Source organism: Nelumbo nucifera, chromosome 1 (genome assembly GCF_055504915.1).
Source record: "Nelumbo nucifera cultivar China Antique chromosome 1, China Antique-T2T, whole genome shotgun sequence".
In the NCBI taxonomy this organism is placed as follows: domain Eukaryota; kingdom Viridiplantae; phylum Streptophyta; class Magnoliopsida; order Proteales; family Nelumbonaceae; genus Nelumbo; species Nelumbo nucifera.
The window spans coordinates 125,313,855-125,385,943 of record NC_142649.1 but is presented as its reverse complement, the minus strand read 5'-3'; the positions used below and the strand labels follow the sequence as shown (position 1 = coordinate 125,385,943).

The window sequence follows — 72,089 nt, the reverse complement described above, 5'->3', positions numbered from 1 at the left end:
ATAGAAGGCTAGAATTATTTGTATCATTTTTACTCAAGAGTTGTCCAAACCTTTCCAATTATGTTCTCACAGTTGCTACTGCAATGAATTCCCAATCCGTTTGGGAAAGAGGGGTCGAAGAGTCTCCTGTAGTGGCCATATTCGCATTTCCCTTCTTGTTCTTGATTCGAGCATGCATAAGATGTGGATGGAGTTTCCAACAAGTATCTCTGGTACGCTTAAGCTTCTTACAGTAATCACACACCAAATCCTTCTTATCCTCCCTCTTAATCTCACTGCTCCCCTTGTCTCCATTCAGCTTAGGTTTGGATGTACCAACCATGGCCGACTCGTCAATCCCAAGTTGTCTCATCATGACATTCCTCCTGTTTGCCTCTCAAGAAACAAAGGCATAGGCTTGAGAGAGTGTCACACTCTCCCTAGAAAGGATTTGCGGCCTTGCAATGTCGAATTTAGGGTTCAGCCCTGTCAATAGGGGTGAGCAAAAAAAAAATCGAAAAAACTGAATCGAGCGAAACCGAACCAAAAAATCGGTTAACTGAACCGGTCGGTTTGGTTTCAGTTCGGTGTTTTCAAAAAACCGATAGTTTCGACTCGATTTCAGTTAACCATTTAAAAAAACAAACGACTAACTGAACCGACCGATATATGTATATATATTTAATTTCTTTTTGAAAATCGAACAAAAAAGTTCGGTTTTCAGCCTTTCTCTTCAAAAATCGAACCTATCACTACCAGTCTAGCAGTCTCTTAGTCTAACTCTGACAGTCTTCGAATGACGCACCTTTCCAGTTTCTAGTGTAAGAGAATACGAACAGACCAATGCTTTTCTCGGTGCCTTTCCAGTTTGGTGTTCAAGACTTACTTCAAATAGTGGATCGGAGATTCAGAATTTGGAGGGTCTAATTGGTTAGTGTAGAGAACATACCAATGCTTGCACGCATGTTGCATACAGAAATTTAACTTTTGCTAATTTGGGACAAGTAATTATAGGAAATTAAAATATTTTTTGTTTGGCTTTATTTTTTCTTCTTTTTCGCATCCATTTCTTAGATGGAGAACGAGAGAGAGAGAGAGAGAGAGCACAAAGAGTTTTCAATAGCTTCTCTCGACATCTTGAAACCCAGAAATGCTTTTCCACACCAAAAATGGTTTCCACCCTTCCCGGGCCTTTTCCCCTTTCTGGTTTTCTTCGAACATAGGAACACCTTCGGCTGCTTTGGGAATGCCTTCTCCGTCTGTTTCGCCATGATCGAGAGATTCTAAGAGAAGGTTAACTGAAAGGAGGAGAAACTAGGCACTCTGCAGTCGACTAGAGCTATTGTTCATCTTAACAACTGTCTCACTCTCTGTTCTCTCTCTCTCTCAAACTTTTCTTCTTCTTCTTCTTCCCCAACGAGCCAGACCTACTCTCTGTTCTCTCTCTCACTCGACACTCACTCAGACTCACTCAGTCTCTTCTCTCTTAGTCTCAGACTCAGCCACTCATCTCTCTCAATCTCTCACCTCTCTCAGTCTCTTCTACAAGAGGAAGGTTTTTTCCTTTTTCTTTTAAAAAAATTTCAGTGCATAAAAAAAACAAAAAATTGAACCACAGTTAATCGGTCCACCGGTTAACCAGTTGCATCAGTTTGGTTTCAGTTCGATTAAATTTAAAAACCAAACAGGTCAATTTGGTCTAGAAAACCAACCCATGGTTCAATTAACCAAACCATGAGCACCCCTACCTGCCAAGAACTCAAAAACCCTATTTTTCACTACTAATTTCTGATAGGTTGCTACATCATTGAGACTTTCCCACATCACAGTTTCTAAGTGGTCTATTTCCTGTCACAGGGTTTTTAGCATGGAGAAATACATAGCAAGAGGTTTATCTCCCTGTTTTATACTAATCACCTGATTTCTTAACTGATAAGTTCTGGCTACATTTTGTTTATGAGAATAAGTTTCGGTTACTCCATCCCAAATCTCCTTAGCAATATTAGCCCACAAAAAAAAAATTCCAATGTGTGGTATAGAATTACACAACCAGGACATCACCATGTAATTCTCTTGTACTCACCGAGAGAAATCTATATCTGGTTTCCTTTCCTCCCCAGTGATGTACCCTAACTTTCCGCGGGCACCAATGGCCATCTTGGAAGATTGTGCCCATTCTAAATAGTTTGTTCCATCCAATTTTATTGTAGTAATAATTCCAGACCCAAAAATATCATTACCACATCCAACACCCAGTCCCATGGTACTAGTGGATTTTAGCTCGGTATTCCAATTCTCTATCTTACTTCAAACAATTTAATAGACTGAAAGAAGAAAGTTGGGAGCTTCTAGGAACAATTTTAAGACACACGTACAAAAACAAAACCTTCCAGGAAAAGAAAAACCCTAACTAGAGAGAAATCTCTCTCCTCCCAGTGTCTCCCAACAGAGAGAAGACTGAAATGGCCACTCCAGAAGGCCTAAAAAGGTCCAAAAAGCTAACTGCCCTCTACAGAATAATAAAAGAAATCAAATGATACATGTGTGCCCAAGATCAGATCAAGAACAGAGAGTCCAACTTTTCTAGGACTCTTCCCCGTACTCCAGTTCCTCCTGATTTTGATGACAAGACGAAGATCACCTTCCTAATGACCCGATCTCACCAAAATATCCAAGAATTGGGCAATCAAAAGCAAATCGATTAGCCTCTTCTTACTTCATGCAATTGGTCGATTTATGGCTGCATGAGAATGCTTCAAGAACCCTAAACCTTGCTCTAATACCAAGTAGAAATCTGCTAAATTAAAAAAATATAAGAGAAAAGAATGTTTTCTTGAAGAGAGAAGGAAGAGAAGAAGAGAAGAAAAGATTTTGAGAAGTAGGAGAGCTATATTCTGGCCGCCCCCTTCACTTGTTATTTATAATAAAAAATATAACAGTATAAATAGGACTCAAAAACATAATAAGATTTGGACTATTGTGGTCCCCACTACCTATCTAAATCCTAACATAACACAACTATCTTAAAATAATCACAAAAATCATCCAATCTTCAATAGATATATTTAAACAATGTGCAATAAATTAAACATTTAGATATTTAAAAAAAGTTTTGGTAAAATTCCATATGTAAGTTCTACATAGGGATACTCTTAAGTCAAGTTTTTATAGACCATTAATAGCTTTTAATGTTGTAGAAGCTTGATTAGTCCGTACATTATGCTTGATAATATGTCTAGGGCTTCGCATTCGAGCTTGCTAGCAAATGAATTAATAATTATATGAAAAAGAAATATAAAATGTTACTTTATTTTTATAATCAAAATTATAAAAAAATATGCAATTTTTTTTCTAAATTCATAAGCAAAGTATACCATCTCTCTCTCTCTCTCTCATATATATATATATATATATATGCATGTGTGTGTGTATGTGTCTATGTGTAAAAATACATATTTTATCAATAAATAGTGTATAATTATGTTTTACATATAATATATGTATTATGTTACATTTATTTATATTTTTAATTCAATTTTAAACTTTTTATTTATAAAAAATATTAAAAATTGCAATTTAGGGCCAAAAAGGAATCTTTTTGTGAAAATATCAAGTCAAGACACCTAAGGCCCTTGGGGCGTATAGATCTTGAAAAGTTACGTAAAATTAAAAAAAATCACCCCAATCGAACATTGGAGTGCAAAGTTATGGCCTCCAAAAGTTTGCACATACTAAGTGTGCAACGCGCAACCCGATGACTGGGTCGAAGGGGCTAATGGTTGAACTGTCTGGGTTAGACGGTTTTTGACCAAGTCAACGGTTTTTTACCGAAAGGGCGAGCATCAATAGAACTTCACCCGAAATCAATGCCAACTGATAGTTTGAACGATTCAATCACCCGAGTCAACGACGGGTTGAAAACACTGATGATAAATAACAAATACTTTTATTAATGATGGAATGGAATGTAAAATTTCAAACCAATTGGAAATAAAACTATTTTCCTTTTCTCTCTTATTAAATCTCATAACTAAGGTATATTCTCTTATTAAATCTTATATTTAAGATATATTTTTCTCATCATTAATTTCTACTAATTAAATCCATAATATTAATTTTAATTATATAAGAATAAATATTTTTAAAAATAATTTGAAAATGAAGCCATTTTCTTCCTTCCTAGTGGTGGGTAAGCAATTTAACCATTTAGGGTCAAATGGGTTAATAGATAATGCCATAATTAAATTATAAAAATTAAAATAAGTAAAATATATAATACAAAAAATAAAAAGAATTGGACACATTTCTAATATTATATATTCATTATACTGAACAAAAATAAGTATGAAATGCAAGAAGTATTTTTATTAATGATGAAAATGGAATGCCAAATTTAAAATCAACCTAGAAATGAACTGATGTCATAGTCAAATAATAAAATTTTTAAAAATAGAAAATACAAAGAATCACAAAAATTGAAAAAGTAGAGAAAATTTTGGGCACGTATCTAATGTTATATATTTATAAAAAATAAAATACCGGGTACTCCTATGTATTATACATTCATTATATTGACCAAAATAAATATTATACATAAGAAATAATTTTATCAATAATGGAAATGTAATACAAAATTTAATGTCAACCTAGAAATCATACTATTTTTCTTTTTGGGTAGTGAGATAGTGGTTTGTGTCAAATGGATTAATCGATAATATGATAGTTAAATAATAAATCTTTAAAAAGTAATAAAAAAAATACATGTGATCAAAAGAATATATAAAAATTGGGTTCGACTATGATATTGGAAAGATATGATATCTGAATATTTTACCAATCAACTAATATAAAAAACATGGTAGCAAATCTGATGTTATTTATCAAAATTCATGGGTGGGTTTTATTGATCAAAACTCTTCCGATACCATGTCTTTTCCGCATCATAGATTTTTATATATTAATTATGTCAAACAAAAATTAAGTCTAATAAGTAAAAATTATTTATATAGTGTAGATGGAGTATATAATTTAAAACTGATCCAAAAGCAAAGCTATTTTCTTATTTAAATGGTGGGTCAATGATCCAACTTTTTAAAGAAACTCATGATATCATAATTAAAAAATAAATATTTAAAAGAAGATAGAACACAAAAAAATAAAAAGTATAGAATTTTGTCAAAAACATTTAGGAAAATTTTTAATGTTATATATTCATCATATTAAATAAAAGTAATTGTTAAAATAAAATTATTTTTATTTATGATAGAAATGGAACACAAAATTTAATAATAATAATAATAATAATAATAATAATAATAATAATAATAATAATAATAATAATAATAATAATAATAATAATAATAATAATAATAATAATAATTGTAAATTAAAATTTCCACTACAATGCATGTGTACATTTACTACAAGTATTTAAGTTTATTTTTAATTATTTTATTACTTTTGTTAATTTTTAATTCCTATCTTAACTATGATATATCTAAAATTCAAGTAATCAATATGAAAAAAAAAAATCTTACATACAACACACATGTTTAACTACTAGTATAAGAAAGATGCATATAGTGGGCTGGTGGCTTCCTCCTTCGCTAACTATTTTCCTTCATTATTAATGGTAAAAGCAAGAGGCAAGTATTGTGATGAGAAAATGCTAAGCCAAAATTGCCAATCAAATGACAATAGGGCGGGCTAGGGTTGGGTTTCGCCGAATTCATCCCCAACCCTAAACTCAAATGCCCCACACCGAATCTCTGTGGGGCTAAAATTCCTAACCCCATTTCCGTCCTTGTGAGAAATGGAGATCCTTGAATTTGCCTTGCCCCACCCCAACCATTCATACTTGTATATTTATAAATTTATTTTTTATTTTTTTTAAACTTACCTAGAACTATTCCATATTATGTAGTATACTAGTATATAATATAATAAATAAATATCATAATATAATATAGCATATATTAACAATTTTATAGGTATTAATGTATTATGTTATATAATATAGTTGGGGGTCGGGCGGGGCGGGGCGGGGCGGGGCGGGGCGGGGTGGACAAATACCATCCCCAATCCCAGAATTTCGGGTTTCCCCGAATCCGCCCCAACCGGCGTAAGGCGGGATAAGACTGGCCGGGGATGGATCAAATTGCCATCACTACCAGTCAATCAAATGATCTGCACTTTGTCTAACCTCTGTCTAGCTACTCCCCCATGCCATGGAGACCACATGTCTACCAGGCTAAGAGCATTCAACCCTTGGGTGTCTACCAGCTGTCTTTATATTTATACGTGTACACATGATACTTGGATTGGTGATTGCATTGGTTGTTAAAGTCAGACCATAGTTTTCAAAACCAGACCGGACCGGATAGTTGGACCGGAAAACCGGGATTCGGTCAGGTAGTCAGTTCTGTTTTTTCAGAAAATTGAATTTTTCTAAAAAACTGTTGATTTTGGTCAATAAATCGCTGATCTGGGTGATTAACTGATTGAACCAATTGAACGATTTTAACTATTTTTTTTTTAAATTTTTTTATTCTTTGTTAGAACGGATCGACAGTTTGAACGATTAATCCGTTCGAACCAAGAGCCAAACCCCTAACCAATTTATTCTCCGGGTCGATTTTAAAAACCACGAACCAGGCATTCGGCATATCTTTGGATCAGTGTTGTAAGCCAGACAGGACCAGAGACTAGATGACCGAACTGGTTACCAGTGACCACCATGTGACCTTTTAGGGTACCGGTTAAATGACATTTCACATTTTGAACTCTGGCTAATCACCTAGTTAACTAGTTATCTATATATAGTAAAACCATGGCCCGGTTATATGATATTTCACATTCTGGTTTTATGCTGGTTACAACATTGCTTTGGATGCTCAGAGAACGTGCGTGTAAAGTGAAAATAACAGGCCCCCCATGTCTCGTACAATTTACCTTCATTATTTGTCATCTTTCTCCACTACTGATAAACCCAAGTGGAAGCATTGCTTTTGCCGGATCCAACGTACGTACGTAGATTCTCATTTGGTAGGGGTGCAAGTCAAACAGTATATTTAAAGAATTCACACTAGTATGGTATTCAAGCCCCAATAATTTAACAATGGATAAGGTGAAATGGAATTCATGTAGCCAATCGACCCCATACAGCTAGAATAAAGCTTGGATGATGATGACTGCATTGAGTACCTCAGGTTGAAGCACTTCAAATTTTAACAAATACTTAATTTGAACCTACCCAAGTTGCATTCCTAATTAATAGTATCAAGATTTTTGAGTTTTGTGACTTAGATGTATGGTGAACCTATATTTAGGCTGTCAATGGACCGGATATTGGTCCAACAAATCCAGTCCAGTATGAGTCTATTATAGATGGACCAGATCCAATCTAATCTGATGAATACTTTAGACCCTTCTGGACTGGTCCAGTTCGATGTCTGGACCGTCAAAATGGTTCATATTGGATTTAATTTAGATTGGGTCCATCCCAAATTTGGTCCATTGATACCCATTCTCTTATCTTATGTCAATGCACCAAATATTGGTTCAATCCAACCCAATCGAATATAAATCCATTACAAATAGACCAGGTCTCCAATCTAATAAATACTTTGGATCATTAAGTCCGGACTGGTCTAATTCAATGTCACATTGGTGTGTCCAATCTATTCAAATTGATTTTGATTGAGATCAGGTCCAACCCAATCCTGGTCCATTGACACTCCTACCTGCATTCAATGTATCTTTAAAATAAAGAGACACAGTTTAATCAGCATGCCATCTATGGGTAAGCCCTAAATAGAATTTAAACAAAAATATTATGAAATTCTTATATTTTGGAGCCAATGGGTGATAAACATATTACTCCTGTTGTATTTGGTACAATTGATATTTCTACCTTAAACGTTTTGGGTTGATCAATACCGATTGGTGAGAGATATACATCACATATGAGTCACTTCAATTAGAACGATCATTGTTTCTTTTACCTAAAATATCAATTTGATGTTTCTACAAGCAGCCTTCAGCATATGCATTTTTAGGGTATGCCTGTTCCAACCATAAAAATACTCAAACGACAATTGTATGAAACAGCAAAAAGTTTCAGTTAGAAACAGCAATTGTATCAAACACAACCTCAATGTGAGAGCCATCCTTAGAAAGCCACTATCAAGAGAATTTCTTTTTGCAATAACAATGTGAGTGTCATGGACTTCATTGCCACAAAGCCCATTTAAATCATAAATAAATAGGGTTTATAGAAATATCATATTTTGTCATTTTAGCTCAGTTTAGAAGGAATACAAATACAAATATATACAGTATAAATACATACAAAATAATATAAAATGTAGGGTTCGACTATGATATGGAAAAAATATGATATTGAAAAAACAACTGAACAATAAATTGGAATCATAAACATGGTCGCGAATTAAGTGTCATTTATCAAAATTCATGGGTCTAAAAAATACAAATTTTGTCCTTTCAGTGTTTCATCTATCATATAGATTCTCTTAAAATCTAATACTCTGTTATGTGCTTTCCACCAAGCTAAAAGATTAAATTTTTTAATTCTTTAAACATGAGAAAATTTGACCAAAATACCCTCTCAATCTAACTATATAAAGTTGTTTGAAAGGATATTTTAATCTTTTGGAGTTTTTATAAGAGTTTCTTTATCACTTGACCAAAGTGTCACCCAAAGTAGTTGTTTATAGTTATTAGGAGGGGGGCAATTAAAGTCATTTAAGGCCCCCCAAGGCTAACAGGCCGTGTTGACATGGGCCCTTATGGACCACAGGCTATGCCAACATGTGGGCCTTACCCCCAAGCGTAGCCCATGGATGGCTCCAAGAGGAGGGTGGGTTCCCATGAAAATTATCGGAAGGAATATGTTGAGCTTGAATTTTCATTAAAATGGTTTCAAGTTTCCATGTGGCAACCCCTTTGGCCACGTTATACCATGGGTGACACTATAGTTTCTGTACAATAGTGATTTGGCAATCATATGACCTAATTAATCTAGGTTATCACTGTGATCAAATCTAATTGTGGGTATGAAGAATTTCTTTCTTAGCTTAATTAGGATTGTGTTTGATGATTTCCAAGGTCAAGCTATTCTTAACCCCTCCTTCCAAATCTTAATAAAGGAAAAAAATGCAACCTAATTATTTAAAGAAACAGAAAATTTTACAAATAATACAAGACGACATATTATCTGTGAATAATTATGATTTTGAAAATTACCTGTCCAAAAATTCAGCCATTTTTAATTATAGATTTTTAAAATTTAAAAATCTATTTGGTTTATGAGATCGGGGAATCAATGAAAATCCCTAAAATATGAAGAGGAGGGTCATTTAAATTATGTAGTCCCCACTTTATATGAGAGAGAATATTGCTGGTATGATGAAGGTGGTGTAAATTCTGCACCAGATTTTTGGATATATATATATATATATATATATAATTTTCACCGATAGAGATTAAAAATGAAAAAGATAGAAATTTTGTATCAAATAAGAATGTAGATCATAGTTACAAATAAATAGATGCAAAACTGAATTAGGTACCAAACTACCAATCATGTATCTGGTTCAAATTTGTATCACAAACAAACATACCGTTGATATAAATGCAAATCTATGATCCATGAAATAATAAACTGCAACTTCTGAAACGTGAAATAATGAAATAAAATGACCATGTGGCAAGTGCCTTAAGGAAGGTTGGTTGGTTGGTTGAAAATTTTGATTTTACGCATAGCAGATATGGTACAGCACTTTAATATAAAACACATGAAAAAGAATCAATTGAACACGTGACAAGTGCTTTAAGGTTGAAGTTGCCTTTTGGCTTTAATTAAATTGCCAGGTGTAAATATTGGATGACCAATTTAAAAAAAAAAAAATTATTATATGTACGACTACACTTATCAAAGGATTGTCATTTAAACGTTGCACCTGGTCACTCAGAGAATAGACGGTTGAGATCAACTGTTGCCACAGAGTCACATAACAAATGCAGCATGTACTGGACCAGAAGAGTAAAAGATTTAGGTGGGCAGGTAATCATTTCATAAATACAAAATTCAGGCAAACAGAATAGAGGGCCCACTCACACTATTTACCACGTGTCCTTATATCAAATGATGGTTGAAATTGGCCATTATGGAATCTGCTCATGCAGATTAAAATGATTTTCCACTTCGAGAGAGAAGCCAAACAGTGCTTACCAGGGCCAGGCCCCAGTGACCGCGTCTCCTCTCCAGCTCAGATTCTTAGACACAGTCTCAAGCACACATTCACGCACGGACACTAGTAGTGTTGTTTTGTTTGGTGGTGTTGCAGGCTTTCTGGAGCATATCTGAACCTCGGGGATTGGATTCCTTTGTCTTTCCCTCCTTTTTATCATTACTGTATTACTGTATTAAAATCCTCCATCTGTCACTCTGTCTATTATGTCGAATCAAATCGAAAAGATTGCCGCTCTTCCTCTTGTTTTCCACTCAAGAAAAGGAAACTCAAGGGAGAAACTGGGCTTTCTTCGTCAAGACCCAAGAAGTTCGAAGTTCGAAGTACTTGGGAACGGCAACACCTTCTCCTTCTTCTGTAATTAGTTTTCTAGGGGGTGCGTGAGGTAGGGTTTTATTGGGTTGTTTCTTTGTCTGGTTCCTGGTGATGGAAGGAGATACCGAGGACAGGAGGAAAGAGGGCATTGCCCTTGTGGTTATCGTCGTCCTTGCTGCTTTGGCCGTGGTTTCGTTGTTCGTCGCCTTCAGCTACTACTGCTACATTCGAAATAAAGTCGCCAAACGCCTCAAGGAGCAGAGAAGTTCGAACCCTTTTCCATTTTTCATATTTTTTTATTTGTTTCAATTTCTTTTCTGTCTGCATTATTATAACTTGGAGCCCTCTTTTCGTTTTCTCTTTTAAGCTTAATTTTTTGGTTAATTTCTTCTGGTTGTAAGGGAGTGAGGAGTACGGAGAGAAGGGTGGTTATGCAACCGTGCAAGTTGCAACTGAGAAAGGACTTCAGCTCTTCACTTATAAGCAGTTACATTCTGCGACGAGTGGCTTTGGGAAGTCTAATGTCATTGGGCATGGCGGTTTTGGGTCGGTCTACAGGGGAGTGCTTTCGGATGGGAGGAAGATTGCTGTTAAATTGATGGATCGAGCAGGAAAACAAGGAGAAGAGGAGTTCAAAATGGAGGTTCAAGATTTTTCATACTTGTATTTTGTTTACATTTTTCGTATGGGTTCTTTTTTGCTTGCTCAACTGTTAGTTCTTCTAATTGATAGGTGGAGCTTCTGAGTCGTCTTCGTTATCCTTACTTGCTTGCTTTGCTTGGCTACTGTTCGGACAATGACCATAAATTGCTGGTTTATGAATTCATGGCGAATGGAGGACTGCAGGAACATCTTTATCCTGATAAAAATGGTAAATTTTTATTTTTTATTCTTCTTAGTGGTTAACTTCGCTTCTTTTTATCTGTTCTTTCACTGTTCAAATATGGAAGATGCGTTCTATGTAATGATGATGAAACGTTCGTCCTTCTGCTTGACCATTAATGTAAATATTCTACATATATGGAGTATGGGCATAGCGAATTTTGAATTGCATATCAAAGAAAGGAACATGATCAAATCAATGAAGCACCATTTAGTTAGCACTATCTCTTGGATACAGCTTGGAACTCATAACCTAATAATCTCTAGTGGAGCTCTTACGTTTCGTCTTAATTAAGTGTAAAGAGCAGAAGGCGTCTTATCTAAAGGGATTACTGAGTTGTGCTTGGAGATGGTGTTGAGGGCCCGAGAATAGGATCTCGTCACGGGTCGGTCCACGGGGAAAACCTCATGTTTTCCCTTGTTCCTTCCTTCTCTTGATGAACCTATCTTGGTGCCTTTGGTGATTTGTTCAAGAGATCACCAACTCTCCTAACTCACTTCTTTAACTGAATATTCGATATCTCATTCAATAATGGTGTCTCCTTAAATAGGAGATTACAAGAGTCCTAATCTTAGGGAGTCTCCTTGCTGAATAGGGAGACTTCCAGTTCTATCTTTGCTAAGGATAAGATAAGTTGATCCTAATCTGATAATCCACTAATAAGATAAGATAAGAGCAATAGAATAAGATAAGAACAATTAAGATAAGAACAAGCAAGATGATCTAATCTAATCTGCTGTTGCCGAACTGGGTAGGATGAGGATCATTGAATCACTGCTGCTGCTGGCGGTGGGTCAGGTTCCTGTTGCTGCCGGCGGCGATGATACTTTTTCCTGAGGAATGCGTCCATAACAGATGGCCTCGCAAGAAACTGTTCATTCCTGCAGTCTAGTCTCACCAGAACTCTTTGTGAATATTTATCAGGAATTCCACATTGCAGTTCCTACGATGCTGGAATGTAAAGAAGCCAAGTAAGAAAGCAAAATTGATAATGAAAGTTGATCTGGAGAAAATATCCCTTCTGTGATCATTTGGTCAATCTGGAGTGCAAGAAACAGGGTTGAATAAGAGGTCAAGTTAAAAGATCCCCTTATGGTCCCAAGATTGGGGTTTATTCTGCAGTTTTGGAGGTTTTCCATTGATTTGGTAGATGCAAGGTTCAAAGTATCCATACACCTGATATGCAATCAAAGGGGTGATACACTTGTAAAGTAGGTAGATTTTGAAAATTGAGCCAGGACATCTTTAGGAGGGGACGAGGGGTATTACCCTTCAAAGGTGGCCAGATGTCCTAACTCTCAAGATTTAGCATACCCTGAAATCCAATATGATACATACAAGATTTATCATATTGACACTTGGAACCATAGGTAAATGTGTGGCTGGACTAAGTATATGTTTGGTACTAGGAAACGTCACCACATAAGTGCCATGTAGACGTTTTGATTTTACTTAAAAACCAAAATCTTACTTGGTTGGGCTGATTCAAGTAGAATCAGTTATTACCTTCTTTCACCTTAGTTTATGTGGAAGTGGCCTTTGGTAGAAACAGTTTTTTGAGGTTTCTTGCTCCTAGGGGCATTTTCGCATCTGGTGTCCCAATGTCGTGTCTAATGGTGCCTAGGTGTATTAAACAACAATAAGCAAATGTGCATTGGGTTATGTGCAAAGCCTGAACACTTTCCCAACTTCCAAGGCAAGTACAAATGTTGCCACTTCTACTGACCACGGTATCAAATATCCCCTTGATTTATTGGCCATTGAGACTCTGCCTAAAATGAGGAGACTAAATGGCCTTCTTTACCTTTAACAGTTGCATACTAGTCCCTCCTTGTGCTCTGGCATTTCAAGTAGTGGAGGCAGCACCATTAGAGGAGTCTGATCACACCAGGGATCCATCCAGACTTACTTGTTTGGTGCCTTTAACGTTTTAAATGTAGGTAACTTTATCTATCCTTCCCACAATAAGCCACCATGTTTTGTCCTTATTTTGTCTCAGCCCAAATTCCTTGCTGCATATTTGGCACTATGGCCCTTCCTCAGGCTATCAGCTACTGTGTTAGACTTCCATAGCCATTTTCGCAACAAAGAACTAGTTTTTACATGTATTGATCCATAAAGACTCATATTCCGGCTTGATCATTCCCTGCATTTTTATTATTTAAGCATCATCCTGGAACTTCTATTTACATGTCTTTTAAGTTATCCAATGGATATCCAGGTGGTTTTTTACAAACCTTCTTTTTCCTCCTGTGCATAGGAAATAGAAGATTAAACTGTTAATGGGAAACAGAAAAAAAGCCATAGAAAAATCCCAAAACCTATCTAGTGACCACAACTCTACTAGCATCTCAAAATCATGTACAAGGAGACAACCCGAGGCTATTTGGAACAAAAAACTATTCCTCAAGAAATGTTTGTTACAGCTATATGCCTTTATTTACAAAACCTCAATTTGAAGTGCTATGTAACGGATTACATCAAATACATTCAACACAGGATCAGAAGTTAGGCTGTGTTTGAGTCCAGAAGTGGAAGTGGAAAAATGGGTACAAGTGAAAATTGGTGAGCATTTGGAATGACTGCCCCCCAATAAAGCGGGTTGAAGTATTGGAATCTAACACAGCTGTGAGATGTCAGACTCAGTAAGCCTGAAAAAAATAAGATTGAAGGACTTGTTCAACAATTTTGCCACGTCCAAATTTTATCATAAATGTTTCAGGTTGTATAGGCATGTTACTAGTATGACAAATCCAAGTGTCCCCTCAAGTCTTGCCTTGGTATTGATACATGTCTGACCAGGGTATGGCACCCATGTAACATAGGTGGAAACAAGGCAAAACACAGCTAAAACTTCACTTTGTCTGGAGAGTAGCAGATCTCTTTTTCCATTTCCATCCGTGGTTTACTTTTCCACCCCAAACCATACACAGCCTAAAGGAATCTTATCATTTCTATATGCCTATATCCTCGGGTCTGATGCAGCTTCCAATCACAAATTTATCTATGGACGTGTTCCAATTCAAGGATGTACATGGACATTATCCAAATGTTTTCTTTATTTGTTATATACTAGTCTTTTTTTGCAGGTAAATGTACATAATGCACATGGTTAATATTATCTGTTGATGAGAGAGTGTTGTTAACATCATCAAGTCTGTCTTTTGCTTTGTAGTTAAGTTTTACTTGTAGACAATTTATTTGTTCAATTAATAAAGGTGTTTTGGACTTGGATCCCATGAACTGTGCTTGTTGCCAAGTAATTTTAGTTAAAATATTATGGTCTAATTTAGCTTTACAGGTAATAGTGGTGGTGTTTCAAAGTTGGACTGGGAGACCCGCTTGAGAATAGCATTGGAAGCTGCTAAAGGCCTGGAATACCTCCATGAACATGTCAGTCCCCCTGTGATTCACCGAGATTTTAAGAGTAGCAACATCCTCCTGGACAAGTCATTTCATGCAAAAGTTTCTGATTTTGGATTGGCCAAGCTAGGATCTGACAAAGCTGGTGGGCATGTTTCCACCCGTGTGTTGGGTACCCAGGGATACGTCGCTCCCGAGTAAGGAAGACATTATGAAAAAACTTGTTAGCTCTGGGAATAATTAAAAACATCTCCTTTCATCATATGATTGACATTGTTTTCTCTTTACCTTTCTTCAACTTGAAAATTTGCATTGGGTGGGGTTTATTTATGAATAGCATGAGAAAAAGTTCTCCACATGTAACTATTTTATTCCCCCCTTTTGTTTAGTTTCTAAGTTTGTGAAGCTTAGAAATGCATGCACCTAAGATTAGTGTTAGTAATAGTATTAGTATTGCTTTTCTCTGTTAAATGATATTCTTAAAGAGAAGAGCTCCCTGTCATGTTAAGCTACCTAACTTTGAGATTGGATGTTTATTTCCTGCATAGGTATGCATTAACCGGGCACCTGACTACAAAATCAGACGTATACAGCTATGGAGTTGTGCTATTGGAGTTGCTCACAGGCAGAGTGCCAGTTGACATGAAAAGGCCTTCCGGAGAAGGAGTTCTGGTATCTTGGGTATGTTCTTGGCTGTTCGTATAACCTGCATTCATAGTCAGGTTCTCTGCTCAGTTTTCTTCCCTGTTTTCATCGTACTATTTTAAATTAAACCAGGAATCTAATTGCATACTCATTTGTTTTTATTGATCTTGCATGTGCAAAAAAAAGGCTTTGCCACGACTCACAGACAGAGAGAAGGTCGTACAGATTATGGATCCTGCCTTGGAAGGTCAATACTCAATGAAGGAAGTTGTTCAAGTGGCTGCCATCGCTGCTATGTGCGTGCAATCCGAGGCAGACTACAGGCCTCTGATGACAGATGTAGTGCAGTCATTAGTCCCTCTTGTGAAGCTTCACAGATCTACTTCAAAGGTTGGCAGCTGCTCTAGCTTCCATAACACCAAATCTCCGGCAAAATCTCCGACTCTGCATGAATTTGGTAAAGCCACTGTATGAAACTAATCAAGCTGACCATGGGGATCACTGCATGTTCTGAATTATTGTAGTCTTTTTGACCTTCGCTGACAGAAGAAGAAACTCTAATCCTCTTTGAGCTTTCTTTGTTTTGCTTTGAGTTCACAACATAGCTGGATATTATTACCCTTCCATCCATGTATAAGCCAAAGGAATCTTTCACCTGATAATTTAACATGCTTAATGCTTATAAAGCATTTTTCTTTTATGAATGGCGATGAAAGTTTGCATGACGTCCATGCGCAAGGTACTTGGGCGTGGATCCCAAGGACAGTTATTAAGCCAGCTTCAGCCCATAATGAACTGGAAAACAAAGGCCTATGCCTATCTCCCCGTTGATGAACTCATGAAAAACCATTTCTTGAGCAAATTATGCTTTAGCTTTCCATCGTTTGGAGTTCAATTTAGCTCAATAACCATGGCTCCATGTCCCTGGAATTGGACTTCAGAGAAGACCTTATCATCATAAGATCACAATACCCCCCCCCCCTCGGGTCCCCCTCCCAAAAAGATGGGTCATTCACTTCAAGGTTTTAAAAATCAGACCGGACATAGTCGTTTTAGGGACCGGTTCCTAGGTCAAATGGGTTGACCATCTGGTTTGAACGGATGGCTCATTCTGATTATAAAAAATAAAAAATAAAAAAAATTAATTAAAGTAAAAAAATGGCCAAAAGCCATTGTTCGGATTGATGGATTGATTGTTCGATTTCCTGAGTCAGTGGGATATTGACCAAATCAACTGTTTTTGGCCCAGGAGTGGTTTTAGGATTAAACAGAACTGGTGCAACCAGTTTCCAACCAGTTCCTGGGTCAGCTGGTCCAATTTTCAAAACTATGATTCAATTATTAATTTAAGTATATACTATCAAGTTTCAAAATATCAATACAACCGATACACTGGTAGGGGAGTATCAGGCTATATCAAAATTGATTTTTCTTTTTTTAGTTTTTTTAAACCTGATTCAGAGGGATCGATTTAAGACACCTGTCTACTCTCTGAATCGAGTTAAACCCTGAAATACCCCCTGTTGGGACATATCGGGAGTATCGGCCGATACGAAATTTTGAACCTTGCATACAACAGCATCAAATGCTTACAAAATGAGGAATACGACTGTTATTATCGGTAAAAAGTTGAATTGCAAAACAATCTGCCAATATTCTTTTTTTAACCAAGTACCTGCAATGCCAAAAATGGGAAGTTAGCCACTATCACTGGAAATACATATACAGACAGAATATATACTCTTCGCCTTCTTTGAAAAAGGTGTAGGGATAAGATCAAGTTGTTGACACCATCCATTCTAGGGTCCGTCTCAAATTCAAATTCAGGGTCAATATAGAAGACGACCTGCATATTGCGACAGAATTACATCATTACTCGCATAAATGATATTATTAACAGTATTATAAAGGGGGCAAGAGACCTACTGGCAAAGTTTAAAGTATCGATATGTATCAGCCCGATACATCTCTATAGTGGGTGTATTGGAGGTCTGATTGGTTCAGGGGGTAGAGAAGTCATAAATTGGTCCCCCTGAACCAATTGCGAAAAAATAAAAAATAAAAAAACAATAAGAATGAGTATCAATTTGCCCGATATGCCCCTACCGACATATCGGGTATATCGATATTTTGAACCTTACCTACTGGCATGTCAATCTGCTCTCGCCGCTTCTCCTCAAAGTTAATACTGTTGAAATATACTGTAGCCTGCAAAAAAACAAAAAAAAATTGGTCTCACTCTGATAATTCCACCTCCCAGATCAACCAGAGAACATATGTTTTCTAAATTCATAGCTTGTAGTTTATCAATGAAGATACAAAAGCAGTATGATTCACTAACAAGGATCATTGTGTAAAATTTAAGAAGTATCAGGAGTACCACTATGTTCGGCAGAATACATACACAAAATGTGATAAAGGCTTAGTTTAGAAGGAGACAAGGAGTACAAATACAAATATCTAGAGTGCAAAATCTTATATTTTGTACATATTTGTACTATATATATTTGTATTCGTACTCTTACCAAATTGAGTTTAAGGCTGCGTTTGGAAATAATGCAAATAAGTATGAATGTAAATATGTAAAGTGTAAAGCAGTTCATATAAAATGCAAAATTAGGTTAGTTTTGTACTGACAAATTTACCTTTTTACCAAACAGACTTTTAGTTGTAATGGATGCAAACATGAATTCCAATAAAGCATATACTTTTTTTTTTATCAAAAGCCCACTTGAATGCAAATTTACTTCTTCTTTATTGATGTACTTTTATATCTTATTATCAATGTAAATATGCATTGGTCTGTCATTTGTCAATGCATAAATATAATGCTGTCAAACACAAGCAAAAATGAACAAAAATGCAAATTTACCCTAAACCGAAATTTTCACTCTATTTGCATCGTTACCAAACGTAGCCTAAGTTCGTACGCATCAAAAGCAAAAGCATGGTATTATCATATTGGATGGGATACTCATATCATTGTCCTAGATTTGAGAAATGAATAGTCTCATTTCTCTTTTCTATTCCATTTGGTATACATAGCAATTTAGTAGCTGACAAATGAGCACTTGGGCAGTAATTTTTTTGACAAGTAACAATGAAGAGTTTCGTTTAATAAAAATGAACCAAATTTTAAAAATAGACAGCAAGGGCAATAGAAGAATAGCATTTAGCTGACCTACAAAAACATTATTTGTTTGGTGTACAGATTACAGTTAAGCTGACCCCAATCAAATGCTTGCCTTGTCACACCAGCTTTTTCTAAACCATTTCGGTCTAGGAATCCACCTGAACGATCAATTTAGATTTCTTCCCAAGTCTCTAGCTTCTCTCACTAAAAATAGAAGCTTCAAAGAAGGTTCTTCTTATCCAACCCACAAAATGGCCACTTAATACTTTGATAGTATCACCTTCTGTGATCATTTTTCTCCAGTTTTGGTGGTTAGATAGTGCCTGTCCTTGAATTGTGGCCATAACCCCATCCCTCAAAGAGTGTCCATGTCCAATGGGTCTCCAAAAATCAGCAGAAAATGGTTACTTGACAGTCACCTGTGGTCATATTTCTCCAGCATTACTTGTTAGATAATTTCATTACTTGAATTATGGCCATAACCTCAGGCCCTCAAGGAGTTTCCAAATCCCATAGATCCTGAAAAAATCAGAAGAATTCTTCCCTCTTCATCTTTAACCACACCACCAATACCTGAGTCTCCACTCCAGGATAACCAAGATAGTAGCCATCAAAGTTAGTTCTAAGTTACTTCCTGCCGGAGTTGGTCTCTGGCTGACAGGTCTTGGGTAATATACAAAAATATAATCCTTCTTGTGCATATGTCTATGATTTTCCTCATTAGTTTCATTTCTCTTTGAAATGTGCAATTTGCTGACCAAAAAAACGTGAAGAGAGAATATAAAAATTAGATTTAAAATACCATGATTGCTACAATAATTGAAACCGAAAATTTTGGTTTAGTTTTCAGTTATTTTGGTTAAAATCAGATTTCAATAATATACATAATATATTATATATTATAATAAATATATTACAAAACCAAATTTCATAACCCAAATTTTTCAAAGATTTAATTTGGTTAATTCAGTATTTTTTTTCTTCTTTTTGTTAACCAAAGATTTAATTTTGAAAACAGACACCAAAACCCAAATTTTTATTCGGTTTTGGTTTTTCAATTTTAAGCAAATAATGGTCACCCTTATTTGCAAAACAGACGGTATAATCATATAGCTCATGAAGTAGCTACTAAAGTATGTAAGAGGGGAGCAAATCTAATATTACCCCTCCCTGGATTTCATATGTCATCTTTTTAAGTCCTAGGCTCCATTTGGGAAGAGTGCAAATACAAATATATTTAATTTAAATACAAATATACAAGATTCATGAAAATGACAAGATCTATTTGCACTGAATATATTTGTATTTGTACTATTTTTTTTTCTTTTTGGCAAATAAAAAAAAAAAAAAAACCTGAGCCTTTGACCATTTGACTCTACTAAAAAGTGAAAACACAACATTCAAACCAACTTTATTGATTAATGCAAATATAAACTTTAAGTATATAAACATATGTTTAAATCAAATTAAATCAGATAATATTGGACTGATTCGACTGAATAGAGGTGGATTCGTATTCTATCCATTTATAAATAGATCAAATTTGAATCACTCTTAACTAGATCCAGTTTTTAACAGATCAAATGACTACAAATCAGGATATGGTCGTATAGCAAGGGTAAAGTGCTGGGATCCAAAGGTTTAGGGAATCCCATCAGATTCCATAAAATCCTAAGTCTAATAAAAATTATTTTATATAATTTATAATTGATAAATTTAATATATTATATTTATATACATTTATTATAAATTAAAAATAAATTTAAAACCGAATCTGATCCAAAATTTCGATATGATAATCGGACGTGGATCCGTTATAGTCTTAACCTTATTATCACTATCCCTCGATTACAGGGTGGCCGTCCGCAATTTACCCAAAACAACTCGTTACCAAAACCATGCAAATGAACTTTCTTGGAACCTGAGTGACACTACATCTTTTGTTTCTTTGTTATTGGACCAGGATACCACATGACTGTTTGTTTGAGCTCGGTTAATCGAACCATGAATATATTTTAGAAACCGAACTAATTTCGTCGGTTTTTTAAATTTTTTCAACTCAAACGGAATTATAGCTGAAATCTGAAATTTTGCAAAGAAAAATCAAAATCGAACCAAATGAGCACCGTAGCAGCTAGTAAGTATACCAAAAAATTATTGGATCATTGATTTATCGGTTTAACCGACGGTTTAATTGTTGGACCCGTGAACTCATCAAAAAATGACCCGGTTCAACCGTGCAACACGTTAGAGCGGAAACCAACTGGTGTGGGTTGCGTCGGTTACCCACAACACCCATCTCCACTCCACCCGTCCATTTTACACGAAGCAACTGATTTACCAGCCGCAGCGGCATAAAAATCAACTTCGCACGGCAACCGTGAACAAGAGGCGAGAGGCTATCAAAATTCAAAACCGACGTATCCATCACGCTCCGAGTCTCCGACCCTCTGCTCCGAGCGGCTCTTACGAAACCTACCTCTGCAAAATCGTTTAGATCGCTTCTTTCCCAGGACTCCCTTCTCGGTTCCTTCTCTATTGAGGATTAAGATGTACGGCTTCGAAGCTCTAACTTTCAATATCCATGGCGGATATCTCGAAGCGGTCGTCCGAGGCCACAGATCTAGCCTTCTCACGGCTTCTGACTACAACAATTTGTGCCAGTGCGAAACCCTCGACGACATCAAGATGCACCTCTCCGCCACTGAATACGGTCCCTATCTGCAGAACGGTAAATTGAGCTGGTCTCCATTTGAATTTCTGTCTATCTTAGCAATTTAAGGTGGAATTTATATCAAGAGAGATAGCTAGTATGAATTTTAATGCAATCACTCTGATCATCTGGTCTCTATGGATGTTTGATGTTCTTCACCTGAATTGTCGTGTTCAATTAGTTGATCTTCAAGTCTCTAGCTATTTTTGCTAGTGAGAAACATATTTGGTTTCCTTCCAGTGTTCTAAAAGGAGTGTGAACGTCGATCCGAAGATTAAGTAAAACGCCCTGAAGCTCAACCTTGAGGCTCATATATAAAAGTACAATACACAAGCCTTACATCAACAGCATGTATTCTATACATTAATTGAAGCAGGATTCTCATAACAACACTGATTTATAGAACAATTCCACATTTTCCTTGTGTATTTTTGTAATCTGTTATATCTGTAGATTGTCTAACACGTTTAAGGTTTACTTCAAATTTAAGAGCTTTCTAACAGCATTGAAGGATTTACAAGAATATAGCTTCTTTAAGCTTTTAGTATTCTGTGCTCCTTGTTTATATGAAGAACACAATCTTCTTGTATAAAACTATTCCTGTCTGTGACCAAGTATTCTTGAAAGAATGAGATCTCCTGAGGCTTAAACCTCTCCACATTGAGGCTTAAGTGTCAAACACAGAAAGATCTTAAAGCCTCGGCCCATGCCTCTACCTCTTAAAACATTATTAGTTGTAATTATAATCTGGCACATCCACATTATTTCAAATAATATGTGGTCACAATGTCTTAATGCTTTTATCATCATCATCCAAGCCTTATCCCAACTACATGGGGTAGGTTACACGACTTCTGTTTTCCCGGTCCTTTCTGTTTAATGCTATAAGCATTATTAAATTATTGGCACTCGAATAATTTCTTAATACTTCTACGCATGTGAAAGAATGGTAGGATCCATCTAATGGACGCCAAAAAGGTTGCGGAATGGGTGGGCGAATTTCAAAACATTTCTTACCTTCTTCCAACTGGGAATCGTATTCCCTAAATTTAGAATACCATATTCAAGGATCTTACTTGAACCATAATCGAACCAGATCTGAACCAAAAAGTAAAAGGGAGGAATATACCTGATCCGGAGAAGCAGTAACTCCCAAAGTTGGTGTTCACGCCCAAAGAATGCACCAAGATCCGTTCCTGCTGAAGATGACACAACTGTGGATGGAACAGAACCAACAGGGTGTGTCCTACATACTGGGTCCTTCGCAAAAACCCTCTGGAAATACTAAACACTGAGTCTTTTTAGTCTTTCTTGCAAGACTGATGTCAAGAACTGATTTCTTGACTTCCTTTTGCTGCAAAGATCGAATCTTGCAAGAGGGAATGGTGGCGGCTGGAGGAGAACTCCTGGGACGAAGATGGCTGAACTTGCTTCTCTTCTCTCTGAAGTACAATTGAGATCTAATCTCAATTCGTAGGAGGTATGCCTTGTGTACCAAAAGTGGTTCGAAATCTGATATGATTCCACACCCCTTGTTCCTCTTTTCTTCTTGATTAAGAAAACTCCTAATTAGGAGTTATCCCAATCCAAATCAGTATTTGGATAGGGGATAATCTTAACCCTATCTGCAGATTAAGTTAGCTTACTCCTGATCTTATTAGGAGGTTACCAGATTCAAATCTAATTTGAATTTGGTCTCCTAGAGTGGATAAGGTTAAAGGCCCTATCCTTTTGCTAACAATAATCTCAGATTCGCCCCATATGGGTGATCATATCAGCCCACCTGGAAATGGGCTTTTGGCCCATTAAGTGTTCAGTGTTTAATTACTTTCCAATCTGCTGCCCAGTTGGGCTTCTTTGTATGGCGTGGGACCCAAGCATTGATCTACACACCAGCCACATGGGTTCGGCCCAGCCGAATTCACTGAAAAACTCAGTAAACCCCTGAGCCCATCATATGGACCCTATGGGCCCAACACTTACATTAAGTGGTCCCTGCCTTATAAAAACCCAGGGACTGTGGGCAGGTGCAAGATTAGCCCATCAAGTACTATCCTAAATGGTCTTACACTTAACCTCTCAGCCCTTAATGATCAAGCACTGCCTGACAAGAGAGGACCTCTCCCTCGGCTGCAAGGAACAATGCCGCACTCTCCACTCACATGGATCCCGGGAATTAAAACCATTTGCAAACATTTTTGAAACCGTACATATATATACATAAATATATTAATTTTGCAAAACAAAATTCCAACGATTGAAATCAACTGCCGGCAGTTTGGTTTCCATCAGAGAGAGTGCCTTTCCCGATCATTACCATTTGTCCGACAAAGGGGCTGATCCCGTCACTATGATCACCCACTTAGATGAATTCTCAGATTGTCCCAACATACCCAGGTTTTGACCCCCATCTAAGGATCTCACTGATTGGCATATCAAAGACAGCCCGATCCGACATCTAGTGAAGTGTCATAATCGAGTCTAGGGGTCAGGTGTAACTTTCCAGTTTTGCCCATCTATCTCCAAGGTCCAGGGCAATACTGGAAATCTGGTCCGATTCAAGGATTCGAGTAATCCCATACTGCATGTGCCTTGGGTCTTACCCTAGTGGCCGAGACAGGCCATCTCAACACTTGGTGGCACACCAATATCAGCCTTGGCAGGATAAATCTCCCTAGACTTATCCAATGGCTGTGAACATTTAAAACTAATACGAGTCTCTATTAGTGTCCAGTTTTAGGATCTTACACAGAATTAAACCAAACAACATGAATCAAACATGCACTTTATTTATTTCCACTAAATAACAAAAGTACATCAAATCGGATTGAAGCTAAGGGCATACAAAACTGTCTAACAGCTCCCACTTGCACTTAGGTCCAATCTGGTACAAGCCGGAGTCCCATACTTTCCATGTGTTTCTCAAACACCTTCTGTGTCAGTGGCTTAGTCAATGGGTCTGCTACATTATCCGCTGATGCTACCTTCTGAATTAGGACGTCCCCTCTACCAACGATCTCCCACAATACATGGTACTTTCTCTCGATGTGCTTTGACTTCAAGTGAGCCCGAGGCTCTTTAGCCTGGGCGATCGCTCCATTGTTGTCGCACAACAAAGGGATGGGTGATGTGCTGGATGGAATCGTCCCCAATTCGTGTATGAATTTCTTCATCCACACGGCTTCCTTGGCAGCTTCACTTGCGGCAATGTACTCGGCCTCGGTTGTGGAGTCTGCAGTGGACCCCTGTTTGCTGCTTTTCCAGCAAACAGCACACGATCCTATCGTGAAAACATACCCAGATGTAGACTTTCTATCATCTGGATCCGACTGGAAATCGGCATCGGTATACCCTAGAACTTGCAGTGAACTACCGTCGAATACCAGACAAAACTCTTTTGTCCTTCGAAGGTATTTGAGTATGTTCTTCATAGCAGTCCGATGCTCCTGCCCTGGGTTTGCCTGGAATCTGCTTACCACACTCACCGCCTGAGCAATGTCCGGGCGAGTGCACAACATGGCATACATGATGCTCCCTACGGTTGAGGCATAGGGAACGCCTCTCATGCTCTCAATCTCCTTAGAAGTCTTGGGAGACATCTTCTTGAAGAGAGTGACTCCGTGCCTGAAAGGAATGTTTCCCTTCTTGGAGTTCTCCATGCTGTATCTTTTGACAATTTTGTCAATATAAGCAGCCTGGGATAATCCAATTATCCGCTTCGATCTATCTCTATAGAGTCGAAGACCCAGTATGTATGAAGCTTCTCCAAGATCTTTCATGGAGAACCGCTGTGATAGCCATACCTTGACCGAAGTCAACATTCCTACATCATTCCCAATGAGTAGGATATCGTCCACGTACAACACCAAAAAGGTGATCTTATCCCCACTGGATTTCCTGTAAACACAGGGCTCATCCAGATTTTGCTCAAAGTCAAACGTTTTGACTGCAGAATCAAAACGAATGTTCCAACTCCTAGAAGCTTGCTTTAGTCCATATATGGATCTATTGAGTTTACATACCATGTGTTCCTGACCAGCAGCAATGAAGCCTTGCGGTTGCTGCATGTAGATATCTTCACTAAGATCTCCATTCAGGAACGCGGTTTTGACATCCATTTGCCAAATCTCGTAGTCATGGTACGCTGCTACAGCTAGCAGGATCCTAATGGATTTAAGCATGGCCACGGGCGAAAAGGTTTCCTCATAATCGATGCCTTCTTTCTGAGTATACCCTTTCGCCACCAAACGAGCTTTGTAGGTCTCAATCCTGCCATCGGGGCCCTTCTTCCTCTTGTAGATCCATTTGCAACCAATTGCTTTTACCCCGGAGGGCGGGTCTACTAGAGTCCAGACTCCATTGGTCTCCATCGAGTCCATCTCAGCTCTCATGGCCTCCACCCACTTCTGGGAGTCTATGTCTAACATAGCTTCCACGTAAGTCACGGGATCCTCTTCACTAGTCAAGGCTTCCACCAGGTAACTATCCTGGTCATAACCATATCGGACTAGTGGTCTGGATACCCAGGTGGACCTTCTAGGTTGGTCATTACCTGGAACTTGTGGGATATCTCCCACTGCTCCTAAGCTCTCCTCATCAAGAACTATTTCCTGACGATAGGTGTCCAGGATGTATTCGGATTCTAAGAATTGGGCGTTTCGACTGCAGAACACTTTCTGCTCACTTGGGTCATAGAATAGATAACCCACCGAATCCTTTGGGTAGCCTATAAACAGGCAACGACTGGTTTTAGATTCCAACTTGTCCGCACTTGTTCTTTTAACGTGTGCAGGACAACCCCAAATCTTCAAGTGTCTTACACTTGGCTTCCTTCCGGTCCAAAGTTCATATGGAGTTTTCGTAACTGATTTGGTTGGAACCCGATTCAGCACGTGGATATCTGTCTCTAATGCGTACCCCCAAAAGGATGTGGGTAATTCTGAGCGTACGAGAAGTGACCGGACCATGTCCCACAAGGTCCTATTCCTCCTCTCTGAAACACCGTTGAGTTGAGGTGTAGCAGGAGGAGCTAATTGTGACACTATTCCATTGACCTTTAAGTAGTCCCTGAATTCGTCAGAGAGATACTCGCCACCTCGATTTAATCGAAGGGCCTTAATTTCTCTCCCTAACTGTTTCTCGACTTCTTGTCTGAACTCTTTGAACTTTTCAAAGGATTCAGACTTATGTCTCATTAGGTACACGTAACCATATCGTGAAAAATCATCTGTAAAAGTGATGAAGTACACGTGTTGATTCCGTGTCCTAACACTCAGGGGACCACATACATCAGTATGTATTAGGTCAAGTGTGCCTTCAGATCTTTCAGGCTTATCGTCAAATGGCCGCTTAGACATCTTACCTTGAAGGCAAGGTTCACAAGTGGGAAGATTTTCTACGGTTAGAAAATCCAAAGGACCATCCTTTACCAGCCTTGTGATACGGTCAACACCAATATGTCCAAGTCGGTAATGCCAGAGGCACATGGGATTTACTGTATCACGATTCCTTTTCATGGGATTTTCGACCGACGTAGTTTCGATTAAGTTAGTTTCCAGGGAAGGATGTAGAACATAGAGATCGTTCTCCAGTTCCCCGCATGCGATGAATTTGTTATTCCGTTTAACAGTAATCATATTACTAAAATAAACAGTATATCCATCGGCACACAGTTTAGAAATAGAAATTAAATTTCTTCTCAAGTTCTGTACATAAAGACAATCTTTAAGCACAAGTACTCCTTCTCTAAAAACTAATTCTACGGTTCCTATTGCCGCAGCTGCAACACTTGCAGTTGTTCCCAAAAATAGTGTCATTTCGCCTTCACTCAACCTTCTGCTAACTTTGAACCCCTGCAGTGAGTTACACGCATGAGTTGAAGCCCCGGAGTCAACACACCAGGACACAGAAGTAACTAACATATTAGTTGTATGACACAAGTTTCGATGTTACCTTTCTTAGATTCCAGGTAGGCAGGACAATTTCTCTTCCAGTGGCCGGTCTGCTTGCAGAAGTGACAGACATCAGATGCCTTGTTCTTCTTCTGCTTCTTAGGTTTGGTAGTTTTCTTCTGGGGCTTCTTTGCCTTTCTCTTTTTCTTGCCCGATTTGTTAGCTTCGGCAAGCATAACCACAGGCTCATCCTTCTTGAGTAGATCCTCAGCTCTCTGCAACATATTGCTGAGTTCCTGGACGCTGACATTCAGCTTATTCATATTGTAGTTCATTGTGAACGCATTGAAGGAAGAGGGCAAAGAATTTAGGATGGCATCCACTTGCGTGCCAAGATCTGGCCCGGATCCAAGAGCTTCTAGTTCGTTAATGTATCCCATCATCCGAAGACAATGGTCATGTACTTTCTGCCCTTTGGAGATCTGCGCGGTCATGAACAATTTCAAGACCTTCTGTCGAGTAGAACGGTTCTGCTCTTCATACATTGTTCTTAGACTGTCCAATATGTCATTGGCTAGTTCGATCTGATCGAACTGCCTCTGTATTGAGTTGTCTAATGAGGCAATGACAAAGCAGCGGGCTAGGGAGTTCTTATCCTCCCAATCTTGGTAGTCCCTCTTACGGGCCTCAGAAGCCCTATTACCCGGATGTTTCGGGGCAGGATTTTTCACCACTTTGTCTAACTTTTCGGAAGTTATGACCAGCATAAGATTTCTGTACCAGTCGGCATAGTTTGGGCCCTTAAGCTTGTTATCGTTTAGAAGCTTTGCAAATTGACCGTTTGCCATTTTCTGATAAAACAGCAAAGACGTTAGTCCACAACCTTAGTTTGATTCATGTTACTTACATAGATATGGTTTTTAATCTATGTTCCATTCCCATTTGTTCATCTCTGAGATTTCCCTCCTTTCTCAGTGACGGAGACGACGAAATGTCTCTGGAAATGTAGGAAATCACATGGGGTGCATGAAGCCAACTGTTTCAGCTGCATAACCCCACCACCTTTCTGTGATGGATCATATCCACTCATCAAATGAGTTTCCCTTTTGGCCTCTGTCAGACAAGGTTCAGAACCGTTTTCAGGTAAACCTTTCTGTCCAGTGAGTGCTTACCCATCATATTCAGGTTACGCCAAGGTACCGTGAGAGAGTTCCCATTTTCTGGTGAAGCCCCTCCCACATCGGTCTATGATGCCCCTATCATCTTATGAAACACTCTGACAGATCCAACAGCAAATGGATAGCCCAATTTTATGGTGCGTTTCCTCATTCTTGAAGGACCCATCATTGTGCTAATGACGGAAGGCCTTTAGAGAGTCCATCATATGGATCTCCCTATCGCATGCATTCATATTTGCCGGAGGGAACAAAATTACGCCCTAGTTCTAATTTAGGTCAAACCAGAGTGGCTCCTACTGACTTTCATTAAGTCAGATTTCTGGTGGGCCTTAATCGGCTAGGGGTTTCGTACGCATCCCTTTTCAGGGTTATGGGGCCCACCAAGCAAAGAGGGGTCATCCAATGACCTTGAGGGACACCATGGCAATGATGTGCATTCAGCCATGGTGTGCGCAAGAGCCACTAACGAGTCTTCATGGGCCAAGTGCTTATGGCCCATGGTCGCAGCACATCAATCATCCGAACATCATATGTAAAGGAGGAATTGATCCAATCAATTAACTGCTGTAAAGCCCATCAAATAGCCCATTAGAATCTAAATCATTAACAATTAATGTCTACTAGGTGTATGGGCTGAATCGCAGTTAGCAGTTCGGCCCATACAGCTTGTCTCACAATAATGGGCTTTTGCAGTTTTAACCCTTTAAAACTGGGCTTTACAGGTGGGTCGAATTAATCCCTGTAATTGAACATCAGATTTGGAACAGCAAGTGTGAGAAATACGGACTGAATAACAGTCCCTTTCGAACCCCAGATTCGGTCCAAACTGTTTTGGTCCAATCTAGTCCGAAATGGTCCAAAACTAATTTTCAATTCAAGAATTAATTCATGAAAGATCTGAAATTAACAAACTTGATTTTAAACAAACACAAATCAACTATGGACTGTTCGCACCACCTGCAAAACAGAGGTTAATCACTAATGTGAAACTGCAAATCGCAGGAAGCGATTTCTCCATCTGCAAATCTCCAGCACCGCCATCCTCTTCCTTCTTCTTTAATCAAGAAAAAATAAATAAATAAATAACAGAAATCCTATTTCTATTAATTAATTACATTCTTGATCAAATCCTATACATTCAGTCTATAAAAATAAAAAAAAATTATTTACAGACCGAATTGAATAAAATAAAAGAAAAAAAAGGTGCGTAGACCATCTGCGCCAAAACTGCACTGCGATCTCCAGGTTCGAACAGTCCATTAAATCAAAATAAATAAAGAACAATTCTAAATAAATTTTGGATTTAACAAAAATTAATTTCAGATCAATCGCCCTTAACAAGAAACCATTTCTTGAAAAAAAAAGAAAGCAATCGGCGCAAATCTTGGAAGAACAACTTCTATCCATCTGCGCAGGATCAGATCTGATTTTCTTTTGGTTCAAGATTCGAACCTATGGCTCTAATACCACTGAAAGAATGGTAGGGTCCATCTAATGGACGCCAAAAAGGTTGCGGAATGGGTGGGCAAATTTCAAAAAATTTCTTACCTTCTTCCAACTGGGAATCGTATTCCCTAAATTTAGAATACCATATTCAAGGATCTTACTTGAACCATAATCGAACCAGATCTGAACCAAAAAGTAAAAGGGAGGAATATACCTGATCCGAAGAAGCAGTAACTCCCAAAGTTGGTGTTCACGCCCAAAGAATGCACCAAGATTCGTTCCTGCTGAAGATGACACAACTGTGGATGGAACAGAACCAGCAGGGTGTGTCCTACACACTGGATCCTTCGCAAGAACCCTCTGAAAATACTAAACATTGAGTCTTTTCAGTCTTTCTTGCAAGACTGATGTCAAGAATTGATTTCTTGACTTCCTTTTGCTGCAAAGATCGAATCTTGCAAGAGGGAATGGTGGCGGCTGGAGGAGAACTCCTGGGACGAAGATGGCTGAACTTGCTTCTCTTCTCTCTGAAGTACAATTGAGATCTAATCTCAATTCGCAGGAGGTATGCCTTGTGTACCAAAAGTGGTTCGAAATCTGATATGATTCCATACCTCTTGTTTTTCCTCTTTTCTTCTTGATTAAGAAAACTCCTAATTAGGAGTTATCCCAATCCAAATCAGTATTTGGATAGGGGATAATCTTAATCCTATCTGCAGATTAAGTTAGCTTACTCCTGATCTTATCAGGAGGTTACCAGATTCAAATCTAATTTGAATTTGGTCTCCTAGAGTGGATAAGGTTAAAGGCCCTATCCTTTTGCTAACATTAATCTCAGATTCGCCCCATATGGGTGATCTTATCAACCCACCTCGAAATGGGCTTTTGGCCCATTAAGTGTTCAGTGTTTAATTACCTTCCAATCTGCTGCCCAGTTGGGCTTCTTTGTATGGCGTGGGACCCAAGCATCGATCTACACACCAGCCACATGGGTTCGGTCCAGCCTTTAATACAAGGCCCAGCCGAATTCACTGAAAAACTCAGTAAACCCCTGAGCCCATCATATGGACCCTATGGGCCCAACACTTACATTAAGTGGTCCCTGGGCCAAGCCATCTTATAAAAACCCAGGGACTGTGGGCAGGTGCAAGATTAGCCCATCAGGTACTATCCTAAATGGTCTTACACTTAACCTCTCAGCCCTTAATGATCAAGCACTGCCCAACAAGAGAGGACCTCTCCCTCGGCTGCAAGGAACAGTGCTGCACTCTCCACTCACATGGATCCCGGGAACTAAAACCATTTGCAAACATTTTTGAAACCATACATATATATACATAAATATATTAATTTTGCAAAACAAAATTCTAACGATTGAAATCAACTGTCGGCAGTATGGTTTCCATCAGAGAGAGTGCCTTTCCCGATCATTACCATTTGTCCGACAAAGGGGCTGATCCCGTCACTATGATCACCCACTCAGATGAATTCTCAAACTGTCCCAACATACCCAGGTTTTGACCCCCATCTAAGAATCTCACTAATTGGCATATCAAAGACAGCCCGATCCGACATCTAGTGAAGTGTCATAATCAAGTCTAGGGGTCAGTTGTAACTTTCCAGTTTTGCCCATCTATCTCCAAGGTCCAGGGCAATATTGGAAATCTGGCCGGTTCAAGGATTCGAGTAATCCCATACTGCATGTGCCTTGGGTCTTACCCTGGTGGCCGAGACAGGCCATCCCAACACTTGGTGGCACACCAGTATCAGCCTTGGTAGGATAAATCTCCCCAGACTTATCCAATGGCTGTGAACATTTAAAACTAACACGAGTCTCTATTAATATCCAGTTTTAGGGTCTTACACAGAATTAAACCAAACAACATGAATCAAACATGCACTTTATTTATTTCCACTAAATAACAAAAGTACATCAAATCGGATTGAAGCTAAGGGCATACAAAACTATCTAACAGCATGTCCTTTTTGTCCTACCTAGCCCTTCTAGCCCCTTCAACTTGCAACAAATCACTCCTTCTTATGGGTGTTGTTGATGGCCTTTTATGCATGTGACCAAACCATCTTAGTCTACTTTCTCTCATATCATCACATATTGGAGCTACTCCTAGGTTCCTTTGAATGACTTCATTTCTGTTACTTTCTTCCTAATTTTTCCACTAAACCATCTAAGCATATGCATTTCTGCCAATTCATTTTTGGGCATGTTCTTTCTTAAAGATTTTATCCTTATAAATCTTTTATTTTATTATTTTAAATAAAGTATCATGTATTAAATAAGTACTATAGGGAGCACTAGTGTGAGTCATGTGCATCCCAAGAGCTGTACATCAAGCCCCATGGTGCCAAAGGGAAAAATGTTATTCAAAAGAAAAACAACCATCTATAGGGAGGGATTTTCCTGTATTCCTTGTATACAGTAGCCATGAGAATGTTGCACCCACCTTCCTCAACATTGCCTCTATTTGAGTCTTGGGTTCTCAAAGATGCAAAAATTTCTTTCCTTCCATGTTAAAGGGAAGATGACCATAGAGTTTTACCTCTTTTGCTTAATCCTTTTAGTTGCCAGCACAAAAAGATATCTATGGTTGATGCCTAAAAAAACTCCAATTATTCCCAATAGTAATTAGAAAATGGTTCCATAGAACTTGACTGGAATGGCAATAAAGAAAATATGATTGGTGAATTTATCAACCAGTCCATACAGGCTACAGTATTATCAAATAATGGCATTTCTCTTCTAGTACTTAGTCAATTCATTATAAGGCATTTGGCAAGGAAAGCAGTCCAAACCATAAATGCAATCTTTTATGCAATATGGAAACCTCAAATCCGATTACTTGGAATAACTTTTATCCACTGGCCCACGACTTTTATCTTCTTATTGCTACTTGTTAGTGGTGTTAGTGAAGGGGTATTTCGGTCTTTGTACTTGTTGAGAATGTTGATGTGTACTGTTATGTTAGTTCGAGTGCCTCTTACTTAAATAAGGGCACTTAAGTCTTTTCCAATAAGTTAATAATATAATAACAGGTCTGGCCGAATCTAGGGATAACTTTTTCTCTAATTCGAACCAGACCTTCTCTCTTTTTTCTCTTCTTCTTTCCTCTCCTACTTCTTGCTGTTTACTTTACTTTACAGTCAACGAACAAGACAGAATTCTAGGGCAGGTCGAACTTCAACATGGTATCAGAGCCACATTAAACAAATCAGACTTGCTAGAATTCTGTCTTCTGTGCATTTGAACTAGGGTTTCTCTTGGGTTTCTCAGTTGTGAGTTGGAGACTGGGAAAAGGGCTGAAAAGGACTGATCGCCCTCTTCCCTTGGAGGTTCCTATTGCCTCCAATTGTGTCGTTGGTGATTGGTTGCTGTGGTTTCTAAGCCCTAATTAGGGCCGGTACGTGTGGTGCAGTGGTGTCTCAGTCCTTCGTGTGGTTGGCCTTCAGGCGATGAGGTAAAGTTTTTTTATGCATATTTTCTGTTATGGAATACATGAGAGGTGTAGTACAGTTCGTATGATGGGTTTTCAGATTGCAGTATGCTAGGGTTTATTCTGGTTTGTGTGTGATTCGGAGGGCAATAGTGTCTACTTAATGGTGAAACTTCCGGTAGCTGTGGATTAGGGTTTGTGGTGTTACAAGTGTGGTTTTCAGCATTTAATATTGCTGAAATTAGTGTGTAGACTTCGGTGAGTAGGGTTTGTGGTGTTGTAGTTTTCAGCATTTAATATTGCTGAAATCAGTGTGCAGATTTCGGTGAGTAGGGTTTGTGATCAGTGTGCAGATTTCGGTGAAGTGTCTGTGTGTAGTGTGCAGTGTGTAGTGCTCAGAATTCAGTGATAAGGGAGTTCGACAATGGCAGATAATAGTGACAATAAACCTAGTGTCATGATATCTATTGACTACCTGAATGTCCAAATGACCTCCATTAAACTGAATGGAGAGAATTATGTCCCTTGGGCCAAGTCTGTAGAGGTTTTTCTGAAGGCGAAGAAGAAAGTGAAGCACATAAGAGAGGAGAAACCCCCCGCTAATTCTCAGGAGTATGAAGACCGGGAATAGGAAGATGCACAGATCATCACATGGTTGTGGAACAGTATGGAACCCAGAATCAGTGTGAACTTCATGTTTCTTGACACAGCCAAAGAGGTGTGGGATCATGCTAAGAAACTGCATTCAGGTCAGGATAATACCACTAGGGTATATCAACTGTATCAGGAATACTTCAATCTGCAACAGGAAAATCAGAGCCTTGAGGAGTACTATGCCAGTGTGAGAAATATCCGTAATGAGTTAAACGTCTATCATCCTCTCACTTCTGATGTCAAAGTTCAACCAACAGCAACAGCGAAAGCAGCTTGATGTGACACGGTTTCTTGTGGGGCTGAAGTCCGAGTATGAACCAGTACAAGCCCAGATACTAGGGGGATCTGCTCTTCCATCTTTAGAGGAGGTGTTTGCTCGTCTTCGGAGGGCTTCCATTGGATCTATGGATTCTAATGTCTTAGATAAATCAGCATTTGCAGTACCGAGAGGTCAAGATGGCAGAAGTGGGGCTCGAGGAGCCCAGCCTGGCAGGAGTGGTAGTGGTGGACCTACACATATCCGTGGTGGTGGTCGTACTAGAGGTAGAGATTCAGGGGGAGCTCGTGGTAGAGGACGTGGCTCAGGTCCACGGAAGTGTACTCGTTGTGGTTTGGATAGACATACTATTAACTACTGCTATGACTTACATGGTCCTCCCTCGACGTGGGCCAACCATACCATGATTAGTGACACCAGTTTCAGCTCTAGACAGGAGAACCGGTCAGCTGACCCGATGCCTTCTACTCCCTTAGATGGTCCAGGCAAGGAGATGGTGAGTGTTCCTCGGGATGAGTATGAAAGGTTTGTTCAATCCAAGTCGCAGCAGAACACAACTACCTTTGCACACTCAGGTATGGCTTGTTTGGCATCCACACCCAACCCTTGGATTATTGACTCTGGAGCCTCCGATCACATGACGGGAACTCCAGGTGTGTTTTCATCAACATCACAATCTGTTACCCTTGCTAATGGCTCCACATCATCTATCTGTGGTGTTGGTAATGTTGACCTAGACCCTGTATCCCTATCCTCTGTTTTATATGTACCTAAGCTTCCATTTAATCTTCTGTCTATTAGTAAGCTAACCAAGTCCCTTAAGTGCTCCATCACATTTTACCCCTCTATGTGTGTTTTTCAGGATCTCAAGACGGGGATGAAGATTGGTGGAGGGCATGAAGCTGGTGGACTGTTTTATCTTGATGGTGGTGGACGAACGTCAATGGCCCTTCAGTCATCCATTTCTCCTCTCCAGTGGCATTGTAGATTTGGTCATCCTTCGCTGAAAGTGTTGTAGTCCTTAATCCCTTCATTGAGTCAACTTTCTGTTTTAGATTGTGAGTCATGTCAATTTGGGAAACACCATCGTGTTCCCTTTCGTTCTAGGGTCGATAACCGTGTGTCAAGTTTTTTTTCTTTAATTCATTCAGATGTTTGGGGTCCTTATAAAGTGCTGTCATATAATGGATACAGATATTTTGTTATTTTTGTTGATGACTGTTCAAGAATGACGTGGCTCTATTTAATGAAAGAAAGAAGTGAATTATTTGCCATCTTCCAGAAATTTTATGCTGAGATCCGCAATCAATTTGGCGTTCACATCAAAATTTTCCATTCTGATAATGGTCGTGAATACTTGTCTTCATCTTTTCAAGAATACTTGGACCAACATGGCATTATACACCAAACTTCCTGTGCCTACACTCCGCAACAAAATGGGGTTGCTGAGAGAAAGAACCAACATCTTGTAGAAACGGCACGCTCCCTCATGCACCACATGAATGTTCCCAAAACCTTTTGGAGCGATACAATGCTCACCTCTTGTTTCTTAATTAATCGGATGCCCACGTCTATTCTTGATGGTCGTTCTCCTTTTAGTGTCTTATTCCCCAACATGTCTCTGTTTCCGCTTCCTCCTCGGGTACTTGGGTGTGTCTGCTTCGTTCATAATCTGGGTCCTGTGACTGACAAGTTAGATGCACGTTCCCCGAAGTGTATCTTCCTTGGCTATTCCCGAACTCAGAAAGGGTACAAGTGTTATCATCCCAGTTCTCGTCGTTCCTTGGTATGTGCTGATGTTACATTCTTCGAGTCTACTCCGTTCTTCGTGGGGTCTGGTGATGCTGCTTCCTCCACATCACCACCTCCTCTTCCTCTTCCTGTAGCTGATCCACCTCCTCTGGTTCCAGTCATGCCTACGTCCTTGCCTCCGGTGCCACCGTCTGTTGACCGTCCACCCATCTGTCACGTGTATACACATCGCCCGCGTATACCAGCTGCAGCTCCTCCGGCTTCATCACCGTCGACAGTTCCAGCTCCAACTCCGACACCAGCCTCCAACCTAGATCTTTCTATTGCCTTTCGGAAAGGTAAACGTACCTGCACCCTTCACCCTATTTCCAATTTTGTTTCACTTACCTCTCCGCCTCCCATCGCCAGTTCATCTCTTTGTTATCCTCCGTGGTTGTTCCTAAGGATGTCCAGGAAGCCCTTATCTCTCCAGAGTGGTGCCGTGCTATGGAAGAAGAGCCCTCTGCTCTGCATCATAATCACACTTGGGACCTCACCGCTCTTCCTCCTGGGAAGCAGGTTGTCGGTTGTAAGTGGGTGTATAGTGTTAAGTACTTGCCAGATGGTCGTGTTGAGCGCCTGAAGGCGCGGCTGGTTGCCAAAGGGTACTCCCAAACCTATGGCATTGACTACACAGAGACATTCTCCCCGGTTGCTAAGATAGGGCCAGTTCGTGTCGTCATCTCCCTTGCAGCTATGTATGATTGGCCTCTACATCAGCTAGATATCAAAAATGCCTTTTTGCATGGTGATTTGCTCGAGGAGGTCTACATGGAGCAACCACCAGGGTTTGTTGCTCAGGGGGAGGATGGTAAGGTATGCAGACTTAAGAAGGCTATATATGGACTTAAACAGTCCCCTCGAGCATGGTTTGGTAGGTTCAGTGAGGTGGTCAAGAAGTTTGGTATGAAACAGTGCCAAGTTGATCACTCTGTATTCAGTCTTGACTCTTCGGCAGGCAAAATAATATTGGTGGTGTATGTGGATGATATCGTTGTGACTGGGAATGATAAAATGGGCATTGACAGATTGAAGGCATTCCTACAGGAACACTTTCAGACAAAGGACCTTGGCAAGTTGAAATACTTGTTGGGCATAGAGGTAGCAAGATCTAAGCATGGCATTAATTTGTGTCAGAGGAAATATGTGCTTGATTTACTGGAAGAAACAGGATTGTTGGGTACTAAACCGACTGAGACACCTATGGAAACAAATACGAGGCTGAGTAGTGATATAGGTGAAGTATTTGAAGACCCTGGCAGATACCGACGACTTGTAGGCAAACTAAACTATCTAACCATTACTCGGCTAGATATTTCATTTGCGGTTAGTGTGGTGAGTCAGTTCATGCAGAAACCTTTGGTCCCACATTGGAATGCAGTGCTAAGGATTGTGAGGTATCTGAAAGGAGCTCCTGGTCGTGGTTTTCTGTACAGGAGTGGTGGAAAACTGGTAGTAGAAGGGTACACCGATGCTGATTGGGCAGGTTCTATGTCTGATAGACGATCTACCACAGGCTATTGCACCTTTCTAGGGGGTAACCTGGTAATGTGGAAAAGTAAGAAGCAAACAGTTGTGGCAAGAAGCAGTGCAGAAGCAGAATATAGGGCCATGGCACATACTGCTTGTGAATTAGTGTGGCTAAGGAACCTTCTACAGGAGATAGGATATGACATCAGTACTCCAATGAAGCTCTATTGTGACAATCAGGCAGCGGTTCATATCTCTTCCAATCCGGTGTTTCATGAAAGAACCAAGCACATCGAAGTTGACTGTCATTTTGTGAGAGAGAAGGTGCTGAATGGAGTGATAGAAACTGCATATGTTAGTACGGGAAACCAGTGGGCAGACTTGTTTACAAAAGGTTTGAGTCGGGGGAGAGTGGACTACATATGTAACAAGCTGGGATTATATGATATATACTCACCAGCTTGAGGGGGGAGTGTTAGTGGTGTTAGTGAAGGGGTATTTCGGTCTTTGTACTTGTTGAGAATGTTGATGTGTACTGTTATGTTAGTTCGAGTGCCTCTTACTTAAATAAGGGCACTTACGTCTTTTCCAATAAGTTAATAATATAATAACAGGTCTGGCCGAATCTAGGGATAACTTTTTCTCTAATTCGAACCAGACCTTCTCTCTTTTCTCTCTTCTTCTTTTCTCTCTTCTTCTTTCCTCTCCTACTTCTTGCTGTTTACTTTACTTTACAGTCAACGAACAAGACAGAATTCTAGGGCAGGTTGAACTTCAACACTACTATTATGGGTTAATTCTGTACCAAAGTTTATTGCATATAAATATCTAGATCTTCTTAATACCATTAAAAGGTATTGATGATATTCATCAAAAAAAAAAAGGTATTGATGATACAATAATCCTGGGGAAAACCATTTTTAACTTCTCAGAGTACAAAACAGTGTAAAACATTGGTCTATAGTTAAAAAAATGTATCACCTTCATAATAAGAAGTATATTTATTATCTTTTATGCCCTTTGCCTATTGAATTGGATCTGGACTACTTGGTCCCATTTATTAGGTCCTTTTGTACATTTGAGGTTCCACATTGGCTGCTGTATGTTGTCTTTGCCACCAATGTTAATCTTGACAAATGTCTCTCTGAATTTCCTGTACCATTTAAATCACTGATTTCTTATAAGCTTCCTGCAGAGCCTTCCCCTTTGCATACAACTACAATTGTGGAGAAATGCACTCTTAAGCTGGTTGATGAATATAAACACATGTTGTGCCAAGCGACAGAGCCCCTATCGACCTTCCTAGAGTATATAACGTAAGTATAGCTTCAGATTTTTCTTTATAGAATTTCATAGCATTTATTTTGTTAGTAGCATACCTTGACAATTCAAGAAGACTAATTAATTGGAGAGATTGCTTGCTGATCCTTTTTTTTTAAATCAGCAACAAGTAAAAAGAATTTTATTAATAAAAAAGGAAAAATAAATATAGAGACCATAAACTTAAAAGGTTGGGATGATGAGACAAAAAATAAAAAGCAAGATGGGCAGTAAATCCAATAGCAATAAGTTACAATCATAAAGATAATGTCGACTAATAGAGGACCCCCAGTAGATTGACCACACCTTAGATAAAGCTCTATGCTGTGCTTTTTATTTTGATAAGTAATGAATGACGATTAAATATTGTGACTCTACAGTATCCCGTGGTTTGTGCTTCTCCTTGACCCCCAGAATAAATGTAGGGTCTCCTGTTACATGAAACGTAATTCAAGGCTTTATTTGGACATATTTCATCCTCAAACAAGTGAGCCTTTTTTATTTTCAATTTCTCAAAAACATACTTACTCCCATAGCTAGGCAGAGAAACCCAAAAGCTAAAATCATCCACTTAGTTAATTCCCTAGGTCCAGGAGAAATTAATCCTATCACAGCCACGCTTAGCATACACCTTACCTAAACTCATTTTCACACCACTTTTAGCATACATACAGGCTACAGTTACTTTAGAATGTCCAGTACTACTGACTGTAATTAAATATCAAGCTTATTAACCTGTAGGTCCATCATTCTCCATCCTAGATCCCTTTAATTACTTGTCCATCTAAAAGTATTTTCTCGCTAGCCCAGGTGCCCAGCTTCCTTAGTCTGCCCCTGTTAACAAATTTCAACTAGAGATCATCCATTTAAATACTCAACATTGGTAAATATAATAAATGATAACAGGTTGCAACTGTCAAACATTTTAAAACAACAATGTTTTTTGAAGATCAATAAAAAGAAAGTTTTATTAAAATAAAAAAAAAAATTACAAAAGAAAGCAAGCTGATGAGGCATCACCCAAAACAAAGATAGGAACAAATAGAAAACTGAGACATATATATATTCTCTGTCACAGAGAAGAGTGACAGGAATAGACATTTGAGCGGCTTGTCATTAGACTCATTACACTTTACATCTAGTGAAAAGATTATCACTGTCCCAAAACTCACCTTGAATCTAGCTTAAAATATTGGAAGTATGCATGTATTTTTCTCATATTTTCTTTTTCTATTCCTTTTACAACAAGATAGTTCATTAATAAAAAGGTACAATACCAAAAGCCCTTGGGCAAAGAGAGGCCAGGATAGGAAAGATGAAGGCCAAATCTCAAAGCAAAAGAAAATAATAAAATACAAGCCACAGCATCTGTAGGTTTTCAGGACTGCTATTCAGTCTTGAATACTAAGAGATTCCAGGTTCGATGAGAAGAGAAAGTGAAGAAGTAGAAGAAAGAGTGGTGAAAGAGCAGTAGAACACAAATTTTGAGGAGAAGAACAGAATGTCAATATTCTGCCGCCGCCACTTTAAGTTAATATATATATATTATGCTAGTTACATGAAAGGACATATCTGCCCTTGGTGTTTACGTCATAACTACTAACAAATAACAAACAATATAAAACTGAAACTAGGAATAACAGAATAGCAAAATGACCACAGCTGTGACTGGATACATTCTACCCTACGGACAGAGTGGGACCACAGCTGTGGGGCCCACATCAATGTTCTCTACACTCCTCCTCAAGTTGGGAGTATATATTCATCATTCCCAACTTGGATAAATCCGCCTCTAGCTTCTTTCTTGATACGGCATTAGTGAGGATGTCTGCTAGTTGCATACTGGATGTGATGTAAGGGAGGCATACTTCTTGAGATGAGACCCTCTCTCGCACAAAATGGCGGTCAACTTCAATGTGTTTGGTGCTGTCATGCTGTACTGGATTATGTGCTATATTAATGGCGGCTTGATTATCACAGTACAGCATTGAAAGCTAAATTACTGTAGCCGAAGTAGCAGAAAAGAGAAGAAGAAGAAGAAGAGATGCAGGAATGTCAAACTCTCCACTCAGTCGACAGTACTATTATTTATATTATGGTGTAGTACAATGATACAGGAAGTTACTAGAATGCCCCTGATTAGTGATGGGACACCCAGACAACTTAAAACATTAAACAGGATTAGGCCCATTAACAAAGGCCCAGTACAGGACAACTTAAACTTAAGTATAGGCTAATAAGAACTCTTATTAGCCGAATACTCATACATACAAAGACTTCAATCCAACACTCCCCCTCAAGCTAAGCATGGATATCAATCATGTTTAGCTTGCCAAGCATGTCCCTAAACTTTGTTGCTGCCAGCCCTTTAGTCAGTACATCTGCAATTTGCATCTCAGATGGAGTATAAGGCACACAGAGTTCACCCGAGACAATTCTTTCTCTAACAAAGTGCCGATCAATCTCAATATGTTTTGTCCTGTCATGCTGCACGGGATTGTTGGCAATGTTGATGGCAGCTTTATTGTCACAATACAGCCTAAGAGGACCTTCAGCCTTAATGCCAAGTTCATTAAGAAGAGTTCTGAGCCATAAGAGTTCAGCAACCCCATGGGCCATAGCTCGATACTCTGCTTCTGCACTTGATCTAGCCACTACATTCTGCTTCTTACTGTGCCATGTGACCAGGTTTCCTCCCACAAATGTATAGTAACCCGAGGTTGACTTCCTGTCTCCAACAGACCCAGCCCAATCTGCATCAGTGTAGGCTTCAATTTCAATTCTATTGTTTTTCCTGAAGAGAATTCCCTTCCCTGGGCAAGTCTTTAAGTACCTGAGAATCCTTTCAACTGCTTTCATATGAGGAATCTTTGGAGAGTGCATAAATTGACTGACAACATGCACAGCATAAGCAATATCTGGCCGAGTGAGGGATAAGTATATCAGCTTCCCTACCAATTTTTGGTATCTCTCTTTATCATAGTAGTCCTCCCCTACTGATTCCTGCAGGCCATGGTTCTGTTCCATTGGAGTATCTGCTGGCCTACACCCCATCATGCCTGTTTCCTCTAGGAGGTCAAGAACATACTTCCGCTGACATATGTAGATTCCCTCTCTTGACCTGGCAACTTCAATCCCAAGAAAATATCTCAAATGACCCAAGTCTTTGATCTCAAATTCAGAAGCTAGAAACTCCTTCAGTCTTTTTATCTCTTCCAAGTCATTCCCGGTAATTACCATATCATCCACATAAACAATGAGTGCAGTAAGTTTGCTATCCTGTCTCCTTATGAACAAGGTATGGTCTGCACCACTCTGAGTGTACCCCACTTTCTTCATGGCCCCACAAAGCCTCTCAAACCATGCACGGGGAGATTGCTTCAACCCATATAATGCTTTCCTCAATTTGCACACCTTTCTACTAAAGTCATAGCCTGGTGGAGGTTCCATAAATACCTCTTCATGAAGGTCACCATTTAAGAAGGCATTCTTCACATCCAACTGATGAAGTTCCCATGAAAAATTTGCTGCTAGTGACAATAGAACCCGAATTGTGTTGAGCTTTGCTACCGGGGCAAAGGTTTCTTTGTAGTCAATCCCTTCTTTCTGAGTAAACCCCTTTGCCACAAGTCTGGCCTTGTACCTTTCAATGGACCCGTCCTCCCTGTGCTTTACAGTAAACACCCACTTGCACCCAACAGTGGTCTTCCCCTCTGGCAGATCCACTAATTCCCAAGTTCTTGCTTTCATTAGGGCTTTCATCTCTTCATTCATAGCTTCTTTCCACCTTGGATCAGACACAGCCTCTGAGTACCTAGAAGGAACACGCACAGAGGAAAGAGCAGACACAAAGGAGTGATAGGCAGGAGATAAATGTGAGTAAGAAACAAAATCAGCAATAGGGTGCCGGGTGGTGCAAGAGCGGATAGGCTTACGGAGAGCAATAGGAAGATCCAAATCAGAAGTATGGGAGTTGAAATTACCTTGGATTGTAGAGACAGATTGATCTGAGTCCAACTGGTTGCTGTCATGAGGTTGAGGACCCCTTTTCCTTTTGTTGTATGTAAGTATCTCTTTTTGTTGCCTACTGGAGCCTTCAAGAACATCTGCAGCATCAGGAGAGGTAACCGGCACAGTGGGAGCCTCACTGGGTTGACCCGGAATGTCACAACAAGGAGTAGGAGGAGAGGATGGAAGACCCGAGGTAGATAGGGGAACAAAAAAGGAGGGAGAATGAGAATCCTCTTCCATCCCACTAGTCTCCCCCTGAAGAGGATTCTGAGAAGACTGAAAATAGGGTTGAGACTCAAAGAACACCACATCTCTGGTGACATACTTTCTCTTGGAGACAGGGTCATAACACTTGTAACCCTTTTGTGTAGGAGAGTACCCCAAGAATATTCCCTTTGTAGCCTTAGGATCTAGCTTAGTCTTCTTTGGATCCTTCACATGTATGAAACATATACAGCCAAAGACCCGAGGAGGAAGGGGAAAGTCTGGAAGAGTGGGGCACAAAACAGAGAAAGGGGTTTTCATACCCAACACCTTAGATGGCATCCGGTTTATCAGATATGATGCAGAAAGTACAGCTTGAGACCAGTATTGCTTGGGGACTTTGTGTTGGAATAATAAGGCTCGAGCTGTCTCCAATAGATGTCTATTCTTGCGCTCAGCAACTCCATTCTGCTGAGGAGTATAAGCACAGGATGACTGATGTAGTATGCCAGCATCTTCCAGGAATAAGTTCAAGGATTTTTCAAAGTATTCAGCAGCATTGTCTGACCTGAATTGCTTAATCTTCTTATTAAACTGTGTTTCAATCATCTTGCAAAATGCCATGGTTATCCGTGGTACTTCATCCCGTCCTTTTAACAGGTAGATCCATGTACAACGAGAGTAGTGGTCAATAAAACTGATAAAGTACCGGAAGCCATCAAAGGAAACAATGGGTGAAGGGCCCCAGACATCAGAATGAACCAAATCAAAAGGAGCACAAATTTCATTGCTGGAAATTGGATACACAGTTCTACATTGTTTTGACATTTGACATACTTCACAGGTTAGACTCTGACTTGGAATGCCCTTAAACAATTCGGGAAACAACATTTCTAATGAGGAGAAAGACACATGACCTAGCCTAGCATGCCAAAGATGCAGCTTAGCTATTGACTCCACACTTTCCGGATTACTAGCAGCAGATGCTTGTAAGGCTGAGCCGATGTCTGCATCAAGGTAGTAGAGGCCTCCATACTCATGACCGCACCCAATCGTTCTCCTTGTCAATCTGTCCTGGAAGACACAATGAGTAGGAAAAAAGGTTATACTACAGTTCAAATTTTTGGTAAGTTTTGAAACAGACAAGAGATTTGAGGTAAGACTGGGAACATGTAAAACTGATTTAAGAGAGAGGTCCTTGCTTAAGTCAACAATTCCCTTTCCAGAGATAGTGGAGAAAGACCCGTCAGCAACTCTCATCTTATCCTGACCAGACAACAAATGATATGAAGAGAATAGGGAAGACATATGTGTCATATGGTCAGTAGCACCGGAATCAATAACCCAAGAAGTAGAGTCAATAGAGCCAGTGGCACTGAAGGCAGAGGCTGTACCTGATCTAGCAAGAGATGTAGAAGCAAAAGAATTATTTCTTAGACGGGCTAATGCCCTACTAAGGATCTCAACCTCACTAGCAGAGAAGCCCAATGTACCAGTTCCAGAGGAATCAACAACCTGTCCCATAGGAGAAGAAGACACTGTTGGTGTATTTTGTGAGTTGTCATCATTGTTGCTGGTGACAAAATTCCCACTTGCCACAGGCCTGTTATCTCTAGAAGAAACATCTCTGGGTATTGAAGACATCTTGACTGCAGCCACTGTGTAGGTGACACTGATTGAGACTAGCCGAAACAGTTCTGAAGGTTCTGAACCAGTTCTGGAGCAGATCTGATTAGCTGAAATGACCACAGCAGGTTCTGACAGCACTCGACACAGTTTCAGACTTGCCGAGACTGTCACAGTTCTGAAACAGTTCAGTTACAACAGCAAGCAAGGAGTTCTGGGCTGGTAACCGACCTGAAGCTAAGGGTTCTCAACTATTGTGCTATGCAGACTCCACTTGAACTTTGAGTACTGCAACTGTAAAGAGAGTGCCCTTCCTTGCGGCCAATACTAGGACTGCTGACATCAGTCCTCAACTAGGGTTCATAGTGCTGAACAATCTGGAGCTGGCAGCTCCCTAGGTAATCTCACAGCAGTGGTGAGGGGTTTCGGACTGATAACCACCCTGAACTTAGAGCTGTTTGCCACATTGCTATGATGGTAGAAGTGTTCACAGTGCTGGTAGAACACTAGATAGACTTCACTTGGGCTGAACCAAAAACTGCAACAGTTCGGGTACAGTAGTGAGTGAACAGTTCGAGGCCATGTAGAAGAAGCTAAGTCTGTGCGAGTCTTGCTGGTGCACCGAAGCTGTAACTGTAGAAGTAGCTAAGCCCCTTTCGACTAGTGCTAGGACTGCTGAAATCAATCCTCAACTAGGTCTGTCCTACACAGACCTCTCTTAATAGCCAAATAGCTACTATTTGCTGGAAATAACCTAGTAGGACATCTACTTCTGGGTCTTACTTCCCTTGAGTCCCACAACCAAGAGAAACCCTAGGTTCGAACTTGCTTTACTCTTACACCCCTAGGTCTTCTCTACAGCAACCCAGAAAAGGGAGAGAGGAGATGAAAAGACAACAAGAGAAGAGAGTGTGTGCCGGCTGAAACCAGGAAGAAGCTAATGCTCTGATACCATGAAAGCTAAATTACTGTAGCCGAAGTAGCAGAAAAGAGAAGAAGAAGAAGAAGAGATGCAGGAATGTCAAACTCTCCACTCAGTCGACAGTACTATTATTTATATTATGGTGTAGTACAATGATACAGGAAGTTACTAGAATGCCCCTGATTAGTGATGGGACACCCAGACAACTTAAAACATTAAACAGGATTAGGCCCATTAACAAAGGCCCAGTACAGGACAACTTAAACTTAAGTATAGGCTAATAAGAACTCTTATCAGCCGAATACTCATACATACAAAGACTTCAATCCAACAAGCATCAGGGGCTTCTCATACTCAATACCCAACTCCTCAAGTAGAGATCTTAGCTAAAGGATTTCAGCCACTCCATTGGCCATGGACCTGTATTTTGCTTCAGCACTTGACCGGGAGACAACACTTTGTTTCTTACTTCTCCAGGAGACAAGGTTTCCTCCCACAAGGGCACAATATCCTGAGGTAGACCTTCTGTCATCAACACTCCCAGCCCAATCAGCATCAGTATAGACCTCCACCTTCATGTGATGGTTGTTCTTGAATAGTATACCCCTACCTGGGCATCTCTTCAAGTAGGCTAAGATTCTTTCTACCGCAAGAAGATGTGTGGTTCTAGGAGAATGCATGTACTGGCTGACAACACTAACAACATAAGTAATATCTGGCCGAGTGAGGCAGAGATATAGGAGCTTTCCCACCAGTTGCTGGAACATAACTTTGTCTTCAAGAAGCTCCCCACTCTCGACACTAATCCTATGATTCTGTTCAATTGGTGTATCTGTAGGCTTGACACCTAACTTTCCAGTTTCTGCCAACAGGTCTAGGACATATTTCCTCTGAGATATAAAAATCCCCTGTTTGGATCTAGCAACCTCAATACCCAAAAAATACCGGAGTACACCAAGGTCCTTCACCTCAAATTCTTGGTGAAGAAGCTGTTTAAGAGACTCAATCTCATGGCTATCATTCCCTGTGACCACAATATCATCAACATATACTGCCAGTAGTGTCAAAGAGGACTCCACCCTCTTGATGAATAGGGTATGATCTGACTGGGCCTGTACATATCCAAACTTCACAAGTGATAGTCTGAATCTATCGAACCAAGCCCTAGGTGACTGTTTCAAACCATACAAAGCCTTGTTGAGCCGGCAGACCTTCTTACCTATTTCTGCATCATAGAATCCAGGAGGCAAACGCATGTAAACTTCTTCCTGCAGATCTCCATTCAGAAAGGCATTTTTCACGTCCATTTGGTATAAAGGCCAAGTGTGACTTGCTGCAAGGGACAATAGGACTCGAATAGTAGTCATCTTGGCTACCGGTGCAAATGTCTCCAAGTAATCTATTCCATAAGTCTGTGTAAACCCTCTTGCAACTAACCGAGCTTTATACCTCTCAATAGATCCATCTGCATTATGCTTCACCGTAAATACCCATCTGCATCCAACCGGTTTCTTTCCTTTTGGCAAATCAACTACCTCCCAGGTGTTGTTTTTCAACAGGGCATCCATCTCAACTTGCATTGCATCTTTCCATTCAGGGACGGATAGGGCTTCTTGCACTATTCTTGGAATAGGGACATTGGAAATGGAGCTAAGGTAGGACCTGTAGGTAGGAGATAGGCGACCATAGGATAAAAAATGGGAAATACAGTGGGTTGTGGATGTGGTACAATGTCGTTTCCCTTTACGAACTGCAATTGGAAGGTCAAGATCATTTGTAGGGGAAGTCTTTGTGGGCTCTGGGACTGTAGTATCTGGACCTGGAGTTGCAGATGAGATTGGAGCTGGTCTGGACTGCTGATGATCAGGATCAACTTGCCTGCACCGCCTGTAATAAACCCTCAACTCCTGATCCCTCTGACCACCCTCACCATTGCAGCTTTCCCTCAACTCCTGATCCCTCTGACTACCCTCACCATTGCAGCTCTCATCACCCAATGGAATAGGTAAAGGAACTACCCCACTCTCACTGCTCTCCCCCTGAAGACAAGAACTCAAACCCCCACTCTCACCACTCTCCCCTTGAGGGGCAACCCGAGGATAATAGGGTGTCCCCTCAAAGAAAGTGACATCCATGGAGACAAACTTCCTCCCGGAGACAGGATCATAACAGCAATAACCCTTTTGAGTTTGTGCATAACCAAGGAAGATGCATTTAGAGGCTTTGGGTTCGAACTTGGAGTGATGGGGTCCGAGAAGCTGAACAAAATAAGTACAACCGAATGTCTTAAGGGGAATAGAAAACAAGTCCTCACGTGGGTGTAGAAGGGAAAAAGGAGATCGCATATCAAGAACCCTGGAAGGGACCCGATTAATAAGGTATACCGCCGTGAGAATAGCATCCCCCCAGAAGCGAATAGGGACATTGGAAGTAAACATGAGGCTTCTAGCCACTTCCAAAATGTGTCTATTCTTCCTCTCGGCAACTCCATTCTGTTGAGGTGTATGAGGGCAAGAGCTCTGGTGGATAACCCCATGATGAAGAAGATAAGATGCCAATGATTTAGCAAAGTATTCCTTTGCGTTATCAGATCTGAGAACTTTGATCTTGGCATCAAACTGGGTTAGGATCATTTGGTGAAAATTTTGGGTCAGGGAAGGTACCTCATCTCGTGAACGCATGAGATAAACCCAAGAAAAATGGGTATGGTCATCAACAAATAACAAAAAATATCTGTACCCCACTGACAGAACCATTGCAGGTCAACCGTTACTCTGACATGCTAAGATCCTTTCTTATGAAGACCTTAGACTGCATGCCCTTTATATTTTATTTTTTGGATGATCTGGCATATGGTACAACAGATAGCAATAATGTCGACAAATGCCTGTTTCTTCTTGAAATAGTAAATTCTCAGACTGAGAAGTGTGAGAGTGAGGGTTTGAGTCCAAGAGCAGCCACTTGTAAAAATTGCCAAGGTTTAGGTTTGTATCAAGTCCACCCTCGTAACCCCAAATAGCTGGCACCAACATTGGGTAATGGCCCTCTATTTAGTATTATTTTAAGTGGGGATGCAGTTTCCAACATGTCTCTTTTGTATGTTTGGGTTTCTTACAATGTTCACATACTACATCCTTCTTGTCTTCCTTCCTCCTGTCCTTCTCTAAATCATCCCCTGATTTGGGTGTAGCCGCTACAAAGGCTGATGTGGGTGTGTGAGGTTGCATCATAACCTTCCTTCTGATCTCTTCACTGTGTACAAATGAGTAAACCTGAGAGAGAGTCACACTGTCTCTAGTCAAAATCTGCTACCTCACAATATCATATTCTGAGTTCAGTCCTGCCAGGAACTCAAACACTCTATTTGTCTCGATGTGCTTTCTATGGGTTTGAGCATCTTTGGGACTCTCCCACTCAAGAGTCTCTAAGTGATCAATCTCATGCCACAGGGACTTCAAGGTAGAGAAGTAGACCGACACCGGTTTCTCTCCTTGTTTAAGTGTGTTCACTTCACATTTCAATTCATATGCTCTGGCAACATTAAGGGGTTAGGAGTAAGTTTCTTTCATAACATCCCATATCTCCTTAGCTGTCTTTGCCCACAAATAATTCCGGCTAATATGAGGTTGCATAGAATTACACAACCATGTCATAACCAAGTAGTTTTCTTGCAGCCACTTGGTATATGTCGGGTCTCCCTTGGAAGGTTCTTTCATATCTCCCAGGAGGTACCCTAATTTACCTCTTCCACCAATAGCCATCATGGCTGATTGGGCCCATTCCAAATAGTTTGATCCATCAAACTTTACGGTCGTAATCTGACCACCCATCTCAGAAATACCACCATAACTGATGTTCCCAAGGCTGCCTTCTGCCTGAATTTTAGACTCCATTTCTGTCAAGTCTCAAAACAGCACTTGAACCACCAATCACAATCAAAAACAGTATAGGCCTGAACTGTATTCTCAGTGTATGTGCACAAAACTGAAATAATTCTGATCTGAAACCAACTGGCCAACACAGCAGTAGCTGTCCGTAGATCTCTAACCCCTTAGAACTCTGAGAACAGCTTAAAAAGAAACTGATATGCTAGGGAAAGTTAGGGTTTTAATCAGTCCTGAAAGGAAGCAATTCAGTCACACAGTCCAAACTGTATAGATGAGCTTGCAGTAGGGTTTTAATCAGTCCTGAAAGGAAGCAATTCAGTCGCACAGTCCAAACTGTATAGATGAGCTTGCAGTAGGGTTAATAAGAAACCCTAGAATCTGATCAGACCTACCAATAAACTTAAGAGTAGCTCTAGGTAGATCACAGGGTTCAGTCAAACACTAGGACTTGCCGCAGATCACTTTCAAACCCTAGAGTAGAGAGAAACACAGTTCAGTCCAGGGTTTGCTGTAAAACCCTAGTGAATCGAAGAGAGAAAGAACTAGAATGGTTCGGCCTTCCCCTCCAGATAGGTCCAACCTATCTTCTCTGATAGAACTTCTCTTAGAAAGTAAACAACTTACAAGGAAAAGTTGTTCGCTGCCTTCTAGGGTTACCTGAACCCTAGTCTTCTCTGATCCTTCCTGACCACCAACACTCTGCAACCCTAGCAAGTTTCCAACAGCTGCTAGCACCTCTGGTGATCTCCAAGAATCAGTCTGCGAACTCCTCCTTTTCAGCTTTCAGTCCTAGGAGATTCTCATGTAGTCGGCTGGTATTAGACTCGCATGAAAAACCCTAACTTGGCTCTGATACCATGTAGGTTTTCAGGACTGCTATTCAGTCTTGAACACTAAGAGATTTCAGGTTCGATGAGAAGAGAAAGTGAAGAAGAAGTAGAAGAAAGAGTGGTGAAAGAGCAGTAGAACACAGATTTTGAGGAGAAGAACAGAATGTCAATATTCTGCCGCCGCCACTTTAAGTTAATATATATATGTTATGCTAGTTACATGAAAGGACATATCTGCCCTTGGTGTTTACATCATAACTGCTAACAAATAACAAACAATATAAAACTGAAACTAGGAATAACAGAATAGAAAAATGACCACAGCTGTGACTAGATACATTCTACCCTACGGACAGAGTGGGACCACAGCTGTGGGGCCCACATCAATGTTCTCTACAGAATCTATGCTGGCAAAGACGATCCCCAAGACATAATCCATCTCCTAACAACTTCCCTGGAAAGGCCTACCTCAGGCACTGAATTGTCAGAACCCCCACCCCTAATATGACACAAGGAATTCAGCCTGTTGTTTTCGTTTCTTTCCTTAAAACCTTCATGTCTTCACAATTCTGTATGGTGGAATGAGAAAAAATGTTCATTTGTCATTATTTTCTATAATGGTGATGGAAATATTCATATTCCGCAAAAGATTAGAGCCTTCCACTCCAAACAATCCACTCAACTACCAGGATTCAAAGCAAGCTGAGCGCTCAAGTTCTACAACACTGGTAATAAGGAGAGCAGTGTATACGTAAACAAAGTTATCATGAAAAACAAATATGGACTTGCTTAAAACTAGTTTATCCATGACTACATGGTTCAGAAGGTTTTGCTAGGAGAACATTTAGAATAATGGAGGCTTCAGTGAATTAGGTAAATATGAAGAGAGAGTGAGAGAGAGAGAGAGAGAGAAGCACAAAATGGTGGAAGGGATGCATAACATGAAACGACAAAATTTCTGTTCATGCAGAATAAGTTAAATAGTTAATCTTCACAAGAAATAACATAAAGAGTAAAAGAGATGACATCTTTTCTTACCCCATCCTATTAGGGATCGGAGGGTTGTACGCAATTGGCATGCTTCCCAGCTAATTAGGGTGGTAAATTGTCATAACTCATCAATACCAAGACCAAGTGCCATTTCATTGTAAACCCTTGGTTTCTGGCACCATTCTTTTTACCTTCACAGTTCCACCAGGTACAAGCATCCTTGTTAAAGTTTAGATTTATCTTCTACAAGAGCTAAACTTTTCATTATTTTTAGTTTTTATGAGGATTGTTATGGAGGGAGGTAAGCAAGTCGTTATCTAAAGAATGGCTTGTCATGCTAGGGGACCTTGGAGGAACACTGGAGAAACTAGACCTTTGTCCTCTAGATTGAAGATCCTGTCTACCTAGGTCCCCATGTCTGGTAACTTAGTTGTGGATTGTCTCACTAGAAGTGTTTATTTCATTGATGAGCTTTATCATGAAGCTAAAGTGCTAGGTCTAAGGCCATAATATTATGAGAAAACAGAAAGATGAATTACCCAGGTGAATGAAGTAGTTGGAGTTTGATGGTTTTTCTAAGAAGTGGATATTGTTTGACATTGGTCTTAATTTACTAATTATGTTTTTAGGAATTTCTCAATGTAGACCATTCCCTTTCTTATAAGTAATGGTACAGTCTAATAAATATACAAAAAAGTACACACATAGTAGAAAACTTAAGTGCAGACATAGATATGAAGCTTGATTAATGCATGATGAAAAGGCCACTTGAATCCATTCCCAGAATCGTTAGGCACACTAAGTTTGCTTTTCAGATTGCACTAGAAATGGAAATGTTTATCTGGGTATGTGTAAACCCTCTTGTGATACCCTATCTGCAAAGGAGTTTGGTGATCTTCAAATCAAGCTGAATAAGTTATTCATTTTGGATGCCAAAGATTTAACCTGTTGAATAAAATGATCCAAATACTAGGACCATCTAAATGAAACTCCATTCTGCTAAAAACAACTTGAAAATCTCCTGTTTGATGAAGTTCCCTTCCAGATTCATACCCTAGTCTTATCCCATCAACAAAGGCCAAAATCTCAGATCTGAATGAACCCCTTTTTTCCTGCTGGGACTACAAGCACCACTTTATTTCACCTGTACTGTCCCTGGCAGCTCCTCCCACCAAGAATAGACCAGATTTCTATTCCTTTGTCTATGTTTAGCTTCACAATGGGGTAAGAGGCACCCACCCTGCTGTAATGGCTGTCTGTAGATACTTCCTTGGAATCTTCTAATTATCAAATCCAGAAAGATCACTTAAACTCTTCTGTAGTAAAAGGTGTGAGGAGCCATACTTATCGGGGCAAAATCTTTGTGGCTCCAATTTCTTGTCATTGATAATTTTAGCATTCCTTTCCTCCCAAATGCTCCGTAGGACTAAATCCTAGTTCATCTCCATAAGATCTCCCCCCTTCTTGTTGAAGGAGAGAGGAAGATGAGGTAAAAAGTATAAGGTGTTGAGATCAAAATTAGGACAGACAATGATTCTGTATTTTGTTGTTTTTTCCAGGTATGGTCACATGATTGACAATGTTGTTCTTATTGTAACTGGAACTTTACATGAGAGGGATGTTCAAGAATTATTAGAGAAATGCCACCCTTTGGGAATGTTTGACAGGTAATGTCTTTATCAAGCAATTCATCTAGTTTTTGATCCTTAACAGTCCATGCTCATTTTCTTTTTCTTTCTCAGTATTGCTAGCCTTGCAGTAGCACAGAATATGCGTGAGCTTTACAGATTAGTGCTTGTTGACACACCATTGGCTCCATATTTCTCTGAATGCATTACGTCTGAGGTATTGACCTGGTGAATTTAGATATTTGCATTTTTATAGCACATGAGCTAGGTAGCGTTCAAATTCGGCTACCAAACCAAACCGAAAACAGAATAAACCAATATATATTAATACATATGTATGTATGTATGTATGTATATATATATATTATTACAAATTTTATTTATTAATATAATATATAATATTTATTAATACATATATTATTTATTAACTTGTCGAGCTTGTTAATGGGCCCAAACTGAATTGAATTTGGTTCGTTATGACAACAAGAGTGGTTCGGTTCGGTTTGTTAGAATGCCCAAACCAAAATGTTGGTTAGGTTCTCGGTTCTAGCTAAACCAACCAAACAAACACCCCTAACATGAGCAGTGAATTTCTAAAGCCAAAAAATTGTTTTCCGTGGTTTTTTATGTGAACAGTTTGTAGGACATTAATACTTTGTAACCTTTAAACGTTTATATGGTGGGATATAAATTAGCTTTGGGACAATTAGTAATATATTCTTTCATTTAGCCTACTTAAAAGGTAGACACTCTTAAATTGTAGTCCAATAGATAGGTATACTTCATAATTTAATTTCTAATTTTAAATATTGCTTCTTGTCACTCAGATAGAATCTGTCAATATGCACTAGTTGAAAATGATCTGTTTTTTCAATTTTGTTTAAGAGAGGACAAAACTTCATTTCTAAGCATGAAAAATGGTTGTTTCCACATTTATACTGTTATTTCATTATCTTTGTTTTGCACCTTCTATAGGACTTGGATGACATGAACATTGAAATTATGAGGAACACTCTTTACAAGGCATACCTTGAAGATTTCTATAAGTTTTGCAAGGTGAGCATTATTTACAAAGTTTATAGAGAAATGATCTATTGAAATCTATGTGAAAGCGTCTAAAGTTATATTTTCAAGCAGAAACTTGGAGGTGCTACTGCAGAGATTATGACTGACCTTTTAGCCTTCGAGGCTGACAAACGGGCTGTCAATATCACAATAAACAGGTAGTGTATAACTGTATACAAGTGTGCATGTTGTTGTCTCATTCTGCCAGTTTTCTTTAGGTATTTTGATACTCTTCTACACTTCCACATACGGAACTTTTACATGCCTATGGTTTCCTTTTTGCAGTATTGGCACTGAGCTGACACGGGATGACCGCAAGAAGCTTTATTCTAATTTTGGTTTGCTGTAAGATTCTCCTGCAAGCTTATTTTGTTTGTATCCTGGGATGGAGGTTTTACTAATTATGGTGTATTTCTGCTTTGTAGATATCCCTATGGGCATGAGGAACTTGCGGTCTGTGAAGACGTTGATCAGGTAAGTTTCTTTACAGAATTCCACTTCAACTTTGGAAGGATTATCTTCTTTCCTTGTTTGTATTCTTTTAAAGGACCTTCCACTGTTCGATGAAATAAAATGTTAGCAACCTTTACTGCTTTCTTAAGTTGGGCTTACCTGTTAGTCAACACCGTGCATTACTTGTCCGGTCAGTTGTGAATAGTTGATTTGTAATGTATATAACAAGAATTTATGAGAATGCGTTTTCATGACTTAATTTTAAGAACCATGACTGCTTTCTTAAGTTGGACCTGTTAGTCAGCATTGTGCATTACTTGTTTGGTCAATTATGAATGGTTGACTTGTAATGTATATAAGAAAAAACTTTTAGATATGAAAATGTATTTTCATGATTTAAGTGACTGTTATGCTCCTTACGCAATGTTAATCCTTGCAAAAGGACTAAACACTATCGTTGGCCTCTTGTTTTGTTCAATCTGAGAACCACAAATATCCTGTCTGTAAGTGTAGTGGTATCTTTTTCTGAAGAATAACCTGCATATATTTAATACAAATGCAATTAAAAAACCTAATTATTTTGACATGAACCCCAATAGAGTTCTTGATTTCTATTTTCTAGATGTATAGTCCTCACTTTTCCTTGTCATTCTTTCCGATACTCAACTCATTGTGCTTCTACTCATAGCCTTTCATGGATTGGATTACTGCTGTAGGTTCGTGGTGCCCTGGAGAAATATCCTGCTTACCAGTCTATTTTTGCCAAGTTATCTTATGGAGAGAGCCAAATGCTAGACAAAGCATTTTATGAAGAGGAGGTGAAAAGACTCTGCTTGGCCTTCGAACAACAGGTACATACTTCGGGCACCATGAAACCAGTTTCGTTTTGTATTCTCATGTAAATATTAATTTGAGCTTTCATGGTTTGCAAGCTCAAAAATCCACAGATTGGTTGGTCAATTTGTTGAGCCAGAAAGTGTTTCAAGACACGAAACTATACTAATAAATCTATTAACTAGTCCATTTATGGTAAAAAAGTGCCTTACATTTACTTTTTTATTTTATTTACTTACACTATGATGTTATCAACATGAAGAATGATGATTGATTTTCTTTTTGATTTTCAGTTCCATTATGGTGTTTTCTTCGCATACATGAGGTTAAGAGAGCAGGAGATCAGGAACCTAATGTGGATATCTGAGTGTGTGGCTCAGAACCAGAAGTCCAGAGTTCATGACAGTGTCGTGTTTATATTTTAGATGCTTCAAAATCCATCACATAAAATGAAAAGTTCCTGGCCTTTTCTGTATTCTTTTCTACATCTCTTATTTTATTGTTGTAGGTTGCAGAGATTGGTGCTGCTACTTCCCATGTAACTATTTCTAAGTTGCACGGGTTAATAATTATTAATAAGATAGGAAAGAAATCCGTGTATGGATTCAGTGTTTTTTTATTTTCAAACAAGTTTTCAAATTGAATTTTATCTTTGCCCGGTAATACATTATGGAGGACTGAGGTCGCATTTATTATTTCTTTATCTTTTAATTTATCTTGTACGTAGGTGACAAAATAAATAAATATTTTGTGAAACAAGCCTCATTTTTTGAGAATCCACACAAACACTTGAAATTGACATAAAATTGGATAAAACACTATAACATTGTATTCTTTGAATGGTGAATCAGAATTATAAATTTGCAATTCCTAACAAAATCAAACTATAGAACGAAAGTAATTATAATGCATGAAAAAAATAAATAAATAAATAACAAATGTTGTAAGTTGAGATAGCTACCGGCTAGGGAGAAGATTCACAACCCAATTGAGTTCCTCTTCTGGCGATATTATAAAACTGGGTTCAATTAAAGGTTCAGAGTATCAATACGTGACCTCTCTGATACGCCCTTACAGTGGGTGTATAGGGGGTCTGACCGGTTCAGCGGGTGGAGCTTTAAACCGGTTTTCTGAACTAGTTTGGAAAAAATATAAAAAAAAGTAAAAAAAAAAAGGTATCAATTCATCTGATACGCCCCTACTGGCGTATCGATATTTTGAACCTTGGTTCAATCTATATAAAGTCCACCCTCCCTTTTATTTTATGGAGAAGTACGGATATGCCCAGTGCAGATTTCTGAATCCCACTGCAGATCTATATACATTCAAAATGTCAAATACCCACACTCTATATTTCAATGCCTGCCCGTGAATTGACATCAATTCCGAACTAGCACCTACCCCAACAGTACTTCGGCCTACAATTCTGACCCTGGGCTGAACCATCATTCTCCCTTTATTTTATGCTATATAAACCCTTGCTGGAATAATCACTTCCGAGTGTAGTACTTTTTAGTACTTAAACGGTAGCACATACTATATTGACGGGTCTTGTTGCTTCTATCATCAATGTTGAACCATGAAAAGAAAATTTTGTTAGTCATTCTCGCCACTTTCTTTCTTGAGAGAGACGGCCAAGTGCTAACAAATAGTATCTGATCTTCTTTCAGTACCATTTCTTATATTAAGGACTTGTCTCCTTTTTTCTGTTAAAATGTTCTTATGAACACTGAGTTTTTAATTATAAAAAGGAGATAAGTCCTTAAAAGAAGGAATGACAAATGCAGCCTAAACACATACACCTCCTTGGCCAAGAAACACTGACAAATGATCTCCATTACATTCCACTCAAAACATCTGATAGGAGTTACCAAAAAAATAGAAAACATCAGATAGGTTTGTAAACGAATTGTTGCTTTGGGTCTGCCCAGAAGAGTCCAATTATGTCTACTCTCCATGTTCTTTCTTGAGTTCTAGGTTGCCAAGCTTCCATCCATAGCAAGGCAGTAAAAGAGTCCCTTGCAGAAAACAAGATTGGTCACGGATTGGTAGAAGGGCATATTGTTTGGTAGATTTTGATAAAAGATGCAGTTGCCTTCACCAAGAGAATGAAAAATATATGAATTACGTCGGTGTTTAAGAGAATTAGCACCAAAAACAATATAATTAGAAGAAGTTGGTGGAGATGAGAAGGAAGCTACTTGAAACTGGTAAGGCTTGGGTAAATTCTAAGCAGCAACCAACCACAAGGATATATTCTAAGCAGAAAATCTCAACTCACTTGAAACTGGTAAGGCTTGGCAGAAAATTTCAACTCACTTGAAACTGGTGAGGCGTGGGTAAATCTGAAAGTTTAATCCTCGTGTTGGTGAAGGGGTTGAAGAAGAGAACACCACAAGGATATATTCTAAGCAGCAACCAACCATAATTTTTTTTTTGATGAATGCAACCAACCATAATTTTTGGCACAAAGTTTTATACATCAAGAGCATCAGCTGGCGGCTGTTCAAAAAAATATGAAATCCTGAATTGAACTTTTGGCCCCCTGAGCCAGTTGATGATAAACGATTTGCAGTTGTAGGAATATAAACAAAGAAACAAAGGTTGAACTAGGGATATCAGGTTCATTGGCAACCGTCGAGATTGACTTGGAGAAGGGAGTAATCAGATTGGATTGCAAATCGATCGCCCATCTTTTACAGACTGAGACTGCACAAAAAGCATTGCAGTCGCAAAGAGATTTGATATGATCAACTCTCAAAGTTTTAAGGGAAGTTCAGACAAGGATCTTGTGAAAGATTTGTAGGATTAGTGGTGGAATTATTGGGTGCTACGGTAATACACAACTTGTTTTGTATGAGACCTACATGTAAGGGTGTCAATGGACCGGTTTTGGATTGAACTTCCTTCAGTCCAAAATCAATTTGGACTGATTGGATGGACCAATAAGACATTGAATTGGACCAATTTGATCCAAAATATTTATTAGATTGGATTGGACCTGACCCATCCGTAACAAATTTATATTGGATTGGGTTGGATTAAGCCAATATCTGGTCCATTAACATAAGATAAGAATATATTTGTCAATGAACCGGGTTTGGATTGAAACCAATCTAAATTAAAATGAATTTGAATAGATTGGACAGTCCAGACATTGAATTAGACCAGTCAAAATTGGTCCAAAGCATTCATTGGATTGGATTGAACCTGGTCCATTTATAATAAATTCACATTAAACTGGACCGGATTGGACCAAATCCAGTCCAATTGACACCCCTACCTACATGGGCCACATCACATCATGAATGGAATAAACATGAACAGCTTAGAATTATTGGATTTGGGCCACAACATACAGCCCATGGATCTGTCTGACTCAAACGGTATAGAACCAGTATAGCTGGTGAACATGTTTCCACTCGTTTGTTGGGCACCCAGGGATACATCGTCCCCGAAGGTAAACTGTCTTCACTTCCCCACCAACAAATTACAAAAGAAAACAAAATTAGAAATGAGCCCAAAACAAAAAATCTCGATTCACCCTTTACAAATTTGTTAACCCGTCAACAAGTGAGTTAGCAATTCTCTTCACCAACTGTATTTCATCTCAATGTCCCTAGTTGGCCATTTAAATTTTTTCTTTTCATTGCTATAGTTCCACAAACCAATATTGTCTTCATTTAGCCATCTCACCACCACCTCCGATCAAGGAAGAAATTATGAAAAAAAAAACTGTTAGCTCTGGAAATAATTAAAAACATCTGATTCTATCATATATAAGGTTCTAAATATCGATACACCTGATACGCCGGTAGGGGCGTATCAGGCAGTATCAGTTTTTTTATTTACCTTTTTTTTATTTTTTTTTAAACTGGTTCAGGGGGGCCAGTTTAAGGCTCCTCCACCCCTTGAACTGATCAGAAGTCCAATACACTCTTTGTAGGGGCATATTGGGGTTTATTTATGAATAGCATGAGACAATGTTCTCCACCTGTAACTATTTTATTCCTCTCTTTTGTTTAGTTTCTTTTTGAAGCTTAGAAATGCATGCACCTAAGATTAGTCTTAGTAATAGTATTGCTTTTCTCTGTTAAATGGCATTGTTAAAGAGAAGAGCAGACTATCATGTTAAACTGCCTTACTTTGAGAATGGATGTGTTTACTCTGTTAAATGACTTGGAGAAGGGAGTAATCAGGCGTTAACCGGGTACCTGACTACAAAATCAGACGTATGCAGTTCTGGAGTTGTGCTATTGGAGTTGCTCACAGGTAGAGTACCAGTTTACATGAAAAGGCCTCCCGGAAAAGGTGTTCTTGTATCTTGGGTATGTTCTTAGCTGTTCATTTTACTTGCATTCGTAGTCAGGTTCTCTGCTCAATTATCTTCTAACATTCTCATTTGTTTTTTATTGATCATCTTGCATGTGTAAAAAAAGCTTTGCCACGACTCACAGAGAGAAGGTCGTACAGATTATGGATGCTGCTGATTACAGATGCGTGCAGTCATTAGTCCCTCTTGTAAAGCACCACAGATTAACTTCAAAGGTTGGCAGCTGCTCTAGCTTCCATAACACCAAATCTCCGACTCTGCATGAATTTGATCAAGTCACTATGAAACTAATCAATCTGACCATGGGGATCACTGCATGTACCGAGTTATTGTAGTCTTTTTACCTTTGTTGACAGAAGAAAATCTAATCCTCTTTGAGGTTCTTTGTTTAGTTTTGAGTTCACATGATGACTGCCTATTACCCTTCCATCCAGCTTAAGGCTGCGTTTGGAAGCAGTGTAAAATCTGGTTCGATGTAATTTTATACTCTAGTTCAGTTTTACAGCTGTTTGATTGGAGTGTAAAATAAAAATGTATAATGTAAACAAGCTTTTCAATAGATTTTTACATCAAGAGTCGATGTAAAATATATCAAAAAAATCGATGTAAAAACCTCTTCTCATCTCTTCATCGGTGCAAAGGTAGTTATCCCAGTAATATCTCTTCCTTGGTGCCGCTGCTTCTCCGGTGAGTGTGATTCTCTCTCTCTCCAAGAACTGTTGTGGCAGCCACCATGACCTCAGACATCTGATTGCGATCATGATCACGACTTTAATCGGTTGGCGGCCACCATGATGTGACGTCCAAGATTCCAAGATGGAATCAGTCGGTCAGCAGTGAAAACCCAAACATGTCTTGAACAAGAGAAGCTTCTGAAACTACAGTAGCAGCAAAGAAGCTCCAGTTTTCGATCCCAAAATCAAAGTCTCAGTCTATAAGCCTAAATCTTACAAATCTCTTATCACAGATGCAGCATATTTCGATCCCAGAGCCAGAATTATACCCCAAATTGATTTTCCGTGGGTATCCCTGTTACACGATTTTGTCTAGAAATCCTACATAGCTCTTGTTCTTTCTCATGTTTTCCCTTTTAATTTCATGCAAACATTTAACACCGATTCATCATTCATCCACTGATTCATCATAGAAAAATAGGGGTTCTTGTCCTGCGAAAAACGAAAACATTTATCTCAACTACGACTTTTTAGGCTTTTGAAGATCATGCTCAATGTTGGACATGGAAAAAAGAGGAGATGGACTGAGAAATCAAAGGCTTAAGCGATGCTACCTTTTACATCGTTGTAAAAGGAGTATAAAGCCGGTTTGCATTTTACACTCAGAAATCTGACCGTTGTAAAATTCCATCGGTGTAATTTTGTATTTACACCGAAGCCAAAGGGTTTGCTACAAACTGCTGTAGCTGATTTCCAGATAATTGCAAAACAAGAGAATGGATGAAAAATGTTTTAACATAAGACAAGTTAACTTCTAAGCCAAAGGAATCTTTCACCTGATAATTTAACACGCTTAATGCTAATAAGGCCTTTTTCTTTTATGAATGGTGATGAAAGTTTGCATGGCGTCCATGCGCAAGGTACTTGTGCCTGGATCACAAGACAAATAGTTATTAAGCCAGACTCAGCCCATAATCAACTGGAAAATAAAGGCCTATCTCCCCAAATGAGAAGTCATGAAGAGCCATTTCTTGAGAAAATTATGCTTAAGCTCTCCATCGATTAGAGTTCAATTTAACTCATGAACCATAGCTTCATGCCACTGGATTTGGATGGTACACGATGAAATATAAATGGCTGTTTGAAAAATTAAAAGGAAAAGAAAAAAAAAAGAACAAAGTTGATTAAGAAACAAAATGATGGTTTGGATAGTTCAAAATTTATGCCAAATATGGAACAAGTTTGAGTTTCAACCATCGATGTCTTTATTTTGTATTGTCACTCTAATTGAGAATGTGAGACAATTCAGAGAAGACCTTATAACCATAAGATCACAATACCCCCTCCCCCCCCCCACAAAAAAAAAAAAAAGATGGGTCTAATTCACTTATTAATATAAGTACATACAACAGCATCAACTGCTCTCTATTCTATTTCCTATTGACAAAAGGAAATGCGGAATATAACTGTTATTATCAGTAAAAAAAAATGAATTGCAAAACAATTTACCAATGTTCTTTTTTTAACCAAGTACCACAACGCCAAAAAATGGGAAGTTAGCCACTAGTAGCACTATCACTGGAAAACACAGGCAGTATGTCTACTCTTCGCCTACTTTGAAAAAGGTGTAGGATAAGATCAAATTGTTGACACCATCCATTCTAGGGTCCGTCTCAAATTCAGGGTCAATATAGAAGAAAACCTGCAAATTGAGACAGAATTGCATCATTTTGCATAAATGAAGCTATCAACAGTATTATAAAGGGGGGCAAGAGACCTACCGGCATGTCAATCTGCTCTCCTGGAAGAAGTCGTTGCTCCTCAAAGCAAAAGCATTGTATTTTGTTGAAATACACTGCAGCCTGCAAAAAAGGTCTCACCCTGATCATTCCACCTCCCAAATCAACCAGAATACACATGTTTTTTAATGCATAGCTTGTAGTTTATCAATGAAGATATAAAAACGGTATGATCACTAGCAAGGATCGTTGTGTAAAATATAAAATGTGCCACTATGTTCGACAGGATACAGTCACAAAATGTGATGTTCATACATCAAAAGAAAAAGCACCGTATTGACATATTGGATGGAATACTCGTATCCTTGTCCTAGATTTGAGAAATGAATAGTCACATTTCTCTTTCCTATTCAATTTGGTAGACATGGCAATTTAGTAGCTGACAAATGGGCACTTGGGCAGTAATTGTTTTGATAATCAACAATGAAGAGTTTCATTTAATAAAAATGAACCAAATTGTAAAAAAAAAAAAACATTATTTATTTGGTGTACAGACTACAATTTGGCCCCTGCCCCCAAGGACCCAGCAGACCCCAATCAAATGCTTGCCTTATCACACCTGCTTTTGCTAAATCATTTCCAGATCTAAGAATCCACCTGAACGAGCAATTTAGATTTCTTCCCAAGTCCCTAGCTTCTCTCACTAAAAATAGAAGCTTCAATGAAGGTTCTTCTTCTGATCCAAGCCACAAAATGGCCACTTGATAGTCACCTTCTGTGATCATATTTCTCCAGTTTTGGTGGTTAGATAGTTTCAGTCCTTGAATTATGGCCATAATCTCATCCCTCAAGAATCTTCCATGTCCAATGGGTCCCAAAACAACAGCAGAAAATGGCCACTTGACAGTCACTTGTGGTCATATTTCTCCAGCTTTGCTGGTTAGATAATTTCAATCCTTGATTTTTTATCATTAACTGAATAATTTCATTCATTAAAAATTACCACAGTGCAATGAAAGGTGGCAGATAAACTCTCTTAACTCTCCCCAACCACTATACAAGATTACAACTGTTGGTGTGAAAACTTTATTCGCATGCAACATAATTCACTCAATCAAGTGATTGAGTTTTTATTATTTTGAGTAAGGCCCATTCAGGGAATCATATGAATTGTTCCCCTTAATTACATCTCCACAAGAAAGTAGAGAACACCTTTTGATTCTGACTTATAGAAATGAATGCATATAACAAAAGAAAAGAACAATAGAGTACTTAAAAAGAACTTTTACATCAAGTGTACAAGAATGAGAAGAAAAAAAATACAATTGAGAAACTCTACAACAATACATTTCTCTCTTTTCTTTTTGATACAAGGAAGATTTCCTTCTCACTCCTTTCTTCACAATGAGATGTAGTCAATCAAATGAAATTATGACTGTAGACAACCTTAATCCTTTGAATTTTTGCGTACAAGAAGGGAACCGTAGTCAATCAAATTGAATATTTGACTATAGACAGTTTTTATCCCCCTATCCTTCATGTTCATTTGAAGGGAACCATAATCAGCCCTTGAGAATTAGACTGTAGATGGTTTAATCCCCAACTTTGTCTTGAAAGAGGGACCATAATCAACCAAGTAGAGGCACCTGGTCATAGATGGTTTATTTCCCTCTATTTCCTTTCTCAAAAGTGAAAATAAAAGAGAGAGAAAGAAGTATACAGAACAGAAAACATATATATAGGAAGTATTCACAGAGAGGACTTTCCTTTTCCTACCTGTATTAGTGAGACTTCTTTTCCTTCCGTCTTCCCTTGAGCACTTCTCTTTTCTTCTCTCTTTATCTTGGTTATTCTTAAGAATCTCTTAAGACAAATTTCTCCGAAGAGGGCCTTCTAGCTTCTCCTCAAGGAGCCTAAATAGGGAGTGGGGTAGTTATGTAACTACCTCCTCCTCCTCCTAGGTGAAGGACACCTGTCCCTCCCACTTAAAGAGAGAAAACTCCCATACGGGACATTTTTTTTTATAGTTTTGATGATTTAGCTAGCAGACTAGCCAATCCACTTATTTGGGTTATGACTTATTTAAATATTATTTGGATTAAAAAAAATCATTCAACAACAACATAGCCCAGAAAATTGGATTCCTTCCAACCCCTTGTTTAGCCAACGCATCTCAAAACCATTAGCTTCTCTTTTCACCCAAATCAGCTTCAGTTCCAATTCTTGTGTTAGCCACTTAACTTCCTTTTTTCATTAATAATCCCACCAACCCAACTCTTCCTCCTTTCAAAGCCAATTAATAACCAACTTTGAATCCCCTTCTATTATCAACTTAAAAATATTCAAATCCTTGGCTTTTTGAACTCCTTCCAATGACAGCTTTAGGGAGTCTCCCACACCTAAGGGACCAGAAAAAAGAGAAATTATTTTACTTTCATCATTTCTGAAAATTCCTCCCATACCTGAAGGACCTGGATTTCCTTCACCACTACCGCCAAAGTTCAGATTAATGAAACCACTGAAAGGAGGGGACCAAGATAACCTTGTAGCAACCTTCAAAGGAGCAGAATCAGTTACTTCCTTCCAACTTCTCATCAAATTGATAGATGAAATATCCTCGAATAAATTTTAGAGTTTTCACCAAATGTAACACTCTAATGGTGATGGATTCAATAAGGACATCCCTACTCCTTTTTTCTACAAATGTTCTCAGGCTCCTCTCTTCCCAAATAGTCCAACATACTGCTGCTCTCATGCACTTCCACAAAAGTCTTCCCCTCTTCTTCCTTCAGCTAACAAAGGTTGGACTAAAAAGTAGAGGTGCAAGCTGGGCAGGATGGGCCAGGTTTTAGCTCAACCCAAGCCCAATCCTAAGAATTGGGCCTAAAGCCCAAACCTGAGGTCAAGCCCGAACTATTCAGCCTGAGCCCAGCCCACACTAAAAATTTATATACATGTGCATGTATGTATGCATGTATACATACATGTATAGTTTATTAAAAAAATACACATACATACATACATACATACATACATACATACATTATGTATGTATGTATGTATGAGCCCAGGCCCAGCCCAAGGACTGAAAATTTAAGCCCAACCGTGTAAAATTGCGGGTTAGGTCAATTTGGGCCCACCCAAGTTGCAGCCCTACTAAAAAGGCTTTGTACATTTGGCAGAGGGTTCCACCTACATCTAAACAAGGAGAAAACCCATTCCCAAATTGATGACACAAAGAGGCAGAAGATTAATAAGTGATGGGAAGACTCATTATTAGCCTTACAAACTACAACAGAGACACCAGTGAGGGGATGAGCACCAATTAGACCTTTTCCTCTGAAGCAAATCACAGGTATTAAATCTTTCCATAAACACTTCCCAAAAGAAGCCTCCATTCCTAGGTGGAATTGGCTTACTCAAAACCTCTTTTATTGGAAACAATATGCCCAAACTATCACTCAGTTGGTTTAAGGACACAAGGAAAGAGGTACACATGAAAGAACCCAATGGGAAGAGTCCAAATTCGACAATCAACATCTTAAAGAGCTCAAAAACACCCCTTCAAGACTTTGGATCAAAGATAAAGTGCCGGTTAATTCACAATCACGCAAACCACTTCTAAAACCCAAATCCCAATCAAACCCTGGGTTAGAATTGGAATGAACCACAAAAGAGGCAATAGGCTCATTCTTTCGATTAGAAATTGCATTAAGGGAAGGGAATTGTTCTTTTAATGGTGAAATGCTCAACCAAACGTGTCCCAAAAAATTTACAAGATTACTAGAACTGAGATTATACCTGATATGTAGCAAGAAGATAGGAAGGATTGCATGGATAGACTTCCAAGGAGAACTTTTTGTAGCTCTAACCAAAACTCTAGCATCCCAACCATCAACCACAAGCTCATGGATACTTAGAATTACCTACCTTTACCCACAACTTATCCCTATCAACTAGGAACCTCCTAAGCCATTTAGCTAGCAAAGCCACATTCCTTTCCTAAATATTCCAAGCCTAACCCCTCCAAACTTTTTGCTTCTTCTGACTACATCCCAACAGACTCTATGGTCCTTCTTTTTCTCCCCTGGCTCCTACAAAAAATCCCTCATCATTTTTTCTAACCTCTTACTTACTAGCCCCCACTAGAATCCTAAAAATTGAACGAAAGCACACTGAACAAATAACTTTTCCATGTGGCCAACTTTTTAGTAAACCCCTCAATTATCATATTCCAAAAATTGTTGCCTCTTGGATTACCCACCAAAGGCAAGCCCAAATAGTTTATCGGCCACTCATTAAGCAACCTTACACCCTAAAGTTCCAACCCCTTCTACTATTTCTCTCCCCTCCATATTGATGCCCACAAGACAACTTTTTTCCCAATTGATTTTCAAATTCGACATCTTTTCAAAGGCAAAATACAATTATCCTCAAACTTCACACCCATCTAGGATCACCACCATCACAAAAAATAATGGTATCATCAACAAACAACAAGTGGATACCCCTTATGTTTCTAGAATCAGCTCTAGAAATCAATCTACCAAGCACATCTGCTATTAAGATCAATAAGAATAGAGGGAAATGGGGTCCCCTTGTCTTAGTCCCCTAAAGGCATGGAAATGATCCACCACAGTTCCATTAACCAAAATAGATTAATGATAAGTCCTAACACATCACGATATCCATTTGCGCCATCTATCATCAAATAAAGTTTTCAAGAACCTCTGACAAAATTAAATCTCCCCCTCTTTTGGGCTTCTCGAGACACCATCTCTACCGTCCATTTGTTTGAAGATCCGACGGTTTGTATTCCCCATCTCTTCATCTTCTTCATCCTCCCTTTCACCGGACTCCGACAGTCGGGATCTCTGCCTCTTCCCCTGAAATGGTGTGGGAAGGCTAGTCGTTGCTTCTCTTTCATGTTCTTTTGAAGACAAACTCTCCTCCATGTCTTCAATAATAAGGGTTTTTGAATCCTCTCTTCCCCCCCCCTACTTTCAAAGGGTTCCATCTTCTAGCCGACGGGAGGAGCTCCAACCAGATTCTAACTGTGAATAGAACCTTACCACCAACAACTTCCACACTATCAGGGATGTTTTCACCACCACACACCTTCATCCTAACCCACTCATAGGTTTCGAGTTCCGCCGGAGAATCGTCAGTTTCCAAGAATCCCCCACATCTATCCCCAATCGCCTTGATCACACTCGGACACCAAAGGATTAGGGGAAAGCCAAAAATCCTTATCCAGATTGGGTTGTCGTGGACAGAATCAGAATCCGCTTCTGGGTAGAAGCATCCAGCACTTGCCCCCCACTAGTCTAGAAGAAGTTGATTTCTTCCCATCCACCACAAGCCATTTCTATGAATCCAACCTGCATCTTCCTTCAACAGAAGAATAAAGAGGAAAAGGTCATCCGCCATTTTCTTTACCTTCACAACTCCCACCTCCCTCCATACTCTCTTCACCCAGTCCCCTACTTCTCTCACCCCTACTCCCCACCAAAATCTCCCCACGAGGCAGCCTCTTAAGAATTTTTTCCTTGCGTCTACCCCTCCCCCCACCCCCGTTGGTCAATAAACATGACCACATTATCATCGCACTGCTTCAGCTCTGTTGCACCATACTCCGACCACATACCAGCTGCCGCTGCTTTGCTATAGGTAAAATTTTTCCTCGTTCTTGCATCCGAACCTCCCCGACTATACCAGTTCTCTAACTCCCATCTCCTTCTCCCCACAGGGGTTTTCTTTGGAATTTCTCTTCGAAACATTTGGGATCTCCACCGAATCAGCCTCCACTTTCTCCAACCTTAAGCCGCCATCATCTCCGACCTGTTTCTTGTCGTCGATCGCCAGAGATACCGTTCATCGCCAATCGCCAGAGATAATCACATCATTCATAATGAGATTCTTTCATAACCAAAATTGTCTTTCATACCTGCAATTAGATATTGTGGCCTAGCCTTCTAGGGGACTGTGGTCTAGTCCTTATAATGTCAGACATCAAATACTGTGGTTTGGTCCCTAGCCTATTAGAGGCCTCATACAATTTAGCTCAATCCAGACCATCAATCCACATCCTTTCAGCAAAGGGACTCCTAAATATTGATTTAAAGTGATCAACAAAAGCCCTAGCAATCTGATTATGTTGGTTTAAAGTAACTCCCTCCACTACCAATTTTGAGACAATTTTCTCCTCCTACTGTTAGCCAAGGCATGAAAGAATTTTGATTTTCTATCACCCTCCTTAACCAAATTATTCCTTGATTTATATTTCCAGCTGATCTCTTCCTTCAACAGTATATCTTCCAATTTCCTCCTCAATGTCCACCTTTCTTCAAAAGTGCCTAAAGTTTCTTTTGAATCAAAATCCTCAATTCTGCTAATCACCTATTGCTTCCTCTTCCCCAACCTTCCAAACTGTTGGATGTTTCATTCCTTAATTTTAGCTTTAATTTCCTTCAATTTCCAATGAAATCCATACGCTTCCATTGCACCCTTGGATTACTGCCCTCCCACCATTCCTTGACTTTCTCCATAAAACCATTGGAACACAGCCACATGTTCTCAATCCTTGAATTATGACCATAACCTCAGGCCTTCAAGGACTTTCATCTCTAACCACACCACCAACACTTGAGTCTTCAGGATTACCAAGATAGCAGCCATCAAAGTTAATTTTAAACTTCCTGCTGGAGGCGGTTTCCTGGCTGACAGTTCTTGGTAACCTCTTATTGGCACTACCAGCCATGATTAGCCATCCTCTTATGAGATCATCCATCCTAACATCTTTAAATTCCTCACAGGTCAATTACATCCTCTATACTATGTTCTTTGTTTTCAAATACCCTAGCATTTCTCTCCTTCCATATGTTCCATAAGATAGCTACCCTTGTACTCTGCCATTAACAGCTTCTTCTTCTTCTTCTTTAACAGACCATAATCTAAATAGAGGAATTTAAAATTGAACTTTTGGATTTTAAATAAAGGTGTACCAGTTTATGACCATTATAAGACATGGCAAAGGATAGACAATCCTTACAAAAGTCACATTGAACTTTTGTCTTAGCTTGATGGATGCCTCTGCTTGTTGTGGTGCGAGTATCTGCTAATAGTTCTCTCTCTCTCTCTCTCTCTCTCTCTCTCTCTCTATCTCTCTCTCTCTCTCTCTCTCTATATATATATATATATGCTGATAGTCTGTACTTTCTCCTATGGTTAACGAAATGGCTTCACTTACGAAAAAACCACAAAAACAAACAAGTTATAACCAGTATTCTAAAAGGTACATTATGCCTTTCCTCAAAATGAGCCTTAAGGAGAACCTCTCAAGGCTTAACCTTCAGGCTTAGACCTGAAAGCATAAGGTACATCCCCTATTCTTTAAGATGCCTAATGTAAGAACATGTGCATTTCATATATTATTAGAAGTAGCCTTCTCATTACAAGAGCAACTTATGTGTAGATACATATGTATGTGCACATGCTGTATTTTTATTTTTAATGGACCACAAAAGGGGGATAGCCCTACCAACAAACTCCAATGGCCCAACCCCCCCCCCCCGACCCTGAAAAGGTGGGGTCCAATCCCAGGTCTCAACTACAGCCAGCCAGAGACTTTACCAGCAAGCAATCTGGCACCTCCGTGTATCTATAATTTAACATTTTTAAAACAGTTTTTGATAGTTATTAAAGGATTTTTTTTATTATGCAGCTAATTTCTTCAAAACTCCTATTCTTGTCATCCTTATTTATATGGTCATTTATTTTGTCAATATAATCCTCCTAGAGAAAAATATAATTGTTGATTCAGTGGTAAAATTAAGGCTTGACAAGTCTGAAACAAAAGTTCAAGTCTGAGAGCAGCCACTTTGTGAAAAAAGTTCCAATCTACCTCTCCCAAGACCCTGGATGGCTGGGACTATCTTGGGTAATACACAAAAATATAATCCTTCTTGTGCATATATGTCTACGCTTTTCCTCGTTAGTTTCGTTTCTTTTAAAAATGTGCTTACTCATGCCTCAAGGCTTATGTTTCATGCATCTAGAGGTTTTTGTACCTGATCTAATGCCTCCACATTTTCAAACAATGTCTATTGACTTAACGAACTATGACCACAAAATTTGTTGATCAAAAAAAAAAAAAAAACTGACCACAAAAATGTGAACAGAATTGCAGAGCATATAATAATTAGATTTAAAATACCATGGTTGCTACAATAGAAAGGTTTGTGCTATAGATACATTCTTTTTTTGAAGAAGGTAAAGTATTGTATTGCAAAAGAAACCTAATTACATCAGCTCATGTACAATGAGAACCTGTACATTGGGAATTTACAAAAAGATCTCTGAGAAATCAGATAAAAAAAGGTCCAGCTTGCAAAAAAGGTGATTCACAAGAAACTATGACCCCTCCCCATCAAGGATGACAATATTAAATGTCGATAAAGTGAAATTTACAAATAGGCATGGATTTAAGATATGAACACCTTGTTTCTGTAAGTCTTTATTTTTTACAGTAAAACACCCCACAATGAAAATCTTTTGGTTTGTAACTATTAACATAACACAAAAGCTAATTTCAAGGCTCATAAGTACAAGAAATCTCAAAAACCTTTTAATAGCATCCTTTGTGAAATCTCAAAACCCTCATATCATATGACATCCTTGGAATAGAAATTAAAAGATATACCATGCCAAGAGAGAATTTAACATACATCTACCTTCTCTAAGATCGCACAATCTATTCCTAAAATATTTTCCATTTTATTATTATCTTTTTGGGGGGAATTGATTTTGGAGGCATCTATTCCTCATAATTTCCACTTAAAACATCCACATTCTTCAAAGAAACTGCATTGTTATGGTTCAATCATCTCCATTCGATCAAACCAGTGAGGAAAAGTCATCTTCATAGATTCCAGTTCGTGTTCTTGTCACAACTTTCAGTCCTCTGATTGCATGCTTATCTGCTGTTTCTCCTAATCAAGTATGCCTTTCTTCAATCAGCCAAAAATAATGAATCATTTATTTACAGGAACTCACCGATTCAAGTTTGCATTGAACCAGCTCAGATTATACATTATTGGGAGATGCAAAACTAGAGTAGAGATACATTAAGAATTAAAAAGAAAGCAACACAAAAGATGGTATTTAATTAATGGACCAAAAAAAAAACAATAAGTGATTATCCAACTATGCAATTAGGAAGTACCTTCATTGGGGTGACATTGTACGTAGAAACACCAGTAATAGGAGTTGAGCTTCGGTTTTCAGCAGTGTAAAATGCAAGTGCACTTTCTCCTGGCTTGACCCTTACCTGCAAATTATAAACCAAAGCCATTACATTGTGAACTCATACTTTGTGCATCTGAGAAAAAAGGAATATTATGAAAGAGCGAACTTCTCTTTGTGTAGGGACAAACTTCCATGGCATCCCATCTGCTACATCTGCATTGAACTGCACCACAACCTCCCTATGCACATAAAACCAAAGAAAATTTTGAGGAACAAGGATGAAACAAGTTTGTAAACAATAAAATCTAAAAATCAAAATGCAGAGAAGATTAGAAGAATGCATTTCAAATGAAGATAAAAGACTAAGAAAGGCATAAATCGATGGACCATAATTCTTTAAACCAACAGGGAACACTTAACATGTGTAGGAAAATGATGGCTTTCAGCATGAAAACCAAATTTAATTAAATTTAATTTCGGGATTCCGAATTCAATGCTTAGAGAAGAGACTCTTCATGAGTATAGTGGGAACAAGTGAAATGCAGCATGCCTAGCTTAATCCCAGATTCAGCCCATCCTTTTTCATTATTACAACAGGGAAAGGTATTTTAATCTCATCTTAAATGCCTTTATCTTTATCTAAGTTCTTAAAACAAAGTCTACGTAATCAAGTTGATGAAAAATCAATAAAAAAAAGAACTTAACCCAAAACAGAACAAAGAAGCCCCTTGTACTAATTGACAAACTCAAAATTTAATCTTGACTGACAATCTCAACATGGAGATGCAAATAACTAATTTCTTAGACTGCTTGTGGCAGAGAAAAAAAGAGAGTTGCAAGTGAGAAAGTTGTTAGCAAACTATTATCAA

The 72,089-nt window shown here is 39.0% G+C and overlaps 3 protein-coding genes across 5 annotated transcripts in view; 2 read left to right on the top strand and 1 right to left on the bottom strand.

Annotated features, from left to right (window-relative positions):
• Positions 1-10,302: 10,302 nt before the first annotated feature.
• Positions 10,303-16,156, top strand: LOC104609758 (Protein kinase superfamily protein). Its single transcript, XM_010276140.3, has 6 exons — positions 10,303-10,830; positions 10,967-11,208; positions 11,298-11,436; positions 14,750-15,008; positions 15,360-15,492; positions 15,643-16,156. Exons 1-6 carry the CDS (start codon positions 10,677-10,679, stop codon positions 15,928-15,930), a joined length of 1,215 nt encoding a protein of 404 aa, XP_010274442.1. The 5' UTR covers positions 10,303-10,676; the 3' UTR covers positions 15,931-16,156.
• A 4,728-nt stretch (positions 16,157-20,884) lies between these two features.
• LOC104609757 (V-type proton ATPase subunit d2) lies at positions 20,885-55,923 on the top strand. Its single transcript, XM_010276139.3, has 10 exons — positions 20,885-21,320; positions 38,654-38,774; positions 52,808-52,915; positions 52,991-53,093; positions 53,852-53,932; positions 54,014-54,099; positions 54,227-54,286; positions 54,367-54,415; positions 55,111-55,245; positions 55,522-55,923. The coding sequence occupies exons 1-10, from the start codon at positions 21,140-21,142 to the stop codon at positions 55,651-55,653; spliced, it is 1,056 nt and encodes a 351-aa protein (XP_010274441.1). The 5' UTR covers positions 20,885-21,139; the 3' UTR covers positions 55,654-55,923.
• Positions 55,924-60,009: 4,086 nt separating this feature from the next.
• The window catches only part of LOC104609756 (cytochrome c oxidase assembly protein CtaG / Cox11 family), a 14,602-nt gene continuing 2,522 nt past the window's right edge, over positions 60,010-72,089 (bottom strand). Inside the window, exons 3-8 of one of the 3 annotated variants that reach the window (XR_737318.3) lie at positions 71,387-71,459; positions 71,198-71,302; positions 62,017-62,097; positions 61,745-61,937; positions 61,072-61,165; positions 60,010-60,727 (exon numbers count right to left, since the gene is read on the bottom strand). Coding sequence is in view for 1 of the 3 variants with exons in the window: in XM_010276137.3 (XP_010274439.1) it covers positions 61,836-61,937; positions 62,017-62,097; positions 71,198-71,302; positions 71,387-71,459 (361 nt within the window). In the remaining 2 variants the exon portion in view is untranslated. Of the gene's footprint in view, positions 61,166-61,422; positions 61,938-62,016; positions 62,098-71,197; positions 71,303-71,386; positions 71,460-72,089 lie in introns of those variants that run through there. The other 2 variants (XR_016080094.1, XM_010276137.3) reach the window with 2 other exon arrangements.

Excerpts from the sequence above, each read along its gene's own strand:
- LOC104609758 (XM_010276140.3), top strand. The coding sequence starts at position 10,677 with ATGGAAGGAGATACCGAGGACAGGAGGAAAGAGGGCATTGCCCTTGTG. Across the intron at positions 15,009-15,359 it reads CAGGGATACGTCGCTCCCGA|GTATGCATTAACCGGGCACC; the intron begins GTAAGGAAGACA and ends TTTCCTGCATAG. Across the intron at positions 15,493-15,642 it reads AAGGAGTTCTGGTATCTTGG|GCTTTGCCACGACTCACAGA; the intron begins GTATGTTCTTGG and ends TGCAAAAAAAAG.
- LOC104609757 (XM_010276139.3), top strand. The coding sequence starts at position 21,140 with ATGTACGGCTTCGAAGCTCTAACTTTCAATATCCATGGCGGATATCTC. Across the intron at positions 21,321-38,653 it reads CGGTCCCTATCTGCAGAACG|AGCCTTCCCCTTTGCATACA; the intron begins GTAAATTGAGCT and ends AGCTTCCTGCAG. Across the intron at positions 55,246-55,521 it reads GCTTGGCCTTCGAACAACAG|TTCCATTATGGTGTTTTCTT; the intron begins GTACATACTTCG and ends TTTGATTTTCAG.